At 42.6% G+C, this 58,353-nt stretch overlaps 2 protein-coding genes and 1 non-coding gene across 4 annotated transcripts; 1 reads left to right on the forward strand and 2 right to left on the reverse strand.

Annotated features, from left to right (window-relative positions):
• Nucleotides 1–469: 469 nt before the first annotated feature.
• LOC129824068 (junctophilin-1-like) lies at nt 470–16,084 on the reverse strand. 2 transcript variants are annotated; one of them, XM_055883367.1, is made up of 6 exons: nt 15,419–16,084; nt 9,192–9,954; nt 5,361–5,479; nt 1,253–1,947; nt 970–1,066; nt 470–785 (listed from the first exon to the last, which is right to left on the reverse strand). In XM_055883367.1, exons 1-5 carry the CDS (start codon nt 15,795–15,797, stop codon nt 986–988), a joined length of 2,037 nt encoding a protein of 678 aa, XP_055739342.1. In that variant the 5' UTR covers nt 15,798–16,084; the 3' UTR covers nt 470–785; nt 970–985. The 2 variants fall into 2 exon arrangements, with proteins under 2 accessions (XP_055739342.1, XP_055739341.1); XM_055883366.1 differs by lacking the exon at nt 470–785 and having other exon boundaries at nt 984–1,066; nt 1,159–1,947.
• On the reverse strand, nt 3,065–3,117 carry LOC129824614 (U7 small nuclear RNA). Its single transcript, XR_008754768.1, has one exon. It is a non-coding gene; the product is annotated as a U7 small nuclear RNA (small nuclear RNA).
• Nucleotides 16,085–29,496: 13,412 nt separating the features above from the next.
• Nucleotides 29,497–40,236, forward strand: LOC129824069 (cysteine-rich secretory protein LCCL domain-containing 1-like). The gene is made up of 15 exons (XM_055883368.1): nt 29,497–29,867; nt 30,343–30,652; nt 32,093–32,211; nt 32,610–32,742; nt 32,842–32,957; nt 33,122–33,222; nt 33,324–33,476; nt 33,602–33,662; nt 37,608–37,674; nt 38,338–38,468; nt 38,677–38,720; nt 38,799–38,871; nt 39,090–39,159; nt 39,253–39,386; nt 39,626–40,236. Exons 2-15 carry the CDS (start codon nt 30,395–30,397, stop codon nt 39,675–39,677), a joined length of 1,512 nt encoding a protein of 503 aa, XP_055739343.1. The 5' UTR covers nt 29,497–29,867; nt 30,343–30,394; the 3' UTR covers nt 39,678–40,236.
• Nucleotides 40,237–58,353: the final 18,117 nt, after the last annotated feature.

Genomic DNA, 58,353 nt, shown 5'->3' on the forward strand with positions numbered 1-58,353 from the left:
GGATCTTCAAAAAGTTTGAGAAATGCATGGACTAGACTGAAATAAATACTATCTTATCTTAATCATTTGTAATACCTAAGGATAAACAGACAAAGGGGAAAAAAATATGAAAACCTAACAGTTACTAACTAATACATAAAACAGATGCACTTGAAACAGCCCCATGCACAAGCATCTTCTAACATGAGAAGTTAGACAAGGCTTTAGCAGTGGGGAATGGAATAAGACTGGTGAGTGCCACTTCGAAACATATATGATTTCTTATCGACCAAGTGAAAAGTATAGTGAACACTGAGACACACCGAGACACACTCCCAAGGCAGCAAAGTCTGCCGAAACACATTCCTCTGGCAGCCTTGTGCACTGCATCTCCCCACTAAAACGTCAGATGGTAAAATAGTAAGGCAGCTGTTAGCTTCTGTCAACTAAAAGTGCATCTCTGAACATATCCCCCCCACCCACCCCCCTCCACATCCCCCCTGTCAGGGCATATGAAGTGGCAATGCACTTGACTGGTAACAGCTTGGATCAGCAGATTGTTTTTTTGTTGCTTTCCCAACGACTGCTTGCTTCAGCTTTCACAGAACCAATGCGAGTCACAAATCATCGCCAGCGAAACTGGGCAGCGTCTAGGCCGAATGGTCCTGGTCTCATCTTTCTCCAATGTTTCACTCTATTTACAGTCCTCCTTTGCCTGTGTCTGTGCTTGACCGGCGCCATTTTTAAAGGCCGTTGACGCAAATGCAGAGAGTTAGGGACCTATGCCACTAGTTTTGATGAGTTCACTGAAGGGTCAAAACAGTTAGAGGGTTAATAGTTATGTTGAATCACATTCAGGCTTATCTGTATCTTAATATGTCATGTAAAACTTGCAATTTACACTTTAAAATGTAATGGGAAAAAAACAACTGTATCACAATGCTCTACAATTCATAACATCTGAATATATGTTATTAAGCTGACTCTTACCTCAGTTCAGATTCCGTCAGGTTAAAAAATGGACAAAAATTATTGCTAGACCAATATTCAACAGCATTACAAGGGCAACCAGTATTGAGTTAGGACCCTGTGAAGTAGGAAAGACAAAGCTTCAGGAGAACATTTCAATAACAGCATTTGAAAGTTAGCTAGGCATTATCACAGAAAATATGAGACTACCTTTGATGTTTCATACGTTGTTCTGAAATGACACCTTTCTTTCTCTTTGCTTCAGTTTTCCCATTTTCATCATCATACAGTATGAGTTACTTACTGACTCTTCCTCTACGAAATCCGTGGTGATCTCCAAGCTGGCTTGTTTCCTAGTTTCTGCTAGGCTTTTTGGCTTATACGAATCTTGTTTCTTAAGTGTTAGCTCAGGTTTGCTTTCTTTGGCTGCTGACTTTGGCACTCCAGGTTTTGGGGTGGGTGTCCTGTATTGCGCCATAGGTTTTGCGGGCTGTGGCATCTGGGCGAAGGTCGACAGGGTAACATGCTCCTCCTCTACTCCCTCAGGTTCATCTGGGGGGATCTTCACGTCTGCCTTCATGTAGTAGCCGTGGTACTCAGTGTCAGTGTGCAGCTGTCCATTGCCAGGGCTGACGGGGACCGACTCCGCCATCTTGAACGTTTTCGGTTGAGGAGGCACTTCTTGTCTTACTTCCTGTTTCAATGATGTCTTAGACACTGCCTTTGTGATTACCGGGGCCTGGCTCTCTGCTGAAGGGGTTTTGTTCTCTTTCCCTGGCTTGGGGGTGAACTTGCTGAATAAGCTCTTCTTGGGCTCTGGGGCTGGCGCTGGTGGGGGTGTTGGTGGGGGAGAGGGCTGGGGAGTCGCAGTGGGAGAGTGGTCTGGGGTTGTGCCTTTACGGTAGAAATGAGGGCTACTTGAGGGGGACTTCTCTTTCTTCTCCTCTTGGACAATAGGTTCAATAGGCTCATTGAACCTCTGCTTTATATAATCAGGGCCTAGAAAATGGAAGGACATTATTATCATACGGTCTTTAGCTATACTAAGTCCATGTAAACAGTGATCTAATATATCACAATGTTTGAATTAATGCCATGTGTTTATATCACAATCAACACAAATTCGTTTTTCCCCCCTCAACAAGCACTTAGGGCTGAATCCCAATTTCAGATACGGATATAAACATACACCTAAATATTATTTTGTGTTGCTTTTGGTAAATCATAAATTCACATTTATTCACTGTGAGTTATATCATGGTTAGGATGCCTTTTCTGCGTCCATGATTTAACATATGGAGTATTTGTTCCTTAATAAGGATCTGACACTTTTTTTCCATTTCTGCCTAGAATGACATACCCAAATATAACTGCCTGTAGCTCAGGACCTGAAGCAAGGATATGCATATTCTTGATACCATTTCAAAGGAAACACTTTGGAGTTTGTGGAAATGTGAAATTAATGTAGGAGAATATAACACATTAGATCTCGTTAAAGATAATACAAAGAAAAAAACATGCATTTTTTAAAAGTTTTTTTTGTACCATCATCTTTGAAATGCAAGGGAAAGGCCATAATGTATTATTCCAGCCCAGGCGCAATTTAGATTTTGTCCACTAGATGGCAGCAGTGTATGTTTCATGGTTCATAATATTTATTATACTATTAATAGCATCAAAGTGCTATGATCCCTTACTAAATCTCTACAAACTCAGCAGTTGTTCATGAAAAGCCAATCAAATCACAAATATAAATTATTGTTAATAAGACATTTATATGGCATTAACAAACAGTACTAAGAAATTGTTTAAATAAAAGAGAACAGCGCACATAAAAAAATACTATAGTAGGAATGCTATAGTATTCACTGTAGTGTTTTTTGCTGGCTTTACTGTAGTAGTCACTGTAGTGTTACATAATACTATAGTATAAATACTGTAGCAAAAAAAATAGCAGTATATAATATAGTAATTTCTGTAGTGTTTCTGTGGACTGTAATATACTGTAGTTTTTACTGTTCTGTTTTTGTGGACTGTAGTATTTACTGTAGTGTTTTGGGGGACATTACTGTATTTACTAAAGTGTTTTTGTTTGATCATCTTTGACATAGAAGTGGGGGGCTTTCTCCTTGAGGAAACCTACTGGAGAAATACTAAAGGAGCACATTTTGTAGGTAGGTAGGACTAGAGTCTGAACGGAGAGTTTTCTACAACCATAGGGAACACAACATGTGGTGTATACTTGGCATGTAAGTTTCTCACTTATGGGTAGCACAAGTTGGGATATTGGGGAGGGGAAAGGGCAGGGTATATGCAAAGGAAATACTGTACTATTTACTACAGTAAAAAAAACAGTGTAATGCTTTTGCTGATATTTCATTCATATTTACTACAGTTTTTCTGAGGGGGATAATACTGTAGTATTTACTATAGTATTCTACAGTATACCTCAAAATGCTATACTAAATATTACACATGATCGAGGGATACTACAGTGTGTAGTATAGTATTCAACAGTATGGTACAGTTTACTACAGAATTCTATAGTAAGTACTGTAGTATGCTATAGTAAACTGTGAGCTTGCAAGCTGGCTGGCTATGGAACATGTTGGCTGGTTATGGAACATGATTATTAATAGTTGGTGATATACACTATCCTGGTGTCAGGTCAAGTGTATAAGGTTTAAAGGGCCTATATGGTCCAGACCTGAGCAAGACCATGTGGTAAAAAGAGGAATCCCCAACGATGACATAAGACCACAGACCTACATGCATACAGGAGTTAAACATGCATGAGACCATAACACAAACACTACAGTCTCTGATCACACTGAAGAACCACCCTCTTACAAAACTAAGCAGGCTGACAAAAGCTGAAAAAATATTTTACATTTGTACAAGAATATGCTGTGCCGTACGATGTAGACATTCCGCCAGATCTAAAATGATTGGCACCCTTGATGAATATGAACATTTAAAAATGATATTATTTTATTTTACAATTGCTCAGAGAAATAGATTTTGTTTAACAAGTAATTTAAAAAGCTTTAAAAGATAGGGGTCAAAATTATTGGCATCCCTGTTTTCAATACACTCACCTTGTGAGGATAGCTACACTGAGCCTTTTTCTTAAATATTTTATGAGATTGGAGAACACACTGGGAGGGATCTTAGATCATTCCTCCATACATAATCTTTCCAGATCCTTGATATCCTTCATCTGTGCTTATGGACTGCCCTGTTCAATTCAAACCACAGGTTTTCAATGGGTTTCAAGTCCAGAGACTGAGATGCAAAATGTTGATTTTGTAGTCAGTTAACAATTTTGATTTGTGCTTGGGGTTATTGTCTTGCTGGAAGTACCACTTGTGGCCAAGTTTCAGCCTCCTGGCAGAGGCAACCAGGTTTTGGTTAAAATTTCCTGGTACTTGGTAGAGTTCATGACCCCGTTGACCTTAACATGGGCCCCGAGACCAGAGGCAGCAAAATAGCCCAATAACATCAAAGATCTACCACCATATTTTACCGTAGGTATAAGGTATTTTACTGCATATGCTTCTGTTTTTCAACACTAAACACACCACTGGTATGTGTGACCAAAGAGCTCTATTTTCATGTCATCTGAGCATTGCACCAGCTCCAATACAAGTGCCATGCAGTTTAACTCCAGGCGGTGCTATGGTCAGATGACATAAAAATAGAGCTCTTTGGCCACACACACCAGTGGTGGATTTGGGTATATCAAGGATCTGGAAAGATTCTGTATGGAGGAATGGTCTAAGATCACTCCCAATGTGTTCTCCAATCTAATAAAAACATTTTAGAGAAAGGCTCAGTGTTATCCTCGCAGGGGGAGGGTGCTGGAGTATTGAAAACAGAGGTGCCAATCATTGTTAACCCTATCTTTTGTAGATTTTTTAAAATTCCCTTGAAACAAAATCTCTTTCTCTGAGTAATTGTATGAGTATAAAATTATATAATTTCCCCTTTTCTTATACAGTACATCATAGTTAAGTATTTGTATTATTTATTTTAGTCTTTTTTAGTATTTTTTGCCCAAGGGTGACAATAATTATGGACCTGACTGTACATCGATGCCGCAGAAACATGTTCACTGTAATATAAAATATTGTACTCATAAATATGTGACACTTGTTATCCCAAAAAACACTGACCTTGTATTTTTCTGAGGATGAAAAAGACCCCAAGGTAAATTATGCTAATTATATTCCTCCCTAAACAGATTTTCAGTTACATTTGGTACATTTGCATATACATCTGCCCCAGACGGAAAATAAAGAAAAACACACAACCCAGACACAAAAGGCATTGGACAAAGGCGATTATAACAAGGGGCTGTGAGATAAATAGATGCTGGGGTCTGGTTGGATAAGTTGGGTACGTTGGTTTACCTGGCTGATGGAAGTTGGGAGACAGTTCCCTGGCCACTGCCCTGGCGATGTCTGAGTCCTGACTGGCTGACTGACCGGCCTGGTCAGCAGCATCACCTTTAGTCCTGGCGTGAGCCGTTCTGGATGAAGGCAAAGCAGAATTAGAGCCGGAAGGGACTTGGAAGGGTACATACCTGGGTTCAAATACAATTTGTTTACTTTTAAATACTTTTAGCATTTGTTTGAGCATGTTGTTTGAGAGTCCAAGAGCGACAGAGTTTGCACTTTTGGGACTGTTCCATTGGTTTTATTTCTCCAGGCAAGCCCAATCAGACACAGCTAAATTATACAAAATATTTCAAATACTACTTGAAGCCAGGTCTGGGAGGGTGAAGAATGACCTACATGGCTCTGGGCCTTCCAGATAGACACTGTCTTTAGTGTCTTATAGGGTTGAGACTGGAGAGATCAGTGATGCTACAGTGTTCCCAATAAATATTGTTGGAGCCAAAGGTTTTGCCAACATGAAATAATATTAGAAGTAGAGAATTAAATAATAAAATAGTATGGTTATCGTGCAGTTTCATGCTCTTAGCAGTAAAATGCATGTTGCAAACATTAAATGGCTTGACATGCATATCCACTGTGTGATATTCAATAGCAGGCATTGTGTCATTCATCACAACCATCATTTTTGTAATTTCTGATGAAACTTTTTTTCAAGTTAGATATTTGTGTTGCATTTACTTCCTTTCGCTCAAGTAAAATTGTTTTCAAAACAAACTATTTACATGCATTAACATACAGAATACTATGATATACATCTTTATACTTATCAAGATGTACAGTATTTCAATGGTACAAGATTAATTCAATAGTGTTTCTTTATAAACAGTTCAATAAGAGGTAGTTGGTTATACAACTGTCTGTATGAGTGTCATCCAGAGCCTCTGAATACAGAGGAGTACAGGAGGATATACATGGTGTCTCTTGAACTGAATGTATCCTTTCAACAACTTTGAGAAAGTCTTAACTTTTCAAATGAAGGTGGATAAAAATGAGTATTTGAAACTGATTAAGCTGACAAGGGCAAAAAATGTGGTCCTTGTCTGCAATTGAATAAAACGTATGCTTTTTTAACCTTAATTTGAAGTGTGGACGTTCTCTTTTTTTCAACTACTGACTATGCAGTTGCATTTTAACAACTTTAGGGGGCACATGACTACAGAAGCTTACATTGTGCATTGAGGAAAGTCTTTATTATGTGCAATTGGCTTTGTCTCATGTAGACATCTGACAGTTTCGCAGTCAGTGAATCACTGTGAACCATGTGAACTCCATATGCATATAGTGCAGATGTGCTGTTGAATGAATCATGCCATTAATCTGTTATAGAGAGAATTTGACAAATATTTGATTGAGTCATCGTGCACTAACCCGCCCATGGGCTCACATAGCTACAGTACTGTACAATGAGGAGTACAACAAGTTATACTTGTATCATCATATGGTTTCATGTAGGCTTCCTGAAAGCTTTCAAACCTGGGGCCATAGGCTACACCAAATCACATGGCTCGGGGAGAAAAGAGAGCGAGCGAGGGCACATTAGAAAAATGCGACTTGAACCAAGTTTAAGAAGCTTAAATGGGAGCTTGTTGGCAAGTCTAGGAGAGCTCGGAGGGAAGATGAGCAATAAACCACCTACCCAACACCTATTCCCAGCCAGATAGACTGACTGGGTAATCCAACAAATGATAGTGGATGGTGGGACAGAGAAGGGCTACAGTATCAGCTCAGCTGCTGCTGCTAGGCTGTATTCCTGTCAGGTGTTGATAAGTCCTGCCTTGCCTTATTTAGTCAGAGCTCAGTGCTGACTGACACACTAGAGGCTGCTGGCTTTACATGTGAAGAGAGCAGAGCTAGCACACACCGTCCGGTCTGGTCTAGGAACTGCTTGCCCTCCTTCGTCTCTCCCTCTTTCTCTCTCACCCCCTCCCTCTCTCATTCGCTCCCCTGGGCTTCCACCCAGATGACGGGAAAAATGACGCAAGCCGAACCCGGTCCGCACGTTCCAAAGCTCTTACCACACTTATCAACTCAGCCACATAACAGTCTTCAAAGGCAGAGACATTCATTTTAGACATTCTGCCGCTGCAGGGACATATTTCTATCTCATGACAGGAGGAGTTGCTGTGATGGTGAGCCTAGATATGAGAGCCCTCATTAAAATGTATACAGATGCCAGAAAATCAGGATAAAGAACATGCTAATGATGGATTCTCATCCAAGAAGATTACAAGGAAAGGGGGATGGGTGGGCATGATACGGCAATGAAGTGACTATTTTGATACTGTAAACAGATAGGGGGTGGGTGTTTCACATGGTAGTATATCTCTGTGCATTGCATTCAAAGGACAATAGCCCAGTTAAATTAATAGTATTGTTTAATGAAGCATTGAAAGAAGTGATAGCCTACTAACAATATGGTTGCAATTTCTTCTCTCTTGAGTCTTTATTTCTGATTCAACTTTAACTTTATTTGGAATAATTCTAAGTCCAACCCATGTCATAAGGACTTCATAGACCATGACTTTGTACTTCATATTAGCTATCTCACATGTTCTAACATGAACCAGAGATATTACTTGGCTGGCTCAAGTTGATGTGGGTGTCTAAGAGAACTACCACTTCAAAAGTTCAACAGCTTTCTCCTTGCTATTCCATGCCCTGGCAAATTACTCATTGCCACCCCTTGCTTTTGAAAAGGCAGTAGGCACCGAATGTAGGCCTAAGACGAGGAGAACAATATTTTCGATGTAGTTTTCCAGCAAAGAGCTCGACTTCGTCCAACAAGCAGCTGTGTATGGTTTCGGTGTTCCACCTGATCGCAATCAAATGTATTTCAGACGAGCCAGATTTCCATGCTTATAATACACACTCAGTATTCTGGTCTGAGAGATCTTTTTTAAGACTGAGCTATCTCTGAGATTTATGTCTTGAATATGTTTAAACAAGAGCATGTGGCTCAATCAACTATGAACACTGATTAATAACCTAATTCTTTATAGAACTCTTGCAATTGTTGACAGTCTCTCACCTGCCAATATTCACAATTGCATGTGTCACAGGGTCACACCCTCACAATGATGTGAACAATATTGTTGTACCATGATTTGTCTTGATTTGATCCTCACTATTTGGATCACTACAGTGTGTTTCAAATTGTTCCATTGTGTCATTGGGCCACTGTCTGAATTTACCATGTACTGAAGTTCATCATCTGAACTTTAAGTCTGTAACATGTGTTACGTGTGCCACATGTATGTGCAAAACATGCTTTACTGTGTGTGTGTGTGTGTGTGTGTGTGTGTGTGTGTGTGTGTGTGTGTGTGTGTGTGTGTGTGTGTGTGTGTGTGTGTGTGTGTGTGTGTGTGTGTGTGTGTGTGTGTGTGTGTGTGTGTGTGTGTGTGTGTGTGTGTGTGTGTGTGTGTGTGTGTGTGAGAGAGAGAGAAAGTGAAAGATGGAGAGAGCGTTGGAGAAAGTTGGAGAATGTTGGAGAGAGGTAGGATAAGGTGACACCAATAAAAACCTGACCCTAGTTGAGAATCCCAACCTGTCAGCCATTCAACCTAACCCAATCAGCAGACCTGACCTGGAAGCCCACGCAGCAGTAGGGTCCATCACCACCAACACCATCACCACAACATGTGCTGCGTCCGAAATGGCACCCTATTCCGAAAATAGTGCACTACTTTTTAACAGGGCCCTTGAAGCTCTGGTCAAAAGTAGTCCACTGCATAGGAAATAGGGTGTCATTTCAGACGCAAGCATGCACATTGAGAAAATGATTACCTTGAAGTGGCTATTTCTACTTTTGTTTTGGCAATAGCTGCTGCCCGTATGGATCCTTCCACAGCCCGATCCACTTTCTGTTTAGTTTTGGTGTTTTTGAGAGGAATGAGCTGTTTCTTGATGCCTCGCGCCAACACATTGTTTTTATATTTCCCCTCTTCTTTGGTGCCGTCTGGGAACATTGTGCATCCGTAGCCGTGGCGTTTGTTGTTTATCCACTCTCCCTCATACTTCATCCCGTTGGTGCGCTCGCTGACACCAAAGCCATTCCGCTTGTCGTTTTTCCACTCCCCCATGTAGGACTCAGTGGTGGTGGCGTCTACATTGTCCTCCAAGGTCATGTACTCATCAACTCCATCTCCAAAGCTGATGGTGGAATTGGCATCGCTGGAGCTGATTCGGCTGATGGAGCTGGCGGCATCGCTGCGGGCAGAGCTGCGTTTGCTTGATATGGATGACCTGGAGTCAGACTTTCTGAGGTTTCTGAGGCTGCCGAACAGGGACCCTCTTCTGAACAGGCCCTTTTTCTTCTCACCTTCGCCTTCGCTGTGGAAGTTGAGAACAAAGCCTCCTCTGGTGCCGGCAAGGCTGTCTGACAGGTCAAGGTTGGCATGGAGGACGGTGCCGTTGCTCTGTTCGCTGCGGAGCGAGGCCAGAGAGGTTCGGAGAGGCGAGCGAATAACCGTAGCCATCCCGTAAGGCACACTTTGTCTCACACCGTATCCGTGTCGCATTCCTCCTGTCCACTGCCCCTGGTACGTACCTGTTAGGACAACAAGAAATTGCAAAAATTAATACAAAGGTTAAGAAAAGCCTGAACACACATTTTTGTCATGATCACAAAATAACCATTTGGGGAACAAAATTAGAATATTACAGTTGATTAGAATCTCTTTACACTAGCCCAATGTCAATTCAAGCAATTGAAGTGGAAACATCTTTAAAAGTACATAATATCCTTATTATATTGGAAACTTTCATTGAATGGGTTGAAATCATATACAATACCTAATCTCACCCAGGTAAGGTGATTCTGCTGTCAGTCAGACAGACCTGTATGTATTTCAAACCACACTCAAGATACCACGTCCATGACGTGATTCATATTTCAGTATTTGTTTGTATCGTGATTTACTATCACTTCATCATTTGCTATTCATATACTCTTGGCGTTATGCCAAACCAGACAGTCTTCATGGCAGTAGACATACTCGAAAAGCATAGGCTATCTGTCACTCCCTGACCTTAGAGAGCCTTTTTATTTCTTTTTGGTTAGGTCGGGGTGTGATTTGGGTGGGCAATCTAGGTGTTCTATTTCTTTGTTGGCCGGGTATGGTTCCCAATTGGAGGCAGCTGATTATCGTTGTCTCTGATTGGGGATCATATTTAGGCAGCCTGTTTTCCACCTGAGTTTGTGGGATCTTGTCTTTGTATAGTTGCTGTTTAGCGCTACAGAGCTTTACGTTCGTTTTGTGTTTTGTTGTTTTTTGATGTCATTTTAAAAAATAAAGTAAAATGTACGCCTACCACGCTGCACCTTGGTCTCATTCCTACGACGGACGTAACAGAAGATCCCACCACCAAAGGACCAAGCAGCGTGGCCAGGAGGAGCACAAATCCTGGACATGGGAGGATATATTAGATGATAAAGGATCCTGGATGTGGGAGGAGATCCAGGCCAGAAAGGATCGCCTTCCGTGGGAGCAGGTGGAGGCAGCGAGAGAGGAACGGCAACGAAACCAGGAATCAAGGACACGACGCAAGCACGAGAGGAAGTCCCAAAGACATTTTGGGGGGGGGGGGGGGGGGGGGCACCCAGAGTGGTCGGCGGAGCCGAGGGGTGAACCAGCCAGTCAGGGAGTTGAGTGAGGAACTCGACGAAAGATTCCGGAGAGAGGTGTTGGTGTTGAGAGCGCCGCAGAGCGGGCGTGCTGAGGAGCGTGACACCAATCCGGTGTCATATGAACCAGTTTCACGCATCTGGCCTCCAGTGCGCCAACCCAGTCCGGTAAGTCCTGTGTCTCCTTCACGCACTCGCTTTAAGGAGCGTGTGACCGTTCAGGCACCATGTTATGCGGTTCTACGCACCGTGTTTCCAGTGCGCCTTCACAGCCCAGTGCGTCCTGTGCCAGCGAACCGCACTTGCCGGGCTAAAGTGAGCATCCAGCCAGGACGGGTTGTGCCAGCTCTACGCTCCAGACCTCCAGTGCGCCTCCACAGTCCAGTAGGTCCTATGCCTCCTCCCCGCACTCGCCTTGAGGTGCGTGTCATCAGCCCGGTGCCACCTGTTGTCCGGAGTCTACAGCAACGGTCTGCAGTCCAGAGCCGCCTGCGAGGGTCCCCAGTCCGGAGCCGCCTGCGAGGGTCCCCAGTTCGGAGCCTCCAGCGACGGTCCCCAGTGCAGAGCCTCCAGTGACGGTCCCCAGTCCGGAGCTTCCAGAGACAGTTCCCAGTCTGGAGTCCCAGTCCGACGATCTACGGTCCGGAGTCCGTGACGATCCACGGTCCGGTTTCTCCGCGCCGATCCACAGTCCGGTTCCTCCGGCGACGATCTACGGTCCGGTTCCTCTGGCGATGATCCACGGTCCGGTTCCACGGAAGCGGAGGGATCAGCGAGCAGAGAGGGGTCTACGTCCCGAACCGGAGCCGCCACCGAGGCTAGATGCCCACCCGGACACCCCCCCGCCCATGGAGTCAGGTTTTGCGTCCGGAGTCCGCACCTTTGGTACTGTCACTCCCTGACTCCATGGGGATCTTGTCTTTGTATACTTGCTGTTTAGCGCTACAGAGCTTTACGTTCGTTTGTGTTTTGTTGTTTTTTGGTGTCATTTTAAAAATAAAGTAAAATGTACGCCTACCACGCTGCACCTTGGTCTCATTCCAACGACGGACGTAACACTACCACTGGTACATAATTAAAGTTAGTGGCCTTCTCTTCTCATTGTAAAGACATGTGCTCCAATGTTTGTTTAGGTTTTGGAAAGTTGGCAAGGATCAGGGCCGGCACTCGCCTTTTGGGGGCCCTAAGCGAGGTTTGTTTGGGAATTACAATTTTGCCATTTTAAAGCTAATTTCATGCAATTTTACACATTTGCCATGACTTCCCACTGGTCACAGACATCAGTTCAACGTCTAGTTTTTAATTTCCATTTGTTGAGTTGTCAACTAATTTGAATTCAATGTGTAATCAACAACGAATGCCACCATGTCATTGGATTTAGGGTAAAAGTTGGGTGAAAAAATATGAAATGCCCTTATGTTGATGACTTTTTGCAAGTACAATCAGTTTTCCACGTTGATTCAACATCATCACATAGATTTTTGGGGGTTGAAATTATGTGGAAATAACATTGATTCAAACAGTTGGTTATGGCATGTTAATATGATATCTGAGTGAGAATGACAAAATCAAGGGGGACATATTTCATTTTTGTGGTCGTGGGCCCCCTAGCGGCCGGAGGCCCTAAGCGGCTGCTTATGTCGCTTATAGCTGAAGCAGGCCCTGGCAAGGATGAAAGCATTACTATGGAGTATCCTTATCTATGATTAGATAGGGCCAAGTGAGGTTACAACAAGTGCAGTGGTCCAAATCTGTTAGCCTACTTTTCAAAGATGAGCTCCCACCCAGTAACAACCTGTCCTGAAACAGGCTGTGGCATGAAGGAGGGCCTGGGAACTTTAGGCTATGGCCACTCATTCTACGGCCCAATCCCAAATTAACCACTAGACCCTATGCCCTATGCACTTGTGGAGATCTGATACACTTTGATTGGTATAAGCAATAGAGTGAAATTTCCACCTAGCCTGTCAGAGGGAAAGTTAGACCTATTATCATATCGCTTACACCTTTCAAATCCTCTCAGATCTCCACAAGTGCATAGGGCATTGGGGTTAATTTGGCTTTCCTTATGCTCCTGCACACAAGATCCATTGGAAAGCCTGCAGTTTGGCAAAAGTCGCTAATTTCAAACCACGAAAAGGTGGAAGTTAATTCTAAAAGAAAACAATCCTGCGACACTCTAACAGTAATGTTGAATCCCACAGTAACACTGACTGACCTTACATCATCACAACTTCAGTTGACACTCCAACTGTGTTTTTGTCATTCAGATATTTATTTGAAGGGGGAAGCGCAAAATGCCAAGAAACCACACATCACAAGCCTTCCCACCATTTCAGCAGCTACAGGGGGTCTACATTTCTAAATACATACTGCATTCTGGTGTGCACTCAAGGCGATATGCCCCTCTGTCCATCATTATTGCTTCCAAAGAGAAGAATGTGCTATTTTAAAGAGGTAAGTAACTTGAGACATTGGGAACTTTGTCAGTCAAGCCAAACATAACTCCATCTGTCTTAATATGTGAAATAAATCAGCCTTAACACAATTAAGTTACTGAACAAAATCAATCTTAACACATTAGGAGGATAGATTAGGGCACTTTTGAAAGGCAGTGACTAGTATTTATATTTTGTTGAGTGACACTGTCCCACTGATTCCTAAACTGACTGATCCTATTATGACTCGAGTACCTTTTACTTGCCTGCCTGCCTTAACTCCTTGCTCCTGCCAAACGCTACGCCACACCCACAAGTGTTAGTTTTCTCCGCAATGAAGTACAGCATGTAGCAAAGGATAAAGCAGCTAAATTATTCAGTTTGAGTCGTCAGGCAAACCTTTCACTGCTTCAGATTGTCTGATTCACAGACTGTGTTTTTTTGCTTTATAAATTGAACCAGTGAGTGATATGAGAGTACTAGACGACTCCAAGCACAAAAGAAAGCACTCGAAGCCATGCTTGCTCAGGGGGAACCGGCTAATACCGTTTGCGCAGGTTTTGTTGGATCTGGCCCTCAGACAATGCTCACTTTATCTTCTGCAAATCTAATTATTATGTTGTTATTTGTGTATTATTGACTATCACACTGCATGAAGAAAGATATTGTGGTGTGTTTAATTATCTACTAACGTCTATTGACTTTCCTACAATCCATTATTGCTTTCACCTGTAATCAATATATAAAACCCTATCAATCGATGCTATGAATCAGCAAAAAGTAGATTTCTCTCTCTGGAATAGATATAACCTACAAGTTATATGCAACTGTGTGTGTATGACTATGCTTGTGTGCCCTGGCACAGCCTGATCTCAAAGATTAGACTTAACATAGTAAATGTATATCTAGAACACAGTCAAATTACTATGATAATGTACATTTGGTATGATTACTTAGTAGGGTGATTGGTTGTTTGGGGTGGATGGGTGGCTGTATAATGTGAACAAGTTCAAATCTCATCACGGACAATTTTTGCTAATTAGCAACTTTTTAACTACTTACTACTTTTTAGCTACTTTGCAACTACTTAGCATGTAGCTAATCCTTCCCCTAACCTTAACCCTTTTAGCTAATCCTACCCTAACCCTAACACTTTAACCTAAGTCCTAAACTTAACCTTAACTCTAACCCCTAGCCTAGCTAGAGTTAGCCAGCTAGATAACGTTAGCCACCGAGCTTGAATTCGTGACATATACATCTAGCAAATGTATAACATGTAATGAATTTTACAAATTCGTAACATATTGTATGTTTTGCAAATCAAAACATTTAATACAAATTCGTAACATATCATACGAAATTAGGTGTCTCGGATTTTAAGTACAGAATAATATGAAATGCTCTGAGACCAGGTTGCCTGACATTACAACTTCATGACCACCTGCGCCTCCAACACAATCTTTGAAAACAACAACAACCACAACTCTAAAACGACTTTCTATAGAAACTACTGTACACTAAATTCCATACTGCAACAAATGAACAAAGATCAATAGTTGTCTATAGATATGTGATTAATAGTTGTCTATAGATCTGTCCTGGGTAAAAAGCACTTTGATTTTCAAGTGTGTCTGAGTGATATTTCTATTTTTAGCCATGACCTCTATGGGAGTATGCCTTCAACGTTAGGTTATGGAAGAGCTCAGCGCTGACTGAACAGTACAGTCCTATATCAATAGAGTTCAGTGGTGTGGCACTGGCTATAATTCAGGCAGGCTTCTCTACTCTAATCTTTTGCAATTAATGGAAATAGTGAACTCTTATACTACAACTGTACTATAAACATACAACGAAACACTTGTGGAAACATGTGCCCCCTGCTACACTGTAACAAGTGAGACTGCCTTACATGTAGCCTACTAACCACAAACCGTTACTGGCACGCTTACCTCCATCACCATACGTTTCAACTCCATATCCATCTTGCAGACCGTTACTCCATGTCCCATCGTATCTGGCAGGCGTGTGGAGACTTTGCCGGACCCCATATCGACCTTTAAATCCATGAGTCCATTCACCACGATAAATCCACCTTCCCTTCGATTCCACACCGAATCCGTGTCGTTTCCCCTGTGCCCAGTAACCCTGATACACGTTTCCACTGGGCCAGGTGTACACCCCCACTACCTCAAAACCATTGTTCCAGGACCCGGAGTATTCGCCTTGGCCCTTGGGCCCGGTACAGACGCCATGCCCATGGGCTTTTCCATCCTCCCAGCCACCGCAATATGTGCCACCATCGTCAAAATCGAACCGTCCGCCCGTCATTCAGATTATGAGGGGAGAAGAACGAGTCGTAGTAGCCCCCGGATATTGTGCTGTCCCTCGCTAATCCAGAGCGTATTTCAAACGAAAAGTAGCAGCACTGACGCGAGCGTCCGGTAGACAGTGTGGTGTGGTGTTGTGGTTGCAAGCAGAGATTAATTATTGTCACTGTGTGGATTTGTGGTGGTCGGCTAAAACGGTATGTGGGAAGAAGAGAGAGAGCGCCACTACCGCTGCCAGAATCGCTCCTGGTTTATTTTATGATGATCTCCTCTCCTCCCTCTCTCACAACAGAGAGATAGAGAGAGAGAGATAGAGAGAGTGGTTGGGGGGGGGGGGGGGGGGGGGGGGGGGGGTAATGACATGAAATGCCATGACGTTATGTAATTCAAAAATATAAATGATATCTGCTCTTATATTGGTTTCAAAGTTAAATCGATTATAATTATAACCCTGCTTGATATGTCCGTATTGCTTATAGTATTGGTATCTTTAGGTAGGCTAATCAAAAATAACATAAGGTTTTCTGTGTGTAAACTCTATCAGAGTGTTAAACCCATAGAAATAGAATCACTCATTATAGTTCTGTGGTTACTGGTTAGACTCATAATAATTCAGTTTGGGGTGTGGAATCAGTGTTCATTGACTATTATTAGATGACAATATGATTATATTAATCTCAACAGTCAAATAACGATGTTGAACTCGCCAGTTGTGTTGGTGGCAAACATGAATTAAAAGCTAGGACTTTTATCAGCACAGAGATGAAACTCATGTACTGACAGATTTCAAGAGAGCAGGGACATCTACTGAGCACTGCTAATATCCTGCAGCATTATACATGAATCAGGACATTGATGGGAGTTGGACTAATGTTTCTGGGTCAGAAGAAGACATAGACTAAATCATTATTTAAAAAAAATCTCAAATACACTATTAATAGGTTACAATACCTGCTATAATTTTTGAAGGAGATTGTAGCCTAGAAACTACAGGACATGGCAACAGGCAGCCTCTAGGTCTTACCACTGGGTGTCAGTATGCACATAATTCATCTGCATTGCAAACACAGTAGATTTTCAATAGAAAATAAAAATTGGACCATACATATGCCACTGGGTAGAGATTAAGGGGACTTTTCTTACCAGCATCCCATTGACAGGTTAACCCTAACCTTAACCAAACCCTTATATTTCCCTTTGCATGTCAACCATATCCCCTTTTTTCCCCTGCCACAGTCTACAATATATACAGTTGAAGTCGGAAGTTTACATACACTTAGGTTGGAGTCATTAAAACTCGTTTTACAACCACTCCACTAAATTCTTGTTAACAAACTATAGTTTTGGCAAGTTGGTTAGGACATCTACTTTGTGCATGACACAAGTCATTTTTCCAACAATTGTTTACAGACAGATTATTTCACTTTTTTTTTATTTTTTTTTATTTATTTAACCTTTATTTAACCAGGTAGGCAAATTGAGAACACGTTCTCATTTACAATTGCGACCTGGCAACTTATAATTCACTGTATCACAATTCCAGTGGGTCAGAAGTTTACATACACTAAGTTGACTGTGCCTTTAAACAGCTTGGAAAATTCAAGAAAATGATGTTATGGCTTTAGAAGCTTCTGATAGGCTAATTGACATCATTTGAGTCAGTTGGATGTGTACCTGTGGATGTATTTCAAGGCCTACCTTCAAACTCTGTGCATCTTTGCTTGACATAATGGGAAAATCAAAAGAAATCAGCCAAGATCTCAGAAAAATAATTGTAGAACTCCACAAGTCTGGTTCATCTTTGGGAGCAATTTCCAAATGCCTGAAGGTACCACGTTCATCTGTACAAACAATAGTACACAAGTATAAACACCACGGGACCATGCAGCCGCCATACCGCTCAGGAAGGAGACGCGTTCTGTCTCTTAGAGATGAACGTACTTTGGTACGAAAGTGCAAATCAATCCCAGAACAACAGCAAAGGACCTTGTGAAGATGCTGGAGGAAACAGGTACAAAAGTACCTACATCCACAGTAAAACGAGTCCTATATTGACATAACCTTAAAGGCCGCTCAGCAAGGAATAAGCCACTGCTCCAAAATCTCCATAAAAAAGCCAGACTACAGTTTGCAACTCCACATGGGGACAAAGATCGTACTTTTTGGAGAAATGTCCTCTGGTCTAATGAAACAAAAATTGAACTGTTTGGCCATAATGACCATCGTTGTGTTTGGAGGAAAAAGGGGGAAGCTTGCAAGCCATAGAACACCTTCTCAACGGTGAAGCACGGGGGTGGTAAGCTCATGTTGAGGGGGTGCTTTGCTGCAGGAGGGACTGGTGCACTTCACAAAATAGATGGCATCATGAGGTATGGAAATTATGTGGATATATTGAAGCAACATCTAGTTTACTAGGATCAAATGTCAGGAATTGTGAAAAACTAAGTTTAAATGGCCAAGGTGTATGCAAACTTCCGACTTCAACTGTAACATGTGAAATGGCATGAGACACAAGCTTTACAGATCCAATCAGTATTGTACATTACAACAATAATATTTTATATAATATTATTCTGTGTAAAATATCACAAAGAATACTCTAGTAATATACATACAAATTGATTGAATTATCAAAACATTTACTGTGGTGTCCATTTAGCAAAACAAAACTTTTTCACTTTCTTCAGTGGTGTTGGCTTTAGTTACATCATGAGAATTGAATCCAGACTACTTTGTAGGGTCTACAGACCCCTACAGACCGTAGTACAGAGTGCAGCTCTCTACATCAGGAGGTGAAGACATGCTGGCCAAAAATAACACCAGCTGAGCGATTATGAGAAAATGACAAACTCTGTGTAACTGATATGAGCTTGGCAGAACAATGTTATTATTATTATCTTTATGGTTGGATTAATGGTCTAAGAATATATAGAAATGAACTCCTTATATCAGCATAAAGAGTGTCATCTATAGTATAGGCTGTTTGACAATTCAAAACAAAGTTTATTGGTCGCATACACAGTTTATTTATTTGGGACTCCTGTGTGGTGCAGCAGTCTAAGGCACTGCATCTCAGCACAAGCGGTGTCACTGCAGTCCCTGGTTCAAATCCAGGCTGGCTGTGATTGGGAGTCTCATAGGGTGGCGCACAATTGGCCCATTGTCGTCCAGGTTTGGCTGTCATTGTAAATAAGAATTTGTTCTGAACTGACTTTCCTAGTTAAATAAATATATTTAAGGTTTATTTGGAATTGTTCACATTTGCAGCTAAAAGCTGAATTGCAGTGTACATAAGCCCAACGTAAGTAAATAACAAATATGAGATGTAGTATACAATATTACAGTTCAGCAGCATGAAGCAGTCTCACAAACTATGGCATAGGGCTGTTGTAGAACCTGTCAGTCAGAGTAGGGGGAAGGTTCAGTTTGTGAATGGATCGGGCAGATCTGCCACATCTGCCACTGACATGGCCTCTCGTCTGAGGCAGCCATTTGTTGTAATCCTGGAACTTTGCAACCTTCTGGGCAAAGGATCTGCAGAGGTGGGTGCGGCGGGACTGCAAGCCCAAGTCATTGCATGCAAAGTCGTAGGAGGTGTAGATGGGGCGCGTGATGATTTTGGCTGCATGTCGTTGGATCTTCTCAAGATGGTTGTGTTGGTGGGCTGTGGGGACCTGGGTGCCATACTGGAGCGGCGTAGGCTACTCGAGAACTGGACGGACAAAGCAGGTGTAGAGTGTCAGAATGTTTAGCAGATGTTAAACAAAAATGTCAAACAAGTACACAACATTATCAAAAACAATCTAGTTAACAACCCAAATCACACTTTATCACTAATCCAAATGCAATCTAGGCGTATATACATTAAAAATATATACTTAGAATGATATGTATAGCAGTAGATTTGACACTCATCATATTAGTATCAGCTGATATCAGATCAACATTTCACACTGTTATTATTACTACGTAGTTACGGGTTTTTGTGTGATTTAATGTAAAATTGGACTGAGCAGGTACTAAGTCTCCATTCTGTAGCTCTCTAATTATTCAGATTATTATGACACATAACTTTATAAGTATATACACTGATTGTACAAAACATTAGGAACACCTTCCTAATATTCCATTGCACCCCCTTCTGCCCACAGAACAGCCTCAATCATTAGGGCATGGACTCTACAAGGTGTCAAAAGCGTTCCATAGGGATTCTGGCCCATGTTGATTCCAACGCTTTTTCAAATTCAAATCAAATCAAATTGTGTTACTTACAAGCCCTTAACCAACAATGCAGTTCAAGAAATAGAGTTAAGAAAATATTTACTAAATAAACTAAAGTACAGGTTAGTCGAGATCATTTGTACATGTAGGTAGGGGTAAAGTGACTATGCATAGATAATAAACAGTGAGTAGCAGCCGTGTGAAAACAAAGGGGGGAGGGGGGTAAATAGACCAGGTGGCCATTTGATTAATTGTTCGGCAGTCTTATGGCTTGGGGATAGAAGCTGTTAAGGAGCCTTTTGGTCCTAGACTTGGCGCTCCGGTACCGATTGCCGTGTGGTAGTAAAGAGAACAGTCTATGACTTGGGTGACTGGAGTCTTTGACAATTTTTTGGGCCTTCCTCTGATATCGCCTAGTACATAGGTCCTGGATGGCAGGAAGCTTGGCCCCCGTGATGTACTGGGCCATACGCACTACCCTCTGTAGCGCCTTACAGTCAGATGCAGAGCAGTTGCCATACCAGGCGGTGATGCAACCAGTCAGGATGCTCTCGAGGGTGCAGCTGTAGATCTTTTTGAGGATCTGGGGACCCATGACAAATCTTTTCAGTCTCCTGACAGAGAAAAGGTGCTGTCGTGCCCTCTTCACAACTGTTTTGTTGTGTTTGATAGTTCGTTGATGATGTGGACACCAAGGAACTTGAAACTCTCGACCAGCTCCACAACACCCCTGTTGATGTTAAATCCAGTTCAGTCAGTGTAGATGAAGGTAGGACAAAGGTTAAAGAAGGATTTTTAAGCCTTGAGACAACTGAGACATGGATCGTGTATAAGTGCCATTCAGAGGGTGAATGGGTAAGACAAAATATTTAATCACCTTTGAACAGAGTATGGTAGGTGCCAGGCGCACCAGTTTGAGTGTCAAGAACTACTGGAAAAAGCTTTTATAGGAGTGATTAAGAATATCTTCATAACAATCACCATGCAGTTGAGACTACAAATGTGTCATTATCCTTAAATGTTTTAATTTCATGCCTATTTCATTGCCCGAGATCTTGGAAGAACGTGTGTAGTACTGTATGTAGGAGGCAATTGAACTATCGCCCCGTAGCACTCACTTCTGTAATCATTTAACACAAGATTTTTGTTTGATTTTTCAATTGTTCAGTTACAAAAAGTATGCGGATAGCAGTTCCTGGAGAATGTTACTGGATATTATTCAATCCATAACGTCATTCACAAAATGCAAAATTCCATGTATGAAGTGGATAGATACAGCTGGAATAGGTGATTTGCTCTTACTGATACATTTACACAACTCACATGTATCCTATTCTATCAGATAATAGAGCTAAGGCTAAGCTACTGCTGGCTCTCTTTGAGGGACATGGAGTTTTTGTACCCATAAGTGTTGTCATTCTTTTCCTGCCAACGCCAACCAAAGACTGATGGATGTTTTAGGCTGATTTTGGAGAGCAAAGGGATGCCAGATTCTCATGCCTCTATTTGGTAGCCCAAATGTAAAATATCATATTTATTCATAATTAGATCAAATCAGCCATATTTGACAAATTATCCCAACATTCTAAGGATTCAGTAAAACTTCAGGAATGACATGCATGGAATAATGTTAGAGTGAAGTTAGCTACCAACAAATATTTTTTTTTTTATCGCATATTGCAATGCAATTTCTATATCGCATATTGCAATGCAATTTCTACTGTACCTGTATGGTCTTCAAACTGCCTACTTAATAGAAAGTGTATGAGTACTTCCTCTGCCAACAATCCTTACTGACAAAGCACTGCAAAGGTTATGCTGGGACAGCACTGCATTCCAAGTCCAGCTTCAGGCCAAACCAAATTAACTACTGTGAGATAAAACAAGCAATAAATCGATTCATATGAGTGTGCAGAGGATGTAGTGCAGTGTTTAAACTTTCATTACTTTGACTGTAATTACTGTATCACAAAACCATGAGAACAAGAGCAAAACATTTGTGAAACTCTTCAACACTCCCAAGTTGTCGATATGGATATCTGTCTCTCCAAAATCACCTACTGTACTGTATTTAAAACTATGGTCAAAGAAATGAATAGAGATCTAAAAGAAATGCAATTAACTTTTATGGCTAATGTAAGCTCAGACTGCGAACTCAGGAGGCTCGGAGCCAGAGCACGCTGCTTCTCCCACTGCTCTAAGGCAGTTTCCAATATTATCGCAAGCACTAAGAATACTATGAATACTGATGATACATATGCCTGTCGTTTTTAATTATTTTGTTTTAAGCCTTCCCTAAACCATAGCACTAATCAAATTAATGCCTAAAATGTTCACCTTTGAGTTGTTTTTGTTTTAATCACGTGGAATTAATGCGTCAAAAATAGACAGTCATCCATGGGAGTAGATGTGTTTTTTCATTAGGGAAAATCCGTTTTTTTTTAGTTTAATTGCTTTACTATGTTGAAGACAAGCAATAGGCACTATAAGTTATTGGTTTACTCAGTGCCTGTGTGGTCCAGTGCTGACAGCCACTGACCTCAGCACACATATTCCAGAGTCGGCATAAGCTCGAATCCGGCCCTTTGACTCGTGGACAGTGGCGATTTTAGCATGTAATTCTTGGTGGGGAAAACAAACAAAAAAATTGAGATGCATGCCAACAAAGCCACTACACAACACAACACTAAACAATACATGAATTGCACTATAACGGTGACAAACGGTGCCCACAAATTGTTAGGGCCTATATGAAGCTGTCCCAACAGCAGAGCTTTCTTTTCAGCACCTGGCTATCAGCGGAGCCTTGTCTGGCAGCGGAACAGTTCATTGAGCCTCATTTACTGCCTTTTTAAAAAACATAGCTGACCTGCTTAAATAAATTTGGTTCTACTGACAATTCAAATGTACATACTATGGCATAAGGGAACGATGAGCAGATGAGAGGCAATCCATCATTTTGAGTAAAAATGAGAGAGCTAAGACAGATGTAGTCAATATAACTATTAGTTCAGCACTTTTGAAATGTACAGCTACAGAATTCGGAACATGAGACGTTCTTACAGTATTCTCCCTGTACACTGTGATAGAAAAATTACATATTTACCTGATTTGTTTGATATTAATAGTTAGCAATGAATGCTTAACAAAACTGAGGATATTTCTGTCCTGTTAGTGTCTGTGTTTTTATGGTCTCCACTCTAGTTCCCTGCAGCTAATCTGGGCGTATGGTCACCAGAGATGGCTTGAGCTGACAAATGAGTTAAAGACTGCATTACAGAGACAATAATGTTTTACTATAGATAGCTTAGGAGTAGAACAATCCCTCATTATCTCAAAATCATCCTTGCATCTGGGAAACTAAGCCAGGGTGGGGTTAAGACAACAACCCATGTGCAGATAAGACAGGACGAACCCAGAGTGGATTATGATGCTCCTTGGTCTGTATGAGGGGGGTTGAACCAACCATGACTGAGCATTGTTAGTGTCAGCTATATATAGTACTCTGCATTTGTGTACAGGTTAGGTTACTCTGTCCAACACTCAAGGGTGGGGGGGTCAACCAGCCTCATTATTGCAATAGTTAATCAATGTTAAGTAAGATGATTGTTTGAAGAAATTACCAAATCTCTCTGAGTACTGAATTTCCACCACAACACCAAGTCAGAACCATAGGATAAATAAAGGGGATAAACAGTGCATTCGGAAAGGATTCAGACGCCTTGACTTTTTCTTAATTTTGTTACGTTACAGCCTTATTCTAAAATGTATTAAATCTTTTTTTTCTCTCATCAATCTACACACAATACCCCATAATGACAAAGCATAAACAGGTTTTAGAAATATTTGCTAATTTATAAAAAATAAAGGCTGAAATATCCCATTTAGTATTCAGACCCTTTACTCAGTACTTTGTTGAAGCATCATTGGCAGCGATTACAGCCTTGAGTCTTCTTTAATATGACGCTACAAGCTTGGCACACCTGTATTTGGGAGGTTTTTCATATTTTTCTCTGCAGATCCTCTAAAGCTCTGTCAAGTTGGATGGGGAGCATCACTGCACAGCTATTTTCAGGTCTCCCCAGAGATGTTTGATCGGGTTCAAGTCCGGGCTCTGGCTGGGCCACTCAAGGACATTCAGAGACTTGTCCCCAAGCCACTGCTGCGTTGTCTTGGCTGTGTACTTAGGGTCGTTGTCCTGTTGGAAGGTGAACCTTCGCTCCAGTCTGAGGTCCTGAGCGCTCTGGAGCAGGGTTTCATCAAGGATCTCTCTTTACTTTGCACCGTTCATTTTTCCCTTGATCCTGACTAGTCTCACAGTCCCTGCCGCTGAAAACATCCCCACGGCATGATTGTTTCACCGTATGGATGTTTCACCGTATGGATGGTGCCAGGTTTCCTCCATACGTGACGTTTGGCATTCAGGCCAAGGAGTTCAATCTTCATTTCATCAGACCTGTTTCTCATGGTCTGAGGGTCTTAAGGGGCCTTTTGGCAAACTCCAAGTGGCTTGTCATGTGCCTTTTACTAAGGAGTGGCTTCCGTCTGGCCACTCTACCATAGAGGCCTGACTGGTGGTGCTGCATAGATGGTCATCCTTCTGGAATGTTCTCCCATCTCTTCAGAGGAACTCTGGAGTTCTGTCAGAGTGACCATCGGGTTCTTGGTCACCTCCCTGACCAAGGCCCTTCTCCCCCGATTGGTCAGTTTGGCCGGGCGGCCAGCTCTAGGAAGAGTCTTGGTGGTTCCAAACTTCTTCCATTTCAGAATGATGGAGGCCACTGTGTTCTTGGGGACCTTCAATGCTGCAGATATTTTTGGTACCCTTCTGTCTCGACACAATCCTGTCTCAGAGCTCTACGGACAATTCCTTCGAGCTCATGGCTTAATTTTTGCTCTGACATGCACTGTCTACTGTGGGACCTTATATAGACAAATCATATCCAATCAATTGAATTTACCACAGGTGGACTCCAATCAAGTTGTAGAAACCTCTCAAGGATGATCAATGGAAACAGGATGCACCTGAGCTCAATTTCGAGTCTCATAGCAAAGGGTCTGAATACTTAAGTTCATTTAAAAAATATATATTTAACCTTTATTTAACTAGGCAAGTCAGTTAAAAAAAAATCTTATTTACAATGACGTCCTATACTGGCCAAACCTGGATGACAGTGGGCCAATTGTGTGTCGCCCTATGGGACTCCCAATCACGGCCGGTTATGATAGAGCCTGGATTCGAACCAGGGTGTCTGTAGTGACGCCTCTAGCACTGAGATGCCGTGCCTTAGACCGCTGCGCCACTTGGGAGCCCAAATTACGGATTTCTGTTTTTTATTTGTCATACATTTGCAAAACTTTCTAAAAACCTGTTTTCGCTTTGTAATTATGGGGTTTTGTGTTTAGATTGATGATGATTTTTTTATTTAATCAATTTTAGAGTACGACTGTAACGTAATAAAATGTGGAAAAAGTCAAGGGGTCTGAATACTTTCAGAATGCACTGTAAGTAGACAATGAAATCTCTTACAATATTCTTACAATGTCACACCCTGATCAGTTTCACCTGTCCTCGTTATTGTCTCCACCCCCCCAGGTGTCGCTTGTTTTCCACAGTGTATTTATCCCTGTGTTTCCTGTCTCTCTGTGCCAGTTCGTCTTGTAAGTTCCAAGTCAACCAGCGTTTTTCCCGTACTCCTGCCTTTGCTATTCTCTTTTTTCTACTCCTCCCGGTTTTGACCCTTGCCTGTTCTGGAATCTGTACCTGCCTGCCTGACCATTCTGCCTGCCTTGACCACGAGTCTTTCTGCCACTCTGTACCTCCTGGACTGATCTGGTTTTGACCTTTTGCCTGACCACGACTATTCTCTTACCTACTCCTTTTGCATTATTAAACATTGTAAGACCCCAACCATCTGCCTCCTGTGTCTGCACCTGGGTCTTGCCTTGTGTCATGATATACAATATGATGACATTTCTCTAAAACAAGCTATCGGCTAAATGTACACCAACAAATCAGAACAGTAGGCTAAGTTATGAGGGGGAAAGGGACCAAATTATTATGGTGAGGCACATGGGCTACTAACAGTTTACTACACAATATACACTTAGTATAATTTTCTTAGCTACAGTATTGTCACGCCCTGACCTTAGAGCACCGTTTTATTTCTCTATTTGGTTAGGTCAGGGTGTGATGTAGGGTGGGCATTCTAGTTTCTTTATTTCTATGTTTTCTATTTCTTTGTTTTTGGCCGAGTGTGGTTCCCAATCAGAGGCACCTGTCTATCGTTGTCTGATTGGGAATCATACTTAGGCAGTCCTTTTTCCCTCTTTCATTTGTGGGATCTTATTTTTGCATTGGTTGTTATTTTGCCCTGCAGAACGTCACGTTTGTATTTTGTTTTGTTGTTTTCGGTGTTCATTAATTAAATAAATAGAATGAACACGTACCACGCTGCGCTTTGGTCCACTTCTTCCCATGACGATCGTGACAAGTATATAAATATTACATAATTTATGCAGCACCATACAAAACATTTTTGGACTCGTCTAGTTATTGGTGTTGAAAGCTCAAACCATGATTTGAAGCACCCAAAGTTGGTAAACTTTGCTTATTGGTTGTGTGGTGCATTGGTATAGAAACCTGTTGGTGGAAAATTTGTTGCATATATTTTTTATAATTATAAATATAACATACACATTTTGAAAATCTGATTTATCCCTGTCTGTAGACGGCTCTGATTGTAGTGTAATGAAACAGACAGGAAGAATGAGCTTGTCTGTGGTGGCCCTCAACCTTCTGGGTCCTGTAGCCTGTGTTTGGCCTGATATGGCCTGATATGGTTCTCAATCAGAGGCAGGTGTTTTGTGTTGTCTCTGATTGGGAACCATATTTAGGTATCCTGTTTTGTTGGGTTTTGTGGGTGGTTGTCTTCTGTCTTTGTGTCTATGCACCAGAAGGACTGTTTCGTTTTTTTTTCACATTTGTTGTTTTTGTATTTTGTAGTGTTCACGTTTATTGTCTTAATTAAAGTCATGATGAACACTAACCACACTGCGCTTTGGTCCGATCCCTGCTACACCTCCTCTTCACGATGCATGGCTTTTGTGCACTTTTTAGTGCAATTCCAATTAAATGCATTATTGTGTCTGCAACACATACAGGTGTTGGATGAAGGTCTTGCTAGATCTTCAGAGATTTGGGCAGCCACGTGTCTCTGGGAACATGGCCCACCATTTCTACTGAGATACCTGGGATAGATCCTATCTGTCAGAAGAGGCGGGTATCATTTCTACTGAGATACCTGGGACAGATTCTGTCTGTCAGAACAGGGGGTTATCATTTCTCAACTGACCACACATGGGCTGATAACACATTTTAATTGTTTATAATTTGTACTTGTCCTCTTGCTCAGTTGTGCACCGGGGCCTCCCACTCCTCTTTCTATTCTGGTTGAAGCCAGTTTGCGCTGTTCTGTGAAGGGAGTAATACACAGCGTTGTACGAGATGTTCAGTTTATTGGCAATTTCTCTCATGGAATAGCCTTCATTTCTCAGAACAAGAATAGACTGACGAGTTTCAGAAGAAAGTTAGTTTCTGGCCATTTTGAGCCTGTAATTGAGCCCACAAATGCTGATGCTCCAGATACTCAACTAGTCTAAAGAAGGCCAGTTTTATTCCTTCTTTAATCAGAACAACAGTTTTCAGCTGTGCTAACATAATTGCAAAAGGGTTTTCTAATGATCAATTAACCTTTTAAAATTATAAACTTGGATTAGCTAGCACAACGTGCCATTGGAACACAGGTGTGATGGTTGCTGATAATGGGCTTCTGTACGCCTATGTAGATATTCAATAAAAACCCTGACGTTTCCAGCTACAATAGTAATTTACAACATTAGCAATGTCTACACTGTATTTCTGATCAATTTGATGTTATTTTAATGGATAATTTTTCTTCTTTTTCTTTCTTTAAAAAACAAGGACCTTTCTAAGTGACCCCAAACTTTTAAATAGTAGTGTATGTCTGAAAGTTGTCCAGAACATTGATAACATGTACTTTACCTACAGGATGCAACATATTTTTACACCATTGAATTCCATTTAGTTTTGTGTCCATATAAATGCTATTGCCTTTTACAAATGTTACAGAATAAAAACGGGTATATACTGTAACTGAGTGTATAAGAATCATGAACTTGATGTCTTGCTAGAGAAAGTGTTTGGGAAGTCCAAATGCATGAGCAGAGATTTTAGCAGCAGTTGTAGTGAGGAAAAAAAACACCAGAGGGCGAGCCTGACAAAGTAAACTCAGCCTGCAGTGGAATATTCCTTTGTGAATATTCAATCGATGTCTCTATTTGAAGACTGGTTATGATATACATTTTGCAAATAAGCAAGTCCTATAAAGACAAGGAATGAAAGGAATAATAGGGGAAACAACATAGGATAAAGTTACTTTGACACAATGTCGACTACCTGCTGAAATGTTTTGTACACTGCTAAATATGATGAGAAAGTATGTCCCTGGTCGACCTCATCACAGATCATTTGTATAGGCCCAGACATAAGCCAATTATCTCTTGGACCTGTTCGGTTCCACACTGATTTGGAGTCTTGCAGTGCTAGAACCTAACTGACCCCTAGCATGGGAGTGTCTGCCTTTCTACTATAAATCACTGAAGAGAACTATCAATGCGATTTAATTTCCCCTAGTAGGCAACTTTAAATTGGCAGAGGTACTCAGGCACCCAAAATGTCTTTGCTTGTACAAGTTTCCCCATCAATGCAGTCACCTGGAAGCAACCATGGCACTGTACAGCAACTTGTTACCTCTGTTAGATGGGCACTGGCTTCATTTCCAGCTGAGTTTACATTTCTTTGTGATGTGGGTTGATTCATTTAGAAGTCTTAGTAGTACTGTAGGATTGAAGTCAGCATGACCTAAGGTTCTGAGAATCTGATCCCCAGGAATACACTCATAAAGCAGGGAGCAAAGCTTGCCCTCTACATAGAGGATGCCAGCTTTCTCCTGTGAAAATGCTCATTATACCCACCTGAGGAAAATAACTTGTGTCTGGAACTTGGGTTGATACTGACTGAAGTGTAAAAAGCCTTATCAGTTCTGATGGTTTTGAACACAGTTGATTTGATCTGCAGAGCTCAGTGGGGTCATGCTCCATAACATGGCAGGGAGTAGGTCTACCGTAGGAGAACAAGGACAGTGCAAAACTTTTCTTAGTGTAATGAATGCAGGCACAAAGCTATTGAGGCTTGTAAGAACATAGACAGTGATTTTTGGGTGGTTGGAAATCTGCTTGAACAATACAGTAATAGATCATTCAGCGAAAAATAATTAAACTCACAGTAAATGTGATAATAGAAAAAAATTACATCTTAAAACAAACAAAATACAGAAATACTGTTCTAAAGAAATTCTGAATTTACATATGAGTGGGCTGTCATTGCTCAAAGTTTACCTTGCAGTCACTTTGAGTGGGATGGCTGGAATCAGAACCAGAGTCTTTCAATAGTTCAACCTGCGAACGTTCTGGAGGAGGCGTGGTCTGCCGCGTAATTTATCGCTAAATCCGAATTTGGCATATAAATGCAGGGAGCGCTCGTATTTGAGATATTATACAGGTAACTCTCTCGACTTTTTGTTGGATGTACGATACTTTACCCGGGCAAACTTTCTTATTACGAAAGTTTTGGCTCCTGTTATGAGAGATGTCATAAATCTTAGGATGTATGAAGAGTAGCTTTCATTCGGCTGGAATAAAACTTTTGGAGTTGGACATTGTTTCCTGGGGATAGTTGACCAGATTTAACAACAGTGTTCGGTGAAAGGTAAATCATTTGTAAATGTTATATTCGTCATTGGGATAACGAAAATACTGTTTTGTATTATAACAGGAATAGCCTGTCTAGGCAGACTTGTTGCCTCCAACAATGTATCAACGCTACTACGGTGGGTCGGGTTTACTAGACTATAACAGGATCAGATGAGACTTACCTTATCAGCCTGTGAGGGAATTTCACATGCAATATGCATGGTCATGAAATATTGCATGTGCTTGGCAAAAACGTACATGTTTTCCTTGTGAGAAATTGTGCGAACAGTTCAATTGACCTACTATCATGCACTTAAAATACACCAAAAATATATATGTACAGTATCAGTTCTAGTGTATGATATCCATGTGCCAAAGATGTGATAATTCATAAGTACTCACATTCAAGTGAATGTATTAATCAATAACAAATAGCATACAATGGATTGCAGGTCTCTGAATGCTTGTATTTTATTTTGTCTCTTGTTTAGCCAACAGAATACAGATTTTTGTATTGAAGGCTTGAGAGGCTGATCAGTCATTATGAAGTGTGGAACTCAGGACTGGCTACGAGGGTTTGGGCTGCTATTCTTTGTGCAAACAGTACTTTCTATGGTGATCCCTAACTCTACTCACCTGGAGATGTTACTGGAGAAGTATATGAACAAAGATGATGAGTGGTGGGTGTCCAAACAGCGAGGGAAGAGAGCCATCACTGAGGGTGATATGCACCTCATACTCGATTTGCACAACAACCTGAGAGGTCAAGTTTATCCTCAAGCTTCAAATATGGAGTATATGGTAAGCTAAACCAGGACCTGCTGTGTCTGCATCACACATTTCTGTTATATTTAGGTCATCCTAAGATGAACTGTAGGCAATTGGAATATGACTTGCCCATACTGGAGAACGTAGGAGATTGTACAGTACTACAGATTGAAGCAAGTGTTAGTTAGTTATTTTGCACTGATACTTCATCTTAGCTAATGATACTTGCTCAACGACTCAAGACATCTAGGCTTGAGAATCGGGAACATTTTCAAACCAATTCAACCATCCATGGGTTTCAGCAGAGCACAACTGCAAAGTCAGGGCCAACTCGGAGGTTTCACACCAAGTTCTGGGAGCACAGAGTGCTCAAATAGATCAAAACCTAAAAACAAGCCTGACCGACAGCCAAGCAATAAAGCCAGTGTGTTACTGGCCCTGCCAAACCTCAAGCTCTGCCCCCTGCCTTGGTAACCGGCCAGCTCTCACCTCCGCTGTTATCGTGCACTCTGCCTCAACCATTTCAACTCACATCTTCAAATAGTAGTCTTTATCTTTGCATTTCATTTGGCAACAAAGCTGGATCTGTGTTGATTCAAACATGTAACAGTTGAGCATCATCCTTTGAAGTATGGTGGTTAATTTGGACGGTTTCCCATGCATAAATGGAGATTTGTATCCTGTGTGGATACACTGTGGTCCTGTGTGGCTCAGATGTTAGAGCATGGCGCTTGCGCTGCCAGGGTGGTCAGTTCGATTCCCAGGACCACCCATATGTAAAATATATGCACGCATGACTGTCAGTCGCTTTAGATAAAAGTGTCTGCTAAATGGCATATATAGTATTGCCCATTGCTTTAAGCAGTGCAGAATGCAGATATCACTAATGTAATGTTCTACACATGGAAGACATTAGGACTGTACAGGGCAGCCGGCTGGCACATTTTTCAATTAACCTTGATGGGTGTTAGTGCAGTTAAACTGCAGAACAGCAGCACACTACACCTATTCTTCTAATGGGCAATTTTACTACAACTTGGCTGAAACGTTAGAATTCCTCAAGTCATATCTACGTAGTTCTTTGTAAGAAACAAGTGGTGCACAAATAGATGATAGTTTTTAACTTCACTTGACCCGTTTATAAGATCTCGATCATGTAGGTTGTTGCACTTTAGTGCAGACCCACTGGGCACACACTGGTTGAACCAACGTAGAATAGACATTGAATTGACGTCTGGGCCCAGTGGAGAGTTGATGCAAAGAGACCAGTAATACTAAAAATGCCATCAGGGCCCCCCAATACTTTCTGTGAAGAATGTTAGAATTTGTATTTAAAATTTGTTTGTCAAGAGTTTTGTCTTTCAAGAGTAATACTAATACAAGCTGTATTAAGTGTAGCACTAGCACCAATCTGATGTGCCTGCAGATATGTCTTTATCTTATCAGAACAACTCTGACTTTGGGATTTCAAAGGTTTGGGATACAGATCTGGAGAGGAGTGCTGAGCACTGGGCACACACCTGCCTGTGGGAGCATGGACCACAACACATGCTAACTCAGATTGGACAAAACCTGGGTGCCCACTGGGGAAGGTCTGTATAGTATCTGGAGAGATGACCAGTTTGATTATATCATTATACTGTTATTCTCTATGCCCATTTCCTAACATGTTGCGGGGTCCTATAAACTCATGAGGCAACCAATGTGAGATTAGACTGTACAGTGAGTACTGATACTGTATAATGCTGTGGGTTGTGTCTAGTTTAGGGTTTCCCAAAATCGGTCCCGGGGCCTCCCATGGGTGCGTATTTAGTTTTTTGCCCTAGCACTACACAGCTGATTAAAATAATCAACTCATCATCAAGCTTTGATTATTTGAATCAGCTGTGTAGTACTAGGGCAAAAAACTAAACACTCAACCCTGGGAGGCCCCAGGACCGAGTTTGGGAAACCCTAGTTAGTTAAATTGTTTAGTTTCTACTTTCCTCAGAGACCGACCACCAACATTTCACGTTCAGGCCTGGTATGATGAAGTGAGAGACTACAGCTATCCCTATCCACAGGAGTGTAACCCACACTGCCCTTTCAGATGTTCTGGTCCTGTCTGCACTCACTACACACAGGTAAGAGTGTCCTATAACAATATCATAAAACCTTATTTAAGGTCAGAAAAGTCTAAGAGGACTACTAACTGAAGGTAGCTACTCTGTTTGTCTTTGCAGATGGTTTGGGCAACAAGCAGCCATATTGGATGTGCTATTAATGTGTGCTACAACATGAATGTGTGGGGCATGATTTGGACTAAAGCTGTGTACTTGGTTTGCAACTACTCACCGCCGTAAGTTTGAAAGGTTTTTTAATTGTTCTATGTCCCGCCCCCCCCCCAAAAAAAGTTCAGATTCAGATTCTTATTTTCAACTGCTGTATGTTATGTAGTGTATGGTAACTGGGAAGGATTGGGTCAAAAGGTTCAGTGTGTTTTATGATGTCATTTGTGTGCAGGGGAAACTGGTGGGGGCATGCCCCATACAAACATGGCAGCCCGTGCTCTGCCTGTCCGCCCAGCTACGGTGGAGGCTGTAGGGATAATCTCTGCTATACAGGTCGGCTGCTTTCAGAAGTTGTGCCATAACAAATTGGTTGCTTTCATGCATTTTGTTTTGCAGAGTATATTACATGTGATGTGACACTTGTTCTTCTTCAGAGAATGGAGTAGACCGACGTCCTGCCCCTGAACTAGAGGAGACAAACTACATCGAGCCGAAGGCCCAAGAGCCAAGGTCGAGACCGCAACCCCCAATACCATCACTCAATGACAACATGGAGAGGAATGAGGTGGTCAGCACAGTGCAAATGTGTAAGAATTTATCACAAATTTGACACTGTTTCTAATACACAATGTCATTATACAGTAGGATAAAAGTCTATATTTGGTATCACTGCGAGAAGGTCTAAGTGAAATTGTTTTTCTTATTTTCAAAGGTCAACAGATGGACTGTGAGACAAAGCTGCGTGATCGTTGTAAAGAAACCACTTGTAATAGGTAGGCCTAAGTTGTTCCTAAAGTGGATGTTGTCACTTTCCTAGGTTTACAAATCAAATGTAATTTGTCACATGCGCTGAATACAACAGGTGTAGACCTCACAGTGAAACGCTTACTTACAAGCCCTTAACCAACAATGCTGTTTTTTTGTAAAAATTAAATGTAACCTTTAAGAAAATACCCCCCCAAAAAGTAAGAGATAAAAGTAACAAATAATTAAAGAGCATCAGTAAAATAACAATAACGAGGCTATATACAGGGGGTACTAGTACAGAGTCAATATGCGGGGCACCGGTGTTTACATTTACATTTAAGTCATTTAGCAGACGCTCTTATCCAGAACGACTTACAAATTGGTGCATTCACCTTATGATATCCAGTGGAACAGCCACTTTACAATAGTGCATCTAAATCTTTTAAGGGGGGGGGGGGGTTAGAAGGATTACTTTATCCTATCCTAGGTATTCCTTAAAGAGGTGGGGTTTCAGGTGTCTCCGGAAGGTGGTGATTGACTCCGCTGTCCTGGCGTCGTGAGGGGGTTTGTTCCACCATTGGGGTGCCAGAGCAGCGAACAGTTTTGACTGGGCTGAGCGGGAACTGTACTTCCTCAGAGGTAGGGAGGCGAGCAGGCCAGAGGTGGATGAACGCAGTGCCCTTGTTTGGGTGTAGGGCCTGATCAGAGCCTGAAGGTACGGAGGTGCCGTTCCCCTCACAGCTCCGTAGGCAAGCACTATGGTCTTGTAGCAGATGCGAGCTTCAACTGGAAGCCAGTGGAGAGAGCGGAGGAGCGGGGTGACGTGAGAGAACTTGGGAAGGTTGAACATCAGACGGGCTGCGGCGTTCTGGATGAGTTGTAGGGGTTTAATGGCACAGGCAGGGAGCCCAGCCAACAGCGAGTTGCAGTTATCCAGACGGGACATGTCAAGTGCCTGGATTAGGACCTGCGCCGCTTCCTGTGTGAGGCAGGGTCGTACTCTGCGGATGTTGTAGAGCATGAACCTACAGGAACGGGCCACCGCCTTGATGTTAGTTGAGAACGACAGGGTGTTGTCCAGGATCACGCCAAGGTTCTTAGCACTCTGGGAGGAGGACACAATGGAGTTGTCAACCGTGATGGCGAGATCATGGAACTGGCAGTCCTTCCCCGGGAGGAAGAGCAGCTCCGTCTTGCCGAGGTTCAGCTTGAGGTGGTGATCCGTCATCCACACTGATATGTCTGCCAGACATGCAGAGATGCGATTCGCCACCTGGTTAAAATCACCTGGTGTTGAGGTAATTGAGGTAATATGTACATGTAGGTAGAGTTATTAAAGTGACTATGCATAGATAATAACAGAGTAGCAGCAACGTAGAAAGGGGGGGAAATGCAAATAGTCTGGGTAGCCATTTGATTAGATATTCAGGAGTCTTATGGTTTGGGATATAGAAGCTGTTAAGAAGCCTCTTGGACCTAGACTTGGCTCTTCGGTACCGCTTTCCGTGCGGTAGCAGAGAGAACAGTATATGACTAGGGTGATTGGAGTCTTTGACAAATTTTAGGGCCCAGCCTCTGACACCGCCTGGTATAGAGGTCCTGATTTTCAGGAAGCTTGGCCCCGGTGACGTACTGGGCCGTACGCGTCACCCTCTGTAGTGCCTTGCGGTCAGAGGCCGAGCAGTTGGCATATCAGTCATGTCTCTGACCACCTCCCTATAGGCTGTCTCATCATTGTCTGTGATCAGGCCTGCCACTGTTGTCATCTGCAAACGTAATGATGGTGTTGGAGTCGTGCCTGGCTGTGCAGTCATGAGTGAACAGGGAGTGCAGGAGGGGACTGGGCACGCACCCCTGAGTGGCCCCCATGTTGAGGATCAGCGTGGCGGATGTGTTGTTACCTACCCTCACCACCTGGGGGCAGCCCGTCAGGAAGTCCAGGATCCAGCTGCAGAGGGAGGTGTTTAGTCCCAGGATCCTTAGCTTAGTGATGACCTTTGAGGGCAATATGGTGTTGAATGCTGAGCTGTAGTCAATGAATATCATTCTCACATAGGTGTTCTTTTTGTCCAGGTGTGGAGTGCAATAGAGATTGCATCATCTGTGGATCTGTTGGGGCGGTATCCAAATTGGAGTGGGTCTAGGGTTTCTGGGATAATGGTGTTGATGTGAGCCATGAACAGCCTTTCAAAGCACTTCATGGCTACAGACGTGAGTGCTACGGGTCAGTAGTCATTTAGGCAGGTTACCTTAGTGCTCCTGGGCACAGGGACTATGGTGGTCTGCTTGAAACATGTTGGTATTACAGACTCAGACAGGGAGAGTTTGAAAATGTCTGTGAAGACACTTGCCAGTTGATCAGAGCATGCTCTCATGCATGTTTCACTGTAACTTGCTTTGACACGAGCATTATTTAGCTCGTCTGGTAGGCTCGTGTCACTGGGCATTTCTCGGCTGTGCTTCCCTTTGTAGTCTGTAATAGTTTGCAAGCCCTGCCACATCTGACGAGCGTCGGAGACATTTTAGAACAATTCGATCTTAGTCCTGTATTGATGCTTTGCCTGTTTTATGGTTCATCGGAGGGCATAGCGGGATTTCTTTTAAGTTTCCGGGTTAGTCCCGCTCCTTGAAAGCGGCAGCTCTACCCTTTAGCTCAGTGCGGATTTTGCCTATAATCCATGACTTCTGGTTGGGGTATGTACGCACAGTCACTGTGGGGACGGCATCATTGATGCACAGTGACTGATGTGGTGTACTCCTCAATTCCATCGGAAGAATCCCGGAATATATTCCAGTGGGTGCCTTCAAAACAGTCCTGTAGCTTAGCCACTGCTTCATGGTGCTTCCTGCTTTAGTTTTTGCTTGTAAACAGGAATCAGGAGGATATACAGTGGGGCAAAAAAGTATTTAGTCAGCCACCAATTGTGCAAGTTCTCCCACTTAAAAAAATGAGAGAGGCCTGTAATTCTCATCATAGGTACACTTCAACTATGACAGTCAAAATTAGAAAAAAAATCCAGAGTCTACAATCTACAATCCTACATTGTAGGATTTTTAATGAATTTATTTGCAAATTATGGTGGGAAATAAGTATTTGGTCAAAAACAAAAGTTTATCTCAATACTTTGTTCTATACCCTTTGTTGGCAATGACAGAGGTCAAACGTTTTCTGTAAGTCTTCACAAGGTTTTCACACACTGTTGCTGGTATTTTGGCCCATTCCTCCATGCAGATCTCCTCTAGAGATCTGGCCCAGTACATCACTGCGGCCGAACTCACTGCCATCCAGAACCTCTATACCAGGCGGTGTCAGAGGAAGGCCCAAAATATTGACAGACTCCAGCCACCCAAGCCATAGACTGTTCTCTCTGCTACTGCATGGCAAGTGGTACCAATGAACCAAGTCTGGAAACAATAGGAGCCTGAACACTTTAATCCGACCTATATGTACATAGCTACCTCAATTACCTCATACCCCTGCACATCGACTCAGTACTGTTACTCCCTGTATTTAGACATGTTTTTTATTTTTATTATTCACTGTGTAATTATTCCTCGTCACTATTTCTGTTTACATTTTTTCTTTAACTGTGCATTTTTGAAAAAGGAAGTAAGCATTTCACTGTTAGTCTACACCTGTTGTTTACGAAGCATGTGGCAAATAACATTTGATTTGCAGAGTTAATTGAAAATAATGCCATTGTTGACTTGATTTTTGTTTCATTAATTAGGGTATTTTATCTTGAACCATATGGTCTATCAAGTATAAACTCATGGACAATATGGATACAGATATAAAAAATTCACTTTATTAATATTTTTTTGTTTGTTATTCTAGTATAAATTACCAAAGTTACTATAGCTTGCCATGGAATACCTTTTAATTACCAAAATTACCCTACACTTAACCATTCTCACTAATTTCTGTGAATGGGTCAAAACTGAGTTTGAAATGTTATTTCTTCCTACAGGTACGAGTGTCCTCCTGGATGCTTGTCCAGCCCAGGAAAAGTCATAGGGACTGCGTATTATGATATGGTACGAACTTATATATATATATATTTTTTTTTTTACTTCTATTACCTTTTCAAATGTCTTCCAACTGCATGAGTTGTGGGATACTAGATATAAAATAACAGTACAACTTCAGTCATTTTATTTATGTATTTTTATTATCTAATTAAAATAATTAGGGAAAGCCAAAACCTCCCCTCTTTAGGGCTCCTAAGTGGCGCAGCGGTCTAAGGCACTGCATCTCAGTGTAAGAGGTCCCTAGTTCAAATCTGTGACTGGGAGTCACATAGGGCGGTGCACAATTGGCCCAGTGTCATCCAGGTTTGGCTGGGGTAGGCCATCATTGTAAATAAGAAGTTGTTCTTAACGGACTTGCCTAGTTAAATAAAGGTTACATGAACTATGCAATTGACTTTGTACTACGTCAAACATCTGGGTCCTGTCCCCACAGTAATTAAAGATGTATATAAAATTGTGTTTGTAGATGAATTTACTTCTACCAGATGCCTTTTTATTCTGTTTTTTTTTTTTTTTGCGCTGAAGACCATTGGGCTGCATTTTTGCCCATTGATGATCATTCAAAAAGCCTACAGAAGTTCAAAAACCGCAAGGCATGGATAATGTATGGAAAATGCCATGTCCTTTTCATAGCGTATAAAGAGTAGTGAAACGTGTTTCATTTTTCAGCAATCAAGTGTTTGTGGAGCTGGTTTACACGCTGGAATAATAGACAATGATGGAGGCTGGCTGGATGTTACAAGACAAGGAAGAAAACCACATTTCACAAAGTCATACAAAAATGGAATTCAGTCTCTTGGGTGAGTTAATTTTACACAGCTTTGTCTCAACTGGCACCCAATTCTGTATGCAGTACACTACTTTTGACCAGGGCCCACAGGGCTCTGGTCAAAATAATTACACTTTATAGGGAATTTGATTCCATTTGGTATGCAACTGCACTCTATTATGTTTGTTTATAATAAAGCAGCAAGTCACGTTTTCACACCATATTATTCAAATTTACAGGATGAACAGGAGTGCAAATGCTTTCAAAGTATTCTCTGTACCAGGTATGTCTGATCTAGTTTCACCTTTGTCTCAATATGCATGTATTTTTCAAATGACATTGTGGCATCTTTGCTTCTCAGTAAAGGCAGTACCGTGTGAGACCACTGTTGCACGGTTCTGTCCCTACAAAAGACCTGCACGGCACTGTCCAAGGTAAAGAAAGAGTTCACTCTAATAAACCAAACGTGATACTCTTCTTCTGTAAAGTTGATTGGTTTGGATAGGTATAGACAACACCTGCATTGCTTGCTGTTTGGGGTTTTAGGATGGGTTTCTGTACAGCACTTTGTGACATCAGCTGATGTAAGAAGGGCTTTATAAATAAATTTGATTGATTGACTACTGTGATCATGGCTATTTTCCTTCACCAGGTTGTATTGTCCCCGCAATTGTCTGCATGAGACCCGTGCCAGAGTCATTGGAACACAATATTATTCGGATGTAAGTCTGGCTGACAATGGCCTTCTATACAGATTATATTTCTCTCCATAGAACTGACGTTTGTGCTATGCTAATCTACCTTATTTTTTATAGAAATCCAGTATATGTCGAGCAGCCATCCATGCTGGTGTAATTCAGAATGACTCAGGAGGCTACCTGGATGTGCAACCCGTGGACAAGAGGAGACAGTACAGCGGTAGCTATCAGAATGGAATCGCTTCAGAAAGGTACGGGATTTGGATAAGGGAAATACAGGTCAATTGTGGGGTTTTGACTTTGTTCCAAATACTTTTGGATGCATAATGGCTAGGGACCAGGAGTTTTTCCTAGTCAGCTATTGTGATCAGAAAAAACTCCTTCCCTTTGCTGATACAGTATGGAGATGTAGACTAGTATACCTTGGCTTGATGGTGTAAACTGTTCTTAGCTGAATCCAAACTAACACCAGTGTTCATTCTCCCCCCAGCCTACAGAATCCCTCAGGTGGCAAAGCATTCAGAGTATTTGCAGTCATTTGAATTCACATTGCAAGGACACTGGCAGAAAGGTACGGGATGAAAAAGAGCACTTGTCATTTCACGTCCAGTAATCACATTGCTTATGGTTTCCTTCTCTTGCCAAGCTGCACAACCTATTTAAAGATATACATTTGAACAGTGTATCTTTAAGCTTGTTTATTTGATGTATATAATATGTTGTAAATAAGTTGAATGTAAAAATGTTAAAGCAATCTCTCATAGATATTTGTATCAGAACAGAAAAATATGTACGGTAATGTGCATGCATAGTAAATGTTTTCATTCTATGATATTTAAAATGTATTGTTTTTATTTTATTTTGTATGCATATTTTTAAGTATTTTATACGTTTTGATGGCTGATGTTGTATTTCATGATACAAAATGTATAGTCTTTATTCATAGATTTTTACAGTTCAAGCCTGGCTGGCCAGGAGTGTCAGAAAATGTCATAGCCTGAACCGAAAAGGGTGTGAGACAGCCGAAATATGCATTATTTATTTACATTTATAAATAAATCAATGGTAAATTCTGAAAAGACAGAGCATTCTTTCATTCAAGAAGGGCTTTATAAATAAATGTGATTGATTCCTATGTCTTGTTGCTGAACATACACGATCGCCATGATCTGTTCCAAGAACACCTTTATTATCAGTTCTCCGTTGATTGATGCTGTTCATAATACAGGAGTGTACAAAGTGCTACCTGACGTTGTTAGAAAAGCTTTGTCCTATCACTTTCAATGTTCTGGAAAATACTGCTATTCTGTGATGGATGGCCAAGAGGGTACGTTCTTACTGTCCTGGATCAACATTTGTTTGTAAAGGCATTACTAATCTTCAGGGTATTCAGTAGTAAAGCTTTTCATATTTCTATGCTCTAGAATGCCCTTCAAGTCAATCAGAAAGGAGTATTCAACAATACCATGGTATATACATTATACAACTGTTACACATGTTTAAGGTTGCAAAATGTAAAATGCCCAGGTTTTCCGGAAATCCGGGTTGGAGGATTCCCAGAATAAGCAGGAAATACAGAATCCTCAAACCAGGGAATTTATTGAAAGTTCCTGGAATTTTGCAACCCTACACATGTTCATCTATCCACAGAATTCAGGCACTCATATTCAATATTTCAAAAACAATATTTGCAGAAATCTTTTCCAGCCAGGAGCAGTAAAGAAGGAAAGCTGAGCCAGCCCTTATGTTAAACTACTTGGGCCCACTGGCTGTGTGCGAGGTAGAGCAGACAAAGAGTGACTTTGTGTGTGTTGATCTCAATCTCACTTCCTGGGATGCATTTCCCTCATGCCTGCCACAGATGTGGTCAATCCCAGCTGAAAGGTCTCTGTCAGTCACCCTTACTTACCCTAATGTAAACATACCCTCTGTGGGGTGCTTTATGTAAGTGGTTGAGATTTAGAAACAAGTTCAAATTCAGTATATTTTCCTCAATAGTTTAGTCTGAAAGGAGTTTGCTTTGGATAACGCATTTTAATTAATGCTGGTCAACTAATGCTGCTGGCTAACCTATGGTCAGTCAACATACAAAGAGATAGTTGAATATTATAGCTCTGAGTGGTACAGACAAACTTCAATATGGAACAGAAACAGGGGAATCTAACATGACAGATTGACCTTTATCCATAAAATTATTTATTTTGAAATATACAGTTCACGCTAGCCTCCTTTGCTAGTGCAAAGCCATGGTTAATAAACTGTATACACTGTAGTGTAGTGGTGACCCATTATAACACACAACCCCCACTATCACCACCATTCTGTGTAAATAAGAATTTGTTCTTAACTGACTTGCCTAGTTAAATAAAGGTTAAAAAATATATACATATATATATTCTGCTGAGTGACCAGTAGGGCTGGACTGAAAGGAAATTTCCAGGAAGAGGAGCAGGGCTGATATAGAACTAGCTGCTGATGGCCTTGTTGAGTTCTGCACTGCTCTCCAGAGAGGAGAGGCATGCATCAGAACGCTGTCAAAATTCACAGGGCAGTGTTGCAGAGGAGTCTACTGGCAAAGACGCCAACTGTTCACTACTACAGGAGTGTTACACAACATGAAAGACCGCACTGTTACAGACCCACACAAGAATCAATACATTTTCATCTCAGAGGTGCTGGTTTGTGAAATGAGATTTGTAGCTACAGCTAATATTATACCCGCTACTGAATAAAATAATGAGTAAAAATTTGTAGAAATCAGTTCCACCAGATGAATGCTGTTATAGTATAACCCTCTTAAATTTGACACACTGTAGTACAGTACAGTATGACTAATCTGCCTTCAGTGAATGGTGATCTGTGTAATTTTTATAGAATAATTCCCATTGATCCATACTGGACGCTGTTCACAGGAAATGAATAAATAGAACATTTATTTTTGTTACTCCTGAGCCTCTAATGACATAATTTATGTTACTAGATATAGTCAGAGAACTCAATGTTGGTTTATTGTACAGTACAGCTATGTAAAATATAGTCAGTAATTATAAGGTTTTTGAAGTATGTTTGACATTTCAAGGCAGCTCACCGCTAGAGAAACATTAGCCGGTGTATAGAGGTGAGTGGTTTCTAAATATAACTTGTACAATCATTCTCATGCTTTATAGCTTGTTCCTGAGGTTGACTTCTGGGTGGACATATATGATGTACTGTTTATGGGCCAACAATCAGTAACTCCAGAAAAATAATTGTAGTGTCAGTTAGTGCCTCATTCCTTTACTCACTGAGAGAGTTAATCTTTACTTTGTTAACATAACTGTAGTTTCCAGCTGTGTTTAGTTTGAGGAGCATAATCATCTTTGCATTGCTAGCTTTATAATGATAATGCGTTATTTATAACAGTGGCAATTTCATTTCACTTTCACATGCAATAGATAGGAAACATCTCACGGAATTCCCTTAACATGAGTTTTTAAGAATTACAGTAAATAATTTCCAATTCTGCTTCCTGCGGAGTGTTCAATTCAAATTCAAATGTTTTATTGGAACTAAAGAGCAATTCAGAACTCAATTCAGATTGGCCCTAAAAGATTGGCCCAACTCAATTGGCCCTAATCCTGCACTTCAGAACGTTCTCAATATCCATTTAAAACACATTTTTATTTACAACATGATAATATAACAGTCAAATCTGTTTCTCATGCAGCTCTACACAGTGGATCAAATATCCTGCTCTAACTTCATCACTTTCCATCCACACACACCCACCCAGTTGTGATTTTGGCAAGCCTCTCTCTTACTTGCCCTATTTGTTAATATCCCACACAGAGACTTCCACTGCCAATGTGGCAACTGTATTTCCCCACAACCTCACACTCCAATAGTAAAGCAGTCAACTCTTTATGGAGTCTTTTCATGCTCCTACTGTTTGTCCCTAAAGATCCCTATAAAAATGTTCTGGAACTCTCAAAATAGTTGTCTGATGTCTTGGCACACTTTATTGGTGCCCTCCTGTCACTGACTGGAGCAGAGTACAAATAAATGATGAGACTCGTTAAAAATATATATATTTATGAATCTCATTAAATCTGTTTTTTTTACTGTACTGAATGTATGTCCTGTGTTTAACATCTGTAATTACCTCTAATGCAGCATATGATATTGGAACAAAAACACTGCAGGATAAGTGTTACTATACAAGTAGTCATTAATTGGCCACTTGTGTACTGTATACAGTACATGTCTACAAACATGCAGAATTGCATCAGTTAGCACCTCTGTGGTTTTACTGGTTTACGGGTTACTTCTTTTGGCACGCACAACATGCATCCCGACTGGAGACCTGCATTGTGAATGTGTACATGCAGTTGAAAATGATTGTAGATGTTGTGCACTACACAGATATAAAAACATGTCAAATAAAATACACAATATATCACCCAGTTGCTTTTTCAGTGCACAGTAGAGACTCAAAAATACCACTGTAGTGACATAAGAGGTCGTCCAAGCCTCCATATTTATTTAGTTTCTTGGGTTTGGAGTGTAGAATGTAAACAACAAGAAAAGCTACAAATAGAATTTACCCACTTAAGAATATAGTCACTCCCTCACTCCCTACGTCATCTCTGACCTTTTTCTGTTTGCAGAAGGGATTTGATTTCACCTCCTTTTTCACACTTAAACCACTGTAGCATCTTGGAGTATAAAATAGTAGATTTTTGTCTTGATGAAATGGGGGTGCAGGACCAACATGCAGCTGCCAAGCCATAAAAGAACAGCAAACATCCAGCACCAATCACCAGCTCCAGCCCTCACCTGTTTTTTATTACGATTGTCAGCCTACATATGGACCCCAGCTAGCAAACAGACCTGAGTTTATGTACTTTTATTTCACAACTTGAGTTCCTTTATTTAGAACCACTGTAAGGTCTATCTGGAGGGGTGCATACAAACTGTTACCTCTGTTCAGATGAACAAGTTTTATCAAATGTTAAGTTGAATCCAGTCCCTTGTGGAAAATGTGATTTAATATTTTTATATTCATACCAGTGGAGGCTCCTCAGAGGAGGAAGAGGAGGACCATCCTCCTCAGTGAACTTAATTTAAAAAAATAGTAAAACATGTAAAAAAGTTATAATTTTTAGATAAAACTATACTAAATATAATCACGGCATCAAATAATTTATTAAAACATGCTGTTTTGCAATGAAGGTCTACAGTAGCCTCAACAGCACTCTGTAGGGTAGCACTATGGTGTAGCCGGAGGACAACTAGCTTCAGTCCTCCTCTGGGTACATTGACTTCAACGCAACACCTAGGAGGCTCATGGTTCTCACCCCTTCCATAGACTTACACAGTAATTATGACAACTTCCAGAGGACATCCTCCAAACTAATGGAGGTCTTACAGTATGAACTGACATGTCCACCCAATCAAAGGGTGGACAACGGAAGCAAACAGAACAAAATGAGGATAAAAATACCTGATTTTGTCCAATAGAAACTCTTGTTTGAAACTGTTGGACTAATGATTACATTACACCCTAGAACAATTAGATGCAGGCAAGAGTGTGCCATGCGATATTGAATGTGTTACTGTCTGTCACCTCAAATCTTTCTCTCGACCTGTCTGCACCTATGTAGTACATAACTACATATGACAAAACATTTATTATTTTTACTGCTCTAATCATGTTGGTAACCAGTTTATAATAGCGATAAGTCACCTCAGGGGTTTGTGATATATGGCCAATATACCACTGGTAAAGGCTGTGTCCTAGCACTCTGCATTGTGCCGTGCGTAAGAACAGCCCTGAGCCATGGTATATGGGTCATATGCAGTACCACACCCCCTTGGGCCTTATTGCTTAAATAGAAATAAGGCCATACTCATAACAAAACAGTAATCCTTAAACGGCACCAACCGCCACTGATTCATACTGAATCAAAAGGCTACAATAAAATCCTGACTGTCACAGCACATACATATTTTCTCCAAATAGGCACATCTGCATGGACTTAACCGAACAAACAATTTAATTTTCTATTTATATATTGAAGTTGAATTTATGATTTATGAATAATTTAATCATAAGAGACTCACTTTATTGTTTTGCTAGAAGCAGTAGTAGTAGACAGTGTTTGAGAGGGGTCTAGAGAGGATGTGCAAACTAACAATAACAATGCTGCCCTCTGCAGTATAAAAGTTCAATCCAAGTAACAAACATAGTATGCTACCTTTAGGGGCACATACAGGGCACAGAGAAAGGTCTCTATGGAATAACCCAAATATTGTCTCGGTTTGATAAAATTTCCCAGAAGATATAATGTTGATTGGTAATTAAAAAGAGAAAAAAACAGCTCAATGTAAGCTACATTCTGGGGGTTCTACAGAGTTAAAATGTCTGCTGTTATTTCAATCTGAATTACTATAATTAAGCATTCCCTGAATGACTTGAATATTTAATGTTTTAGCGGAGATGTCATTGCACCTCTTCATGGCAGCATCCCACTTTGCCAGGATGCCTTTCTCCATCAGTGGGTGGCAGGCCTGGGGACGAGAGAACTAATGGGGAGGAAGTGGATAGATGAGAGGGAAGAAGAAGAAAAAATACTAGGACTGGGTGAGGAAGAGATGAGACAAGAAATCAGCCCATTCTGCTGACGTAAGTTCCTTTCAACAACTCCCCTTAAGCAGCGAAGTGCACAAAATGTTCAAAGGTGAGAAGTACAAGTAATGAAGTGGATAAATAAAAGAGACACTTGAAATCATAGAGAGAGAGATGGGGAAAGATAGAAAGAGGTAGAGGGAGTTGCTCTTAATTTGACTTACATATTTGGACTAAACTTTTTGTAATCATTATCAGTGGTGTAAAGTACTAAAGTAAAAATACTTTAAAGTACTGCTTAAGTATTTTTTTTGGGAGGGGGGGGGATCTGTACTTTACTATTTATCTTTTTGACTACTTTTACTTTTACTTCGCTACATTCCTGAAGAAAATATTGTACTTTTTACTCCATACATTTTCCCTGACAACCAAAAGTACTCGTTACATTTTGAATGCTTAGCAGGACAGTAAAATTGTAAAATTCAAGCACTTATCAAGAGAACACGTGGTCATCCCATAATGCCTCTGGCCTGGCGGACTATACACATGCATCTTTTGTAAATAATGTCGGAGTGTTGGGGTGTGCCCCTGGCTATCCGCAAATTTAAAAAAACAAGAAAATAGTGCCGTCTGCTTTGCTTAATAGAACGAATTTTAAATGATTTATACTTTTACTTTTGATACTTAAGAATATTTTAGCAATTACATTTACTTTTAATACTTAAGTATATTTAAAACCAAATACTTTTTGACTTTTACTCAAGTAGTATTTTAATGGGTGACTCACTTTTACTTGAGTAACTTTCTATTAAGGTTTGTATACTTTTACTCAAGTATGACAATTGGGTACTTTTTCCACCACTGATAATTATGATGAACACTTGCGATAATGATGCAATCAAAAGAAACTTGCCTTATTATTTGTATTTACTGTAAATATTCTCCTAATCTTTTCTGTCTTCTATTCTTACAAGGTCAAGAAGTATACACTAAAGTTAACCATGTTCCTCAGTGCCCTCAGACAGTGATCAAGATTTTAGTGACCCCCCCCCCCCCCCCCCAGAATGAGAGTTCACATCAGTGTTGATTTGTGATCTGCCAATCATCTCACTCAGAGATGCTGGGAAAAACTTATTTTGGAGAGATGAGAACAGCTTGTTGTGTGAGTCATTGGGAGTGCTCTCATATTGAGCTTCATTGCAGTCTAATCAACCTTATTCTTCTGTCTGCTATCTGCTCCCTTTGTATAGCCACCAAAACATTTTGCAACAGAAACCGTTTACACCAAAGGGAAAATGTTTTTCCAACTAAAAAATATTTTCTACTGGACACATTTATCTGTTTGCTCTGTTTGCTTACGTTTGGTTCTTAAATGGTAAACGGTTTCTGTTGCAAGACGTAATGCATGTGGCAGGGTGAGGCCTGATCAGTATGGGTGGGACCCTGGGACAGAAAGGAGAAATTATATGAATAGAGCTGGCATGATTCCTTATTCTACATGTTGGAGAGGCATGTTTGTTCTACATGGCATATTTCTATTTGAACATTCCAAAACATTTGTTCTTAACTGACTTGCCTAGTTAAATAAAGGTTAAATAAATAAAAAATAAAAAAATTCTGGTGTTTCAGCCTAGCTCAGTGCTTTCTGTAGGGGTTTGTAATGTTCTCTAGTTGCGCTGTGATTGGCTCAGTGTTCTGTCACTCATGGGGACACTATGTCACTGCAAAATCTACAGGTAGAGGTCGAAAATGTAAGCCCCTTGCGTTCTTCCATAGACTTACATTAGAAGTGCCCATCCAAGAAGGCTCAAGGTCATTGGCCAAAGATAAAATGACTTCAAATCACATTACATCTACCGTAGCTTTGATTGGACTGATCATGTCAACATAATACTTTCGAAATCTTAGCTAGCAAGCTAGACAAGGCGTCATCATCATGCAATCTACTGGCAAATCCGTTTCAATCCTTGTCATATGAAAATAAATTATAGATAAAACGTAACAGTGGTCATCGCCCATTGGACATAAACAAGACTCAAACAAGTTGGAAATCGAAAATTCAACAGTGGCACCACTGCAGCCCCGGGTTCGATCTTTGGCTGTGTCACAGCCGGCTGTGACCAGAAGACGCAAGAGGCGGCCACAATTGGCCCAATCGTCCGGGTTAGGGGAGGGTTTGGCCGGCCAGGATGTCATTGTCTCATCGTGCTCTAGTGACTCCTTGTGGCGGGCCGGGCAACTGCAAGTCGACCTCGGCCGACAGTGTTTCCTCCGACACATTGGTGCAGCTGGCTTCAAATCAAATTGTATTTGTCACATGCACCGAATACAACAGGTAGACCTTACCATGAAAGGCTTAACCAACAACGCAGTTCAAGAAATAAAGTTAAGAAAGTATTTACTAAATAAACCAACTGTATATTATCTGTGTCGTCGTTCAGCCACGATTCGGGGAAACATAAGATATTACAGTTTTTAATGTCTGTTTTTAGGATAGTCTTAATAGCTTCCGGGTTAAGCGAGCAGTGTGTCAAGAAGCAGTGCAGCTTGGCACTCGACCTTTGCCAAATCCGTAGGGGAGTTGCAGCGATAAGACAAATTCGTAACAACCAATTGGATATTACGAAAAAGGGGGTAACACCATGGGCCAGAAAAGCTTGAATACATTGGCCATGCTGTCAATCCAGCATGACTTCTGCCGCAAACAACTGGAAACTCAGAAATGGGAAATCTCAGACTTTAGTGAGTTCAACTGGGAACTTGACTAAAACTAGCTCATCCAACTCGGAATTCCAGGTCTGGATTTCGGGCCACCTTGTAAAGCCCATAAGAAGGACCGCTGTGCCAACTTCCTGTTCAAGTGAGCGCAGCATAACAAGGTGAGTCCAAAAATGTATTGTATGCTGCTGCATAAATTATGTCATATGCCAGGGAGATATGTACACTGTAGCTAAGAAAGTAATACTAAGTTTATTTTGTGTAGTAAGCTGTTAGTAGCCCATGTGCCTCACCCTAATATCTGTTCCCTTTCCCCCTCATAAATTAGCCTACTTGTAACAGTCCTGACCTGTTTTATGTTGTTTTTATGTGTTTATGGTCAGGGCATTAGTTTTGGGTGGGCAGTCTATGTTATTTGTTTCTATGTTGGTTTTGGTTTGCCTGGTATGGCTCTTGATTAGAGGCAGGTGGTTTGCGTTTTCCTCTAATCAAGAGTCATATTTAGGTAGGGCATTCTCACTGTTTGTTTGTGGGTGATTGTCTCCTGTGTCCGTATGTATGTTCGTACCACATGGGACTGTAGCGTTTGTTTGTTTCGTTTCGTTTCGATGTCGTCTGTTTCCTGTACGTAAGTTTATGTTTAGTTATGTAAGTTTATGTTCAGGTTTCGTCAACGTCGTTTTCTTGTTTTGTAGTTTTGAAATTGTTTTGTTTCGTTTCGTGTTGCCATCGTGTTTATAATAAAGATGGCTTATTTCCCACAAGCTGCGTTTTGGTCTGAAGATCCTTCTCTCCTCACCTCATCCGAGGATGAGGAGAGCGTCAGCCGTTACAGAATCACCCACCACGCTAAGACCAAGCGGCAAGGGATAAATAAACGGAGTAAGGGACAGGAGAAAAACAAGGATTTCTGGACATGGGAACAGATAATGAATGGAGAAGGTCCCTGGGCTAAGGCAGGAGAAAATCGCCGTTCTCAGGAAGAAAGGGAGACAGCTAAAGCCCAGGAGCGGTGGTTTAAGGAGGCAGCAAGGAGACGTGGCTGGAAGCCCGAAAAGCCATGGGAACAGGTGGAGGCACTGAGGAGAGCAGAGGCTACCGAGGAGAGGAACCGGAGCTATGAGGGAACGCGTCTGGCACGGAAGCCGAAAAAGCCCGTAAGTAATTCCCAAAAATTTCTTGGGGGGGGGCTAGGAGTTAGTGGGCCAAGGGCAGGTAGGAGACCTGCGCCCACTTCCCAGGCTTACCGTGGAGAGCGGGAGTACGGGCAGGCGCCGTGTTACGCAGTAGAGCGCACGGTGTCTCCTGTACGAGTGCATAGCCCAGTGCGGGTTATTCCACCTCCCCGCACTGGTAGGGCTAGATTGGGTATTGAGCCAGGTGTCATGAGGCCGGCTCAACGCGTCTGGTCTCCAGTGCGTCTCCTCGGGCCGGCATACATGGCACCTGCCTTACGCATGGTTTCCCCGGTTCGCCTACATAGCCCGGTGCGGGTTATTCCACCTCCCCGCACTGGTCAGGCAACCGGGAGTATTCAACCAGGTAAGGTTGGGCAAGCTCAATGCTCAAAAGTGCCAGTACGCCTCCACGGTCCGGTATTTCCGGCACCACCTCCCCGCCCCAGCCTAGTACCTACAGTGTCTACACTACGCACTAGGCTACCAGTGCGTATCCTGAGCCCTGTTCCTCCTCCACGCACTCTCCCTGTAGTGCGTGTATCTAGCCCGGTGCCTCCAGTTCCGGCACCACGCACTAAGCCACCTGTGCGTCTCCAGAGCCCTGAACACACTGTATCTTCTCCCCCTACTAATCCTGATGTGCTTGTCCTCAGCCCGGTGTCACCAGTGCCGGTACCTCGCATCAGGGATAGAGTAGGCTTTGAGAGTACAGTGTGCCCTGTCCCTGCTCCCCGCACTAGTAGGAAGGTGCTTGTCATTAGCACGGTGCCTCCAGTTCCGGCACCACGCACCAGGTCTACAGTGCACCGTATCCGGCCAGAGCCATCCGTCTCCCCAGCGCCATCTGAGCCATCCGTCTCCCCAGCGCCATCTGAGCCATCCGTCTCCCCAGCGCCATCTGAGCCATCCGTCTCCCCAGCGCCATCTGAGCCATCCGTCTCCCCAGCGCCATCTGAGCCATCCGTCTCCCCAGCGCCGTCTGAGCCATCCGTCTGCCATGAGCCTGCAAAGCCGCCCGTCTGCCATGAGCCTGCAAAGCCGCCCGTCTGCCATGAGCCTACAGAGCCGTCAGCAAGACAGGAGCCGCTAGAGCCGTCAGCCAGACAGGAGCCGCTAGAGCCGTCAGCCAGACAGGATCTGCCAGAGCCGCCAACCAGACAGGATCTGCCAGAGCCGCCAACCAGACAGGATCTGCCAGAGCCGCCAACCAGACAGGATCTGCCAGAGCCGCCAACCAGACAGGATCTGCCAGAGCCGCCAACCAGACAGGATCTGCCAGAGCCGCCAGCGAGCCATGAGCAGCCAGAGCCGTCAGAGAGCCATGAGCAGCCAGAGCCGTCAGAGAGCCATGAGCAGCCAGAGCCGTCAGAGAGCCATGAGCAGCCAGAGCCGTCAGAGAGCCATGAGCAGCCAGAGCCGTCAGAGAGCCATGAGCAGCCAGAGCCGTCAGCCTGCCATGAGTGTCGAGAGCCGTCAGCCTGCCATGAGCGTAGAGAGCCGTCAGTCTGCCATGAGTGTCGAGAGCCGTCAGCCTGCATGGACCTGCCAGAGCCGTCCAAACAGGACCTGCCAGAGTCCTTCAGCCGGGATCTGCCCCTTGTCCCGGTGTTGCCCCTTGTCCCGGTGCTGCCCCTTGTCCCGGTGCTGCCCCTTGTCCCGGTGCTGCCCCTTGTCCCGGTGCTGCCCCTTGTCCCGGTGCTGCCCCTTGTCCCGGTGCTGCCCCTTATTCCGGTGCTGGTCCTTATCCTGGTGCTGCCCCTTGTTCCGGTGCTGCCCCTTGTCCCGGTGCTACCCCTTGTCCCGGTGCTGCCCCTTGTCCCGGTGCTGGCTGTTTATTTAGGGGAAAGTAGTTTTAGGGTGGTCAGTGGAAGGGGTAGACAGAAGAGGGGAGTGACTATGGTGGTGTGGGGACAGCGTCCTGAGCCGGAACCACCACCGTGGTCAACTGCCCACCCGGACCCTCCCCTGGACTTTGTGCTGGTGCGCCCGGCGTTCGCACCTTGAGGGGGGGGTACTGTAACAGTCCTGACCTGTTTTATGTTGTTTTTATGTGTTTATGGTCAGGGCGTTAGTTTTGGGTGGGCAGTCTATGTTATTTGTTTCTATGTTGGTTTTGGTTTGCCTGGTATGGCTCTTGATTAGAGGCAGGTGGTTTGCGTTTTCCTCTAATCAAGAGTCATATTTAGGTAGGGCATTCTCACTGTTTGTTTGTGGGTGATTGTCTCCTGTGTCCGTATGTATGTTCGTACCACATGGGACTGTAGCGTTTGTTTGTTTCGTTTCGTTTCGATGTCGTCTGTTTCCTGTACGTAAGTTTATGTTTAGTTATGTAAGTTTATGTTCAGGTTTCGTCAACGTCGTTTTCTTGTTTTGTAGTTTTGAAATTGTTTTGTTTCGTTTCGTGTTGCCATCGTGTTTATAATAAAGATGGCTTATTTCCCACAAGCTGCGTTTTGGTCTGAAGATCCTTCTCTCCTCACCTCATCCGAGGATGAGGAGAGCGACAGCCGTTACACTACTGTTCTGACTAAGTGGTGCATCCTATAGCCTGTTTTAGAGAAATATATTAATTGAATATTGTAAGAGCGTTCATTGTCTGCTTATATGCCCCTTTATTTATCCTATGGTTCTGACTTGGTGTACAGGGAGAATACTATCAGAACGACCCATGTTCTGAATTCAGTCGCTGTACATTTCAAAAGTGCTGAACAAATAGTCACATTGACTATGTCCGTCCTAGCTCACTCATTAATGTCTTAATCCAAATTACGGATTGCCTCTTATCCGCTCGTCGTCCCCTTATGCCATAGTTTGTACATCTCAATTGTCAATAGAAACCACATTTGTTTAAGCAAATCAGCCATATCAGCTATGTTTTTTTTAAGGAAGTAAATGAGGCTGAATGAGGGCCCCACAGTGGTGCAGTGGTCTAAGGCACTGCATCGCAGTGCTTGAGGCGTCACTATGGACCCGGGTTTTATCCCAGGCTGTGTCGCAGGTGGATGCCACCGGGAGACCCATGAGGCAGCGCACAATTGGCCCAGTGTAGTCTGGGTTAGGGGAGGGTTTGGCCGGTCGGGATGTCCTTGTCCCATTGTGCTCTAGCGTCTCCTTGTGACGGGCCGGGCGCATGCACAGTGACTTCTGTCGCCAGTTGTACAGTGTTTCTTCCAACACATTGGTGTGGATGGCTTCTGGGTTAAGCGAGCAGTGCGTCAAGAATCAGTGTGGCTTGGCAGAGTCGTGTTTCGGAGGACGCATGGCCCTCGACCTTCGCCTCTCCCGAGTCTGTACGGGAGTTGCAGTGATGGGACAAGACTATAATCAAATCAAAGTTTATTTGTCACGTGCACTGAATACAGCAGGTGTAGACCTTAGAGCTTACTTACAGGCTCTAATCAGTAGTGTAAAAAAGGTGTAAAACTACTACCAATTGGGGAGACATTGGGGAGAAAAGATTTTTTAAATAAAATAATGAGGCTGAATGAACAGTTTTGCTGCCAGACAAGGCTCCGCTGATAGCCAGCTGTAGCAGTGGTAAGGATTCACTCCATGGTGCTGAAAAGAAAGCTCTGCTGTTGGGACAGCTTTATGTAGGCCCTAACAGTTTGTGGGCACCGTTTGTCACCGTTATAGGGCAATTAATGTATTGTTTAGTGTTGTGTACTGGCTTTGCTGGCTTTGCTGGCATTCATCTAAACAATTTTTGGGGAGTATACCCCACCAAGATTTACATGCTAAAATCGTCACTCTATGAGGTACCCTTTGAGGGAATTTATCCCAAGGGTAATGCAGTGTCCCAACTGCAAAGAATTTGGTAATGTGTCAAATGTGTGCAGACAGTTGGACATAAGTGGCTATTGTTATATTGAAGAAGATGAGGAAGTTAAATATTGCAATTGTGCTGGGAAGCATAAACATGAGTCCCTGGAATGCCCCGCAAGAATAAAGCAGGTGGAAATTTCTCAAATAAGAGCTGTTCAGAGTGTCTCATATGTCAAAGCAGCGTATAAAGTAAAATAAAGTGCTGGTGTGTCACGCCCTGACCGTAGAGATCCTTTTTATGTCTCTTTTTGGTTGGTCAGGGCGTGAGTTTGGGTGGGCATTCTATGTCTGGTGTTCTATGTTGTCCTTGTTTTGTATTTCTATGTGTTTGGCCTGGTATGGTTCTCAATCAGAGGCAGCTGTCTATCGTTGTCTCTGATTGAGAATCATACTTAGGTAGCCTGTTCCCACCTGTGTTTGTGGGTGGTTGTTTTCTGTTTTGTGTGTTCACCTTACAGGACTGTTCTTTTATCGTTTTTGTTGTGTTGTCAAGTGTTTCATATTTTAATTAAAATAATGAACACTTACCACGCTGCACCTTGGTCCTCCTCTCCTTCTCCAGACGACAATCGTGACATGGTGAGTCGGTTACTGTGGAGAAACAGAAGTACAAAGATGTGGGTGCCGATTGCAAGGTACAGGATCCACATATCCTTGTCATGAGAGGGTGACTTTTTTGGCATTTACGGCAATAGTAATAAACTGCACTGCTGGAGTTGACAAGAATTCAGGAAGGATTGCTATCATATCTGCAGTTGAGCGATTCTTGGGACTGAATGATGTCAAAGACAAGGAACTGTGTAGGGCTCAGAGTGAATTGTGAATGAATTAAGATTAAAACATTTTGCATTACATTTTTGGGATGGGCCTAGCACGGTAGTGCGACAGAAGATGGAGGAGACCTGGCTGACGACAGTGGCACGTTTTGGTAGTCTGGCCAGAGATAGCCAGACTAGTAAATTGGGCTAAGGAACAAGGAAGGTTGGTATAGAGAAAGGCAAGCAGTACAGCGGATGAAGGCACGGTATGAGCGTGGTGAACGAATAGCTGTGGTTATGGACAGCAAGGAAGGAGAAGTACCGAGTGCAGTAGGAAGATGTGTTGAGGAAGAATGGCGCCAAGTACAAACCATTTATGATGGCTCAGGAATGTTACCTGACGAGAGTGAGGATGAATTACCTGTGGTGGCAGATGTGATGAAGACCTCAGAGTCTGAACCTCGCCTCGATGGTAATGCAAAGGATGAGAGGAGTGACATTTTTGGAGAAAGTGGATCGCTGCCTTTTGGCTGACACATATGTAGTCTCTGGCAGGGTTAAAAATCGGTAGAGGTAGCTCGAAGTGGATTTGTGATGATTTTATGTGTTTCTTCCGTCCAGGGTGGAAGCTCTGGACTGAAGGGCGCCTCTGGAATCTCCGGACTGAAGGGCGCCTCTGGAATCTCCGGACTGAACGGCGCCTCTGGAAGCTCCGGACTGAAGGGCGCCTCTGGAAGCTCCGGACTGAAGGGCGCCTCTGGAAGCTCCGGACTGAAGGGCGACTCTGGAAGCTCCGGACTGAAGGGCGACTCTGGAAGCTCCGGACTGGAGGCCGTCTCTGATGGCTCCGGACGGGAGGCCGTCTCTGGAGGCTCCGGGCTGGAGGCCGTCTCTGGAGGCTCCGGGCTGGAGGCCGTCTCTGATGGCTCCAGACTGGAGGCCGTCTCTGCAGGCTCCGGGCTGGAGACCCCCGTTGGAGGCTTTGTGCCATGTCTCACCCCTGGAGGCTTCTTGCCATGGATCATCACTGGAGGCTTCTTGCCATGGATCATCACTGGAGGCTTCGTGCCATGGATCATCACTGGAGGCTTCATGCCATGGATCATCACTGGAGGCTTCTTGCCATGGATCATCACTGGAGGCTTCGTGCCATGGATCCCCACTGGAGGCTTCTTACCATGAATCATCACTGAAGGCTTCTTGCCATGGATCATCACTGGAGGCTTCTTGCCATGGATCATCACTGGAGGCTTCTTGCCATGGATCATCACTGGAGTGGAGAGACACACAGGAGGCCTGGCTCTGGTAGCAGGCACAGGACTCACCAGGCTTGGGAGACATGCAGGAGGATTCGTTCTTAGCACAGGACTCACCAGGCTGGGGAGACATGCAGGAGGCCTTGTCCTTGGCCGAGGCACCGGAAACACTGGGCGCACTGGAGGTCTCGAGCTAAGAGCCTGCACAACCGTCCTGGCTGGATGGTGACTTTGGCCCTGCACGTGCAGGGCGCAGGCACAGGACGCGCTGGTCTGTGCAGACGCACTCTAGACACAGTGCGCAGAGCCGGCGCAGGATATCCTGGGCCGTAGAGACTTACTGGAGGTCTGGAGAGCAGGGCTGGCACAATCCTTCCTGGCTGGATCCTCACCCTAGCCCGGCCGATGCGAGGAGCTGCGATGTAGCGTACCGGGCTGTGAACGCGCACTGGAGACACCGTGCGCTCCACCGCATAACACCGTGCCTGACCAGTACGACGCTCCACCCGGTAAGCACGGGGAGTTGGCTCAGGTCTACAATCTGACTGAACCAAACTCCTCGTGTTCCCCCAAAAAAAAATCGGGGGGGCTGCCTCTCGTGCCTGCTCCGCTGTGCCACCTCCTCAGGACGGCGATGTTCTCTCGTCTGTCCCCAGGGTCCCTTGCCTTCCAGGATTTCCTCCCATGTCCAACTCTCCAGGTAATCACGCTGCTTGGTCCTCTTTTGGTGGTGGGTAGTTCTGTAACGGTCATCTGTTGAAGAAGAGGTGGACCAAAGCGCAGCGTGGTAAGTGTTCATGCTTTTATTTCAACTGAACACTAAATACAAAAATAACAAAGGGAAGGAACGAAACAGTCCTATCAGGTGCAGAAACACAAAACAGAAAATAACTACCCACAAAAACCATGTGGGAAAAAGCTACCTAAGTATGGTTCTCAATCAGAGACAACGATAGACAGCTGCCTCTGATTGAGAACCACACCCGGCCAAACAACAAAGAAATACAAAACATAGAAAATGAACATAGAATGCCCACCCAAATCACACCCTGATCAAACCAAAATACAGACATAAAAAGCTCTCTACGGTCAGGGCGTGACACTCGAAGCCCGTGTTTGGAGGACTTCGTCTCGGGCCTCCAAACCGTGCCAATATATCCTCCAAACACTGGCTTCGAGGGCATTATCACTTTTATCATTATCACATCATCACTTTTATACAACGGGTTACCAACATATTCAAATAATTAACACCCCCTCGTGCTTTAATGCTTAAATATACACCGGCTGGAATGCGCTTTTAACCAATCAGCATTGTTGTTTAAAACTGCTTATCCAATTGAAATCCCCAATCACACTTGTAGGCGATGTCATGGCGACGTTGGCTAGCTAAACTCATGCACAGAAACACATTATCGATGAAAATGTAAAACTCTTGTCAGTTTGTCACTTTCACAAGGTTGGAGTAATAACATGTTCAACTACTTACGTCTCGAATCTAGGTTGTGGGAGAATTGTTCACTTCTCATTGACTTCTCAAACCCCAAACACAGATAGAACAATGAGACAGATATTTTACTGAAAGTATAAATGTGAAGCATCCACTTGACGTTTCCACTCACTATCTAATATGGTAGTGAAAGGAAGCCTAGTGGCCGGTGTTGTGTCGAAAAGCTCCACCCTGACAGAATCCCCCCCCCCCCCCTTCACATGAACGAGCACACACTCAATTCTTCATTGCTGAGACTTGCTTGAAAGTGCACACACTCAATTCTTCATTGCTGAGACTTGCTTGAAAGTGCACGCACTCAATTCCTCATTGCTGCAATTTGCTTGCTAGTTGAGATTTCTGATCACGTTAGGCTGTGTTTCATTTAATTTTTTATGTCGGTTTGATCGCGGGGGAGGCACTAGTAATGTCTGTAGTTTTCGGTTTGGCTATTTGTTTCAAGTGTATTAGTCTATGAATAAATATCTTTGACAAAATTCGTCATCTCTCCCATGTCTTCTTCGACTAGTAGTTGTTCTAAAATGTTTCTTGCTTGCCTACATTTTTACTCCCTCCTCTATGTTTAATATAACACACATACATTAATTATTCATTTTGGTTGCCTATCCTGATGTGAAGTTTGTTCTGTAGAAAGTATTTGACTCTGATGTGTGCCACAGAAAGTATTTGACTCTAGGGGGATGAGGCCATTTTCTTGCCTGCCGAAATCCCAGGAACTGTCCTCCTTACAATGATTTCATTATCAGACAAAGCGGATGATGCTACCTCTAGTAATATTACTGCTTAAACAAATTCGTACTCCTAAAAATGTGCCTTTAGAAGTGAACAAGTAATTACCCAGTTAGTGTCTTCCTCATTATTGTCCACCTCTCCACAGAAGTGGCACAGTTGGCTCAGGTCATCTAGCAAAACATAATGTCAAGTAGTCTATACATCTTTACATGTATAATACTGAGCAAACAGGGAATAGGAAACAAGGGAATAGTGTAGGTTTCTTGTAACAGAATTATTTAAATACATGTGTTTTAGTGGCCATCTAGTCCGAAGTTGGATCAAAGATAACCTTGAAAGATCCATATAAACCATGTTTCAGATCATTGTATATAGACTTATTTTTCACTGTATTATTGACTGTATGTTTGTTCTACTCCATGTGTAACTATGTGTTGTTGTATGTGTCGAACTGCTTTGCTTTATCTTGGCCAGGTCGCAATTGTAAATGAGAACGTGTTCTCAATTTGCCTACCTGGTTAAATAAAGGTGAAATAAATAAAATAAAGAAAGTTTTTTTTTATTTACTATTAAATTAGAAATTGAACATACCAGTGTTTTGGAGGAGAGCGACTGCTATTTCTTCTCTCATGAT

Source organism: Salvelinus fontinalis, chromosome 26, assembly GCF_029448725.1.
Source record: "Salvelinus fontinalis isolate EN_2023a chromosome 26, ASM2944872v1, whole genome shotgun sequence".
NCBI classification, from domain to species: Eukaryota; Metazoa; Chordata; class Actinopteri; order Salmoniformes; family Salmonidae; genus Salvelinus; species Salvelinus fontinalis.

Coding starts and splice junctions, on each gene's coding strand:
- LOC129824069 (XM_055883368.1), top strand. CDS start 30,395: ATGAAGTGTGGAACTCAGGACTGGCTACGAGGGTTTGGGCTGCTATTC. Junction 33,477..33,601: donor GGTCAGCACAGTGCAAATGT/GTAAGAATTTAT, acceptor TTATTTTCAAAG/GTCAACAGATGGACTGTGAG. Junction 38,469..38,676: donor AATGGAATTCAGTCTCTTGG/GTGAGTTAATTT, acceptor TCAAATTTACAG/GATGAACAGGAGTGCAAATG.
- LOC129824068 (XM_055883366.1), bottom strand. CDS start 15,797: ATGACGGGCGGACGGTTCGATTTTGACGATGGTGGCACATATTGCGGT. Junction 5,480..9,191: donor GTAGAAATAGCCACTTCAAG/GTAATCATTTTC, acceptor GCCTTCATCCAG/AACGGCTCACGCCAGGACTA. Junction 1,948..5,360: donor TCCCAACTTCCATCAGCCAG/GTAAACCAACGT, acceptor TCCATTTTCTAG/GCCCTGATTATATAAAGCAG.